The sequence below is a fragment of the Cricetulus griseus genome, assembly GCF_003668045.3.
Source record: "Cricetulus griseus strain 17A/GY chromosome 1 unlocalized genomic scaffold, alternate assembly CriGri-PICRH-1.0 chr1_0, whole genome shotgun sequence".
In the NCBI taxonomy this organism is placed as follows: domain Eukaryota; kingdom Metazoa; phylum Chordata; class Mammalia; order Rodentia; family Cricetidae; genus Cricetulus; species Cricetulus griseus.
In genome coordinates this window covers 67140326-67212414 of record NW_023276806.1, presented here as the reverse complement: position 1 = coordinate 67212414, position 72089 = coordinate 67140326, and the positions used below count along the sequence as shown (strand labels likewise).

General features: G+C 41.7%; 1 protein-coding gene across 1 annotated transcript; it reads right to left on the bottom strand.

Moving 5' to 3' along the window:
- Window positions 1-37448: 37448 nt before the first annotated feature.
- Window positions 37449-50146, bottom strand: LOC100759428 (Fc receptor-like protein 2). The gene is made up of 7 exons (XM_035451333.1): window positions 50116-50146; window positions 48817-48837; window positions 46644-46910; window positions 46140-46421; window positions 44684-44971; window positions 44042-44320; window positions 37449-37777 (listed from the first exon to the last, which is right to left on the bottom strand). Exons 1-7 carry the CDS (start codon window positions 50144-50146, stop codon window positions 37449-37451), a joined length of 1497 nt encoding a protein of 498 aa, XP_035307224.1.
- Window positions 50147-72089: the final 21943 nt, after the last annotated feature.

Here is a 72089-nt window from a genome sequence, read left to right as displayed (position 1 = left end):
CCAATATTTGTCTCTGGGTTTATTTTATTCATACTACAATGCAGAAAAAAACAAATCAAAACATGCATAGATCACACAACAATATCTGGTACATAATATATGCTCAATAAATGCCAGCTCTTCTAATTAGTAGATGCATACAATAAACTAGGACTTGATGAGACAAGAGTTGGAAGACAGAACCTTCCAGGTACAGAGAACTCATGCTATATTAAGGATCCTGAAACTATTTCAAAGTTTTAGGCTTGGGATCAATATAATCATATTAGTGTTTTAAGAATATCACCATGGCTGCTTCATTAAAGACAGCTACGGGGGAAAAATGGGAGATTTCAGACAGCCTGGTTGCATGCAATTTAATGTCTTCTCTGATCCTCTTTGTTCATCTATTGTATTAGCTAACTTTATTCTACATTACTTAACTTTTCTGTTGCTGTGATGAAACAACTTGTAGAAGAAAGAAGTTATTTTGGTCTGTGGTTCCAGAGCGGTAAGTTTTTACAGGTAGTAGGACAGCATGGCAGCAGGCAGCAGGCAGCAGGCAAGGCAGCAGGAGAAGGCCAAGAGCTCACATCTTGAACTGCAAGCATGAAGTAGAAAGAATAAACTGGAGATAATGAGCAAAGCTGAACCATCCAAACCTTCTCAAACAGCACCGCCAACTTCCAACTGGGGACCAAGTGTTCAAATACCTGAGCATATAGGGAATGCTTCTCATTCAAACCGCTAGATTCCACACCATAGTCCCTACAAGCTCATAGCCGTATCATAATGCAAAATGCATTTCGCTCAGATTTAAAAGTCCCCATAGTCTTTCACAGCCTCAACACTACTTAAAAGTTTCAAATCTAAAGTCTCTTCTGAAACTAAAGGCAATTTCATAATTTTAAACCCCATAAACTTAAAAATATTACATACTTCCAACATATAATGACGCAATGTACATTACCATTCCAAAACAAGGAATTGGGAGCATAGGAGGAAATATTGGACCCAAACAAAATCAGAACCCAGCAGAGCAAATATCAAATCCTATGGTTCCATGTCTGATGCTGAGGGCTTTAATTTCAAAGGTCTTAGATTGTTCTGCTTATGGGGGATGGCCTTCTATATGCTGTGAATATATGTTTCTCTTATTGGTTGATGAATAAAGCTGCTTCAGCCAATGGACAGGCAGGATTTAGCCAGACAGGAAATCCAAACAGGGATAGAGAAAGGTAGTAGGTGGGGTCAAGGAGACGCCATGTAGCTGCAGAGGAAGCAAGAGACCCAGGCATCACCGGTAAGCCAAGACCACATAGAGATACATAGATTAATAGAAATGGTTAATACTTAAGAGAGAGCTAGCCAATAAGAAGCCTGAACCATTGGCCAAACAGTTTATTATTCATATAAGCCTATGTGTGTTTATTTGGGACTGAATGGCTACAGGACGGGATGGGACAGAAACCTCCATAAGTACTGCTATCATATACATTCTTCTCTTGGGCTGGTTTCACTTCTTGTCTGCAGCTCTCCTTGGTAAATATCTCATGTCTCTGGCATCTCCAACATCTGGGGTCTCCACTGTAAGCCAGATTTCACTGTCACAGCTTCACACATTGGCTTCTTACAACCTCTTGCCCTCTTGTGTTCTTCATTCAAGGATTATCCTACCACAAACTGCCTGGCCTCAGTGGCTCTCTTGAAACTGTATAGGAAGAGTATGACTCCCTTTATGCTTGCATCCTTTGGGAGTCAAAAGCCAGCACTGTGTGGACAACACTGCTCTGGGTGGATATTCAGCCCCCAAGAATCTCATTGGCAGCAGCTCTTTTACTCAGTTTCCTTTTAGGAGAAGAAAATGCTTTAGGTTCTCTCTCCCAAGCTGAGCTAGGGGAAGTCTTCTCTTTATTCAGTTCTGACATGAAGGCTTTTCCTTAATGATATTAGTCTTATCTCTTTTAGCACAAGCCTTGGCTGAACAATTAAGTTTCCCAGTGCTCTTTTTCTCTTCAAACTGTATATTTATATTTCTTTCTGACCCATTTGCTCTTTCTCATTGTAGACCTGTATAACAACCATTATAATAACTATACCAGAGTTGAAGAGTAGACTCAACAGTTAAGAACACTCACTGACTGCTCTTCCTGAGGACCTGAATTTGATTCCTGGCACCCACACAGCAGCTGACCACTGTCTATAACTCTAGTACTATGAGATCAAATGCCTTTCTGGTCTCCAAGGCCATTGTATGCAAATAAAAACAAAGGTTAAAAAAACAAAAATCCCATAGATTTAATATTATGCAGTCTTAAACTCACTTCCACCAAACAAAATAGTTCATTACTTTTAATTTTAGCCTTAGGCAAGTTCTTAGGATGAGGACAGTGGCTCTCTTTGCTAAAGTATCACAAGAATGGCCTCTATTCCAGTTCCCAACATGGTTTCCTTTTAAAACCTTTTGAGTAAGACCTCTCTAGTCTGTAGAGCTCATGGTGCTATTGTCTTCCAAGCTCCTATTAGCTCTTTAATCTCTGCTTACAAAATGCAAAAAAATGTTTTTTTCAAGACAGGGTTTCTCTGTATAACAGCCTTAGTTATCCTGGCACTCACTTTGTAGACCAGGCTGGCCTCGAACTCACAGAGACCTACCTGTCTCTGCCTCCTGAGTCCTGGGTTAAAGGTGTAGGACACCATACCCATCTAAAAGTTAAATTCTTAAATCATTTCAATAAAAAAATGCAAAACCTCTCAGTTAAAAACACCCTAATATCCATTGCAGTTTCTAACAATTTGTAACCCACAATTCAGTTAGTTAACTGAAAGCATTCTTAAGCATTGTCAAAATAGTATCTTTAGAAGTTAAAAAAAAAAGAATGAAAGTGCTGATCTGAGGAAAGAATAAAATAATAGTACAAAAGTCCTACTGCAGTGCATGACATACAGTAAAAGCAAATGCCTGTTTTGATTTTGATATCAGAAGCTTTGCATGGAAGAAGGAAAATGTTTCTAGTTTATTCATCTTTGTGACCTATGCTATGACCAGTGTCCCACCATTCTATTTTTCTTGGTTCCTGGAAACATAGTAGGGGCAGATGAACTGGTTCATGACCTGTAGTGTCACTATTACACCTTCCTACCCTGCTTTTCTAACCTCCATGTTACTCAGTTCGCCCTACTCTGCAGCCAAAATCCCAACCTCCCATAAAGTGCCATCTCCCAGCTAGAAGCAAGATGGTAAGGGGCTTACAGAGCACCTTATGCCGCCAATAGCCTTTCTTTGAAATGATTGCCATTGAAATGAGGCCATTTTCCCATCATTCCTTGCCCCAAAATGAGCATCTACTTTTGCTTTATATTATCACCTCGCAGCACTTCTGTCTTACCACCTACTCCTCTGCACATTTCCAGATGGCACGAACCTCACAGTATGTCTAGGCACCTGTTTTGCCTAGCACACCCTTGCTCCTGGCAGAGGCGGTTGCATGTACTGAATGAATAGCTGACTGATGCTCCCACAGTGCTGAAATCTTGCTAAGGTGTGAATAGTGTGAGTCGGTGCAATTATGAGACAAGAAATCATGTTTTCCTTTTCTTCCACCACCTAGGGCTTACTTGGGTGGATCAGGCCAGGCTGTGACTGTGGACCCAGAAGCTCCCCCTAGACATTCTAAACAACAGCCATCTCATTGAGTTTATATACCCCACGCACCTTGATGAAAGAGGCATGGGGCCTTGGTTCAAGTTGCTCAAGGCCCACTCCTCAACCATGGGATCATAACTCCAGGAGTCATCTGTAGACAAGCATCCTACATGACTTTCTTCCTCCTGCTTCCTTTTTGCTGACATGACAGCCCAGCCACAGGAACAGACATCTTTTTTGGCTTCTGGGAAGGTGGCCGAGGCCTGGCTTCATTACAAGCTCCTTTCCTTCTTCCTTGTGTATTGTTACTTTTCTGTTGCTGGGATAAAACATCACGGCCAACGTCAGCTTAAGGAAAAGAGGATTTATCTGGCTTCCAGTTCCAGAGGGATCACAATGCAGGGAAAGGCATGGCTGCAAGGCAGGCATGGCAACAAGAGCAGGAAGCTGAGGGATCATACCTTTAGCCATAAGCATGAATCAGACACTGGAAGCAGGGTGGGGCTATGAACTGTCACGGCCTGCTCCTGGCAGTTAACGTACTTCCTCCAGCCAACTGCGAACCAAGTGCTGAAGCTTAGGGAGGAAATTTCTCTTCAAACCATCACACTTGGCCACTGGAACCCAGGTCAGGAAGTGAGCAGCACCAGTTCAATAGCTGATACAGGAAAGTTGTGAGCTGGGTATGAGGTTGCCTGAGAAGAGAATCAGGGGTATTAGAGAAGCAAAGGTTTCTGACCCAGTTCTGAGCTTGTGGATTGTATTATTCATGCTCTAGTTCTGAGTTTGGGAACTGAAGCCTGGAGGGTGTGAGGGAGTGATCTGTACGTGTGTACAGAGTGGATAGAAGATGGTAGCAGTCAGGATTATTGTGCCACCCACTGCCAACACCTGCTTCTAGTTGAAGGTATTGTTGGTAATGATGCCAAGAGGAAGGAAGCTGTCTCAGAAAATGTTATCTGGTGGAGAGAGAGAGACAGAGAGAGAGAGAGAGAGACACAGACACACACACACACACACACACACACAGAGAGAGAGAGAGAGAGAGAGAGAGAGAGAGAGAGAGAGAGAGAGAGAGAGAATGCTCAAGTGTAGGCATGTGTTTGTGGACGTGACTCACTCCTTGCTATTAAGCTTCTAGTATCCACTGTATCCACTTCTACTGGAATGTCTCTACGACTGTTAATGATAGTGATGATGATGACAATAGCTAGTAAAGTTCAGGCACTCACTATGTCTGGGTGGTACTGTGTAGTAGTAGTAGTAGTAGGTTAGTAGCAGCAGCAGCAGCAGCAGCAGTATAGCAGTAGTGGTATAGTAGCAGTAGTAACAATAGTAATAGTAGCAGTAGTATTTCATTAGAAGTGGACACTGGAAGCTCAATATTAAAGAATGAGTCACATCCACTTTGAACCCGATCACGCTGACGATTAGAAGTCTAACACACTAATTTGCAGTCTACAGAGTTGATGAGTTGACAGAGCTAAATAGAACAATAGAAGTATACACAAATATTTCTCTCTCATAGCTTTTCTCTTACTTTCCAGGCTAGAATTTTTTGATCTCAGTTCAACTCAGAACTCACTGTGTTGGCAAAAATCAGAAATTCAAGAAGCCAGGTGGGCTTGCCCCACTTCAATGGCTGACTTAGACATTCACTCGATGAACTGAATAACTCTATAATTCCAGTGTCGATCACAGTAGACCTCCACCTTCTATGTTTGGCTTCCTGGTTCATATGACAGAGCCTGAGACCCAAGGTGTTCCCACATTTGCAGTGAATGAATGTAGGAAAGAAAAGGCTCCTGGGCCTTGCAGTACTACCCTATAGGACAAATCTAGGAGTTAGAGCAGATCCCCTCACATCCGACTCCACAATCTTGTGAGGTGATGTAGTTATTGTTCTATTGCTGTGAAGAAACACCATGGCTAAGGGAACTTATAGAAGAAAACATTGAATTGGGGGCTTGATTAGAGTATGATCATAGTTGGCCTCATGGCAGTAGGCAGGCAGGCAGGTAGGCATGGTGTCGGAGAAGTAGCTGAGAGCTCACATATGACCTGCAAATTGCAGGCCAAGAGAAAGACAATGTTACTGGCACATGTTTTTAAAACCTCGAAGTCCACTCTCAGTGATACACCACCTCCAACAATGCCATACCACCTAATTCTTGCCAAACAGTTCCACTCCCTAGTGACAAAGCATTCAAATATATGAGCCTATGCGGGCCATTCTCATTCAAACCACCACAGATGACATGAAACCTTTCTTGTAACCTTAATCTTGAAGGGCTCTGCCAGGCAGCCTGGTACCTGGACCGTATACCCATCTGATAAGAAAAATGTATTTTACTCTGTGCTGTTCTCACTAGTAAACAGCAGGTCTAGGGGATTTACCGCCAATAGTGTTTCACCACTGGAAACCAATGAATAATCTACAAAACCCATTAAGAACACACAGAATTATGTACTTGGGCAAATTTTCTGACAGACCTTCAGCTTAATATCATTTATCCCTGAGTATTAGTCAGGGTTCTTTAGAAAACAGAACTGATAGAATGAATATATACACAGATAAAGGGATTTATAGGATGTAGTCCAGCTAGCCCAGCAATGACTGTCTCCCAACAGAACATCCAAGAATCCAACAGTTGTTCAGCCCACGAGGCTGGATGCCTCAGCTGACCTTCAGTACATGTCAGATTCCCGAAAAAGTATGCTCTTGTATCAGTGAAGGAATGCCTCCGCAGCAGAATACATGCACTTGCCAGGAAGAATGAGGGAAAGCAGGCAAAAGCAAGCATCTTCTTCCATGTACTTTATTTATTTATTTATTTATTTATTTATTTATTTATGGTTTTCGGAGACAGGGTTTCTCTGTGTAGCTTTGGAGCCTATCCTGGCACTCGCTCTGGAGACCAGGCTGGCCTCGAACTCACAGAGATCCTCCAGCCTCTGCCTCCCCGAGTGCTGGGATTAAAGGCGTGCACCACAAACGTCGGGCTCCAAGTACTTTATAAAGGCTGCCACGAGAAGGCGTGGCACAGATTTATGGTGGGTCTTTCCACTTTGAATGATTCAATCAAGAAAAATCGTTTCACAGGTGTTATGCCTATGGGTTTTTAGTTAGTTTGAAGTAGTCGGTTGACAACCAAGAATAGCCATTACACCCTGGGGACATAACCAGGGTCATTAGTAAATAATCGATTTAGTAGGCACTCCAGAGTTTGTGTTGGCATTGTGACTTACTATTTCAGATAAGCATGCAGTGAAAGAATTGGATGTGAAGACTGGGGAAGGCAAAGCAGTGGAGGTCTTCTGGGTGCAGGAGTTGTCTGGGCTTCAGGACATACCTTTTGACTCTATGTCACACTACAGAACAAGGGTGCTTAATCCCTGGCCTAATCTTTGTCCACATATCAAGGAAAGAAAGCAAGTGCTTGCAGGCTGCCTAGAAAGCACTCGGGCCTAGATCCAACCAGGGTGAAGACAAAGTGTCAGGTATCTTCACAGCAATGGGGAGAGTAATTAACACAGTGATTAACAGTGAAGTATTCATACTTCAGAGAACCATTGGCTACAGCTTTCAACTCAGCAGCTCCCAATACATGCTTTTTCAAATTTGAGATCAGGAAAAGCAGATGGCTGATGTCCAGTGCCCTCACCCATGGCAACGACTAACCTGTCTTAACTAGTTTTCCCAGAGCTAGTGATTATCAAGCACTGTGGCCCATGACCAAAGGCCACATGTTTTCTAGCTGTTGTGGAAGGTCAGAGGTGGTTTCACTTCCTCCAGCTGTAGTCTGTATGCTGTATATGCCAAAACGAACCAGGCACTAATTAGAAGACACAGGGGTCATGGACTGCAACTTGAAACCAGTAACTTTGTTTCCTGGAGAAGACAACAGATTAATGTGAGTTTACAGTGTCACTGGAAAGTCTTTTTTTTTTTTTTTTTTTTTCTTTTTCCAGACAGGGTTTCTGTATGTAGCTTTGGAGCCTATCCTGGCACTCACTCTGGAGACTCCAGAGATCCACCTGCCTCTGCCTCCCGGGTGTTGGGATTGAAGGCATGAGCCACCGACGCCGTTGAAAAGTCTTGAATTTAGTTAGTAATCAGGAGTCTGGACTATGTCCCAGGTTTGGTTGGTCATTCCCTATTTTATCTTGGGCAAGCCTTTCCTCCTTAGGCATTAGAATTTTCATCAGTGGAGTGATACACAACCATTTGTCTTTAGACTGAAGGAGTTCTCTGGACATCGGTCTCTTGTTCTAAAACCAGGAAAATTCAGAGCAACTGGATCAAGTTGGCCAATCCTGCCTACAAGCCTATTTTCGAATAAACTAAGTTTCAATCACTAGCCCACCAAGGTTAACCTGTCTTGCAGTTGCAAGAAATAGAGTACTCTATTAATAGGGGGGTTGTACTCTTGAAATGGATATCAGAAGCCTCTCTTCATCCTGTTTCCCTTTGCTTCTTGGCCACCATGAGGTGAATAGGTGTTCTCTGCCATGACTGTCTCTCTGCCTCCTGGCCATCATGGGGTGAACAGACCTGAATAACCAGATTGTTCCAAGGATCCCCTGTCTTTGCCTACCAAGTGCTGGAATTATAGGTGGGCCTGACATCTACATGGGTTCTGGGGTCAGAGCTGCAGTCACCACGCTGGCACAGCTATCCCTTTAACCACTGAGCCATCGCGACCATCTAAAACTTAACTTTTAAATGAAAATCTGTGTCCTGGCACCTTTCAAAATAGTGCCTGGCACATAGGACATATTTGTGGAATGACAGTTTCATAAAAAAGATTCACATTCCCAAGGCTTTCTAGGTGTTTGCACAGAAAAAGAAAATGTGTGGGGTAAGTTGGTTTAATTCTCTACTTTTGTTAGTGAGATTCAAGACCAGGAAGGAGAAAATGACAGGCACAAAGCTCACACAGCTAATTTACAAGGTGCCATTACTCTGCTCAGCCTCAGGCAGCATGAACAGCCAGGATTCCTGAATGGAGCCAGAAGGATGACAACTGGGCCTGATATGGAGGTCAGACTGCAACACCAAGTGGTGAATCTGGGTTTACTGTGAGGGTTGTCATCTCATTATGAGGCAGGATTTAGTAGAACTGTTGAAAAAAAATGGAGACTAAAATATCAGGTGGATTCTTGATTTTAGCAGTAGCTAGATTGGATGTCTTGTCACCTCACCTACCTGCTCAGTTTCCACAAAGAAGTGGAAATAATGAAAGTGCTTACCTGGCAACACTGCTGTGAGGAGGAAATGAGAGGTTCCGTGTAAAAGTGTTTCAGGACAAACACGAACGGCAGTGTGAACGCTCAATCAACTGCAGCTGGTAGGCTGCCTGCACCATTATTAGATGCAGCGTGCTGCGCTGGAGTAGTCTACTTTGTGGCTGCCCCACTTTCTCTTATCCTCCAATGGGAGAGATGTCCAGCTGCAGAAGGTCACCAGTATCTGAGGTTTGGTTTTGCACTGATCCCCTGTCTCTTTTTGACACGCGTTCCCTCCAATCTCTGTACTGTCACTCTCTCTAGGCCTTTCCACTTGGCCCCAAATGAACTTGTTGGGGCCTTCCAGAATGCCCTGACATTCTGTTTTTCACACGGGTGCCCCTATGTTACTGCAAGGAAAGAGAGGCTGGCTTGTCAGCTGATGGTAAGCTGAAGTCAGGAGACAAACTGACAGGGAAAGGACACCAGTCACTGCCTCCTACAAGGCTCTATTCTTCTCCACTGGTACCAGTTTAAGCCAATAATTAAACATCCATAAATTTGCCCACCAGTCGTAAAGTGTTAAATACCAAGGAATTTTGTGAGCTAGTTATTTAGCTGCAGGCATCTTGAAACCAACTGTGGTGAGTTTATTTACACAAAAAGCAATTGGCAGACACCACATATCAGGACATCACAAAACCTGCAGATATCATGTTACTGAACAAATCCTTCTACAACTTGGATAACTGAAAAAAAAGACTGGAGGATTCTGGCTTACACTGTGATTTTATGTCTGCATTTTTTTAAATAAAAGTAGTTCTTTTAATTATAAATGTGATGCAGTTTTTTAGTGAACTATTCATATAATATGGGACAATAAAACAGAAAAGTGAAAGTCCCTTTTCATTTATCCCTTCTACCTGCAAATATAGTCTTATTTTCTTTTGTGTCTCTCTAGAAGACTTTATGGCTATAGAAAAAAAACAACATATACACACTGGTTTATCAAATGGGCTGAACTTAAAACACAAGGCTGCTTCATTCTTCTCTTTCTTCAGTCCCTGCTATTGACCTTGTAATATACAGTCCCTCTGACTTACCCCTGAAGACTGGCTTGAGCAGACATAATAGCTTTCTGGTCACTTCCAGGCATTGAAAAAAAATATTTTTCAGTCCAGTTCAATTGAAAACTTAAACCTCAAATCCAGTTGAAAGCTCCTCTCATCTCCCAATCTTAGGCCTGCCCTGGGGCTCAGAAACCTGCCGTGGGAAGCAGATCACTCACTCTCCAACCATCCCCTCCCCTGGCAGCAGAGGTAGACAGGTGAATTATTTTTATTTAATGGCTGCCTTTTGTAGATCCACCATTGTGGCTCAAATGGTTGGCTTTCTCCCTTCTATTATGGCGGCTAAGCTATTATGAGATCTGCCTCTGAGGGCTTCCTATGTAGGTGCCCTGCTGGCTGGCCTCTGGTAACCCTTACTATCTTCTTTAGCCATTTGATGAATATCCTTCTCTCAAAGAAGGCAGCCTTCTCGGGTGAAACAGTATCGAAACAGATCTAAAAACCTTCAGAATCACCCACTTCCCAGGACCACCTAGTTGTACCTAGGTGAGTTGTGGGTCTCCGTAGCTCAGTGAACTTGCAGTCAGAAGAGGAGCCATTATCCAGTCCTGTAAGTGCTCCTGTGTGTGTGTGTGTGTGTGTGTGTGTGTGTGTGTGTGTGTGTGTGTGTGTGTGTGTACTACTCTTTGGGGACTTTCTTCAGTTGATTTGCATTATGGAGAAGCCCCCACTACTCCTCTGAAATTTTCTCATTGCTGTGACCAATACCTGACAAGAAACAATTTGAAGAGGAAGGTGGCTGTTGTGGTTTACAGTTTCAGGAAATACATTCCAGGAAGGCATGGTGGCAAAAGTGGGAGGCCAAGTGGTCACATTGCATCAGCAGTCAGGAAGCAGAGGGAAAACAGGAAGCAGCCAGGCTATAAAACATCAAGCCTCACCTCCTGCCCTATGACCCACTTCCTGCAGCAAGACTCTACCTCCTGAAAGTTCCACAACCACTTCCACCTGGGGACCAAGCATTTTAGTACACCAGCCTTTGGGTACCATTTCACATTAAAACCACACCGTCTTAACATTGACATCATAGACTCATGGACATATGGTTACACAAAATACATTCATTCCAAAGTCCAAAGCCCCCATAGTCTTTAGCAGGGCCAAGACTGTTCTAAGTCCAAAGTCTCTTCTGAGACCCAAGGCAAATGTCTTAACTGTGAGAACCCCATAATCAAAACATAAGTTACATACTTTCAACATGTATTAGCACAGAGGAAACATCTCCATTCCAAGAGAAAAATGGAAGCACAGCAAGCAAATATTGGACAAAGCAAGCCAGAAATCTAACAGGACAAATACCAAATCCTACAGCTCTATGCTGGCACCTGGGGAATCCTGATAGAAAGTCTCAGCTCCTGGGAGCTTAGCCCCTCCTGTTTTTTCCTCTCCTAGCACATAGAGCCTCTCTCTAGAGTTTCATTTTCTTCCACAGATGGCATATAGTTCTGGCCTCTTCAACATCCTGGGATTTCTATCCCAGTTTGTACTTTACCTTCACAGTTCATGCTATGACCTGTTAAGAATTCTATGCAGTGATTACAGCCATTTCTTGGTTTTGGTAACTCTATGAAACTGTGGACCAAAACTCTATGCCACCCCTCAATCTTGCAGTTTTTCATGACTGAAAAACCAGCACCATATAGACAATGATGCCTAGTTCAATTGCCAGCTTTATGTGAAGACTAGCCTTCTTAGGTAGCAGGTGTACTGTGTACTGATCCTGGGGAAATGCTTTTCAAGGCCACCACCTTCCAGGAGCAGGGAGGGAATCCCTTCAGTATCCCAGTGGAGGTTTCCTTTCTAATAATTCGTGTTCTCACAAAGGGTAGCATTTGATGGGTGTCTGCTCTAAGTTGCTTTATGTCAGGACATTTTTCACCACAACAGAGTTGAAATCAGGACAGAAAGTGGTACAGAGGAAGGATGACTGACGCTGTGATAAGCCATGTGAATTTTAAACTTTTAGAGGTGTGTGTGTGTGTGTGTGTGTGTGTGTGTGTGTGTGTGTGTGTAAGAGCTGGAACTTTGTGCTAGAAAACCTGATGGATATTGTGGGGTACACCTTCATGAACCATTCTAGTGGGAGCTTGGAAGGCAAGAGCACTGGGAGAAACATGAACAGTTCATACAGTTTCAGGCAGGAACAAGGATTTTCACAGGAACTTGGGTAGAGGTTCTTTGACATTTGGACAAGACTTGGGCTGTATCTTACCTGGGAATTGAGTGAATTTGAATGAAAACAATGCACTGGTTTGCAAGGCAGAGAAAATTCCAGGATCAGAAAACACCCAGGCTGGTGCTGAGGAAGAGAGGTCAGCACTATTGTGGAGAACCTCCTGCACTCCACTGGAGCAATAAGGAAGTATTCCCTCCAGGTTTCACACATAAGCAGCCACAACTAAGATCCAATGGGCTGGGCTACATTTCAAGCAGGGAGAGGAATCTGGGAATGTCACAAACATTGAGCTAGCTAGTTTTGTATCAGCTTCACATAAGCTAGTCATTTGGAAAGAGGGACATTAAATTGAGAAAATGCCTCCGTCAGAGAAGTCTGTAGCACATTTTCTTAATCAGTGATTAATGTGGCAGAGCCCAGCTCATTTTGGGTGGTGCATCCCCTGGGCTGGTGGTCCTAGGTGCTATAAGGAAGCAGGCTGAGCAAGCCAGTAAGCAGCACGCCTCCATGCCTCTGCTTCAATTCCTGCATCCAGATTCCTGTCTTGAGGTCCTGCTCTAACTTTCTTTAGTAATGGACTGTAATGTGGAAATGTAAGTAAGATAAATCCTTTCTGACCCAAGTGGATTTTGGTCATGGTGTTTTATTACAGCAAGACAAAGCTAACTAAGACAAGCACTGTCCACGTGGTACTGGTTTTGAAGGAATGAAATATGTAATATTGAGGAAATCGTGCAGAACATTGGAGGCCAGGCACTGTGTGTCACAGTCAAGGTCCCTGTAGAGAGACACAAGAGGTATAATGATGATGGCAGCTGTGGTGAGTCAGTTACAGTCATGACCCCAGCATATTGGAGATACTAGGGCCATGGACTTACTTGCTATGGGGAGATGGAGATGTGGAATGGATCTGGCCTACGCCTGAGAGAGATGCTCTGGGTACTTCAGGTGACCGAGCTGAAAGAATGGGACCGCCTAAGTACTTTGGAGCCCAGATGATTATATTATGTAACCCAGATGCCAGACACAGAGCTTCAGGGTTTGGCATTTACCCAGCTGGCTTTTGGTTTTGTTTTGGTATTATTGTCTTATGCCCTTATTCTCTTCTTTTGGGAAAAGTATGTTTACTTTGTACCATTCTAAGTCAGAAGTCTATACCTTGTGGTTGGTATCCCAGAGTGTGTAAGTGGAGAAAGAGAGCTGAACCACAGATCGTATTCATTGCTCACTGCTTTCTACTTGTGGGCAGGACCTTCCCAGCTGCTCTAAACTCCCTCCATCTTAACTTCCCTGCTATGATGGAATATTCCTGGAACTGTGAGGCAGAATAAATGCTTTCTCCCTTAACTAGATTTTTTTCAGGATATTTTTTATTCTTCTTTTTAATTTGAATTAGAAACAAGATTGTTTTACATGTCAATACCAGTTCCCACTCCCTCCCCTCCTCCCCTACCATACCCCCAGCTAAAACCCTATCTATCACACATCCTTTCTGCTCCCCAGGAAGGTGAAGCCTTCCATAGGGGGTCATCAGAGTCTCTCACATCCTTTGGGATAAGGCCTAGGCCCATCCCCGTGTGTTTTGGTTCAGGGAATATCCCTTTATGTGGATTGGGCTCCCAAAGTCTACACCTATGCTAGGGATAAGTACTGAACTACTAAAGGAGGTCCCATAGATTTCCAAGGTCTCTTCACTGAATCCCACGTTCCTGGGTCTGGATCTGTCCCATGCTGGTATTCCAGCTATCAGTCTGTTTCTGTGGGTTTCACCAGCCTGGTCTGGACCCCTTTGCCCATCACTTGTTCTTCTCTGCAACTGGATTCCAGTTCAGTTCAGTGATTAGTTGTGGGTGTCTGCTTCTACTTCTATCAGCTGCTGGATGAGGGCTATAGGATGGCATATAAGACAGTCATCAACTCATTATCAGGGGAGGGCATTTAAGGTAGCCTTTCCTCTGTTGCTTAGACTGTTAGCTGATGTCATCTTTGTAGATCTCCAGACATTTCCCTAGTGCTTGATTTCTCTGTAAACCTAAAATGTCTCCCTCTATTATGGTATCTCTTTTCTTGTTTTCTTCTATTCTTCCCCCAACTCAAACTTTCTGCTCCCTCATGTCCTCCTCACCCCTCCTCTTCTCCCCTTCTCATTTTCCTAGCGCCACCATCCTCCCGTGCTCCCAATTTGCTCACGAGATCTTGACCCTTTCCCCTTCTCCAGGGGACCATGTATGTCTCTCTTAGGGTCCTCCTTGTTTACTAGCTTCTCGGGCAGTGTGGATTGTACACTGATATTCCTTTACTCTATGTCTTTACTCTATTTATATATGGATATATATAAATCCATATATGAGTGAGTACATACGTTTGTCTTTTTGTGATTGGGTTACCTCTCTCAGAATGGTTTCTTCTAGTTCCATCCATTTTCCTGCAAATTTCAAGATTCCATTTTTTTTTATTTTTTTTTCTGCTGAGTAGTACTCCATTGTGTAAATGTACCACATTTTCTCTATCCATCCTTCAATTGAGGAGCATCTAGGTTGCTTCCAGGTTCTGGCTATTACAAATAATGCTGCTATGAACATGGTTGAACATATGTCCTTGTTGTAAGAACGTGCATTATTTGGGTATATGCCTAAGAGTGGAATTGCTGGATCTTGTGGTAGACTGATTCCCATTTTCCTGAGGAGTTGCCATACTGATTTCCAAAATGGCTGTACAAGTTGGCTCTCCCACCAGCAGTGAAGGAGTGTTCCCCTTGGTGTTTTTGATTTTAGCCATTCTGACAGGAGTAAGATGGTATCTCAGAGTTCTTTTGATTTACATTTCCCTGATGGCTAAGGATGTTGAGCACTTTCTTATGTGTCTTTCAGCCATTTTAGATTCCTCTACTGAGAATTGTCTATTTAGTTCTGTACCCACTTTTTAATTGGATTGTTTGGTGTTTTGGAGACTCACTTCTTGAGTTCTTTGTATATTTTGGAGATCAGCCCTCGGTCTGTGGGCTGCTGTTTTGTCTTAACTGACTGTGTCCTTAGCCTTACAGAAGCTTCTCAGTTTCAGGAGGTCCCATTTATCATTTGTTAATCTCAGTGACTATGCTACTGGTGTAATGTTCAGGAAGCAGTGTCCTGTACCAATTAATTCAAGGGTATTTCCCACTTTGTTTTCTAATAGGTTCAGAGTGGCTGGATTTATGTTGAGGTCTTTGATCCATTTGGACTTAAGTTTTGTGCATGGCGATAGACATGGATCTATCTGCAGTCTTCTACATGTCTGAATCCAGTTATGCCAGCACCATTTGTTGAAGATGCTTTTCTTTATTCCATCATATAAATTTGGCTTCTTTGTCAAAAATTAAGTGTTTGTAGGTGTGTGGGTTAATATCGGAGTTTTCAACTCTGTTCCATTGGTCTACTTGTCAATTTTTGTGCCAATACCGAGCTGTTTTCAGGACTATAGCTCTGTAATAGAGCTTGAAGTCAGGGATGGTGATTCCTCCAGAAGTTCCTTTATTGTACAGGGTTGGTTGTTTTGGCTATCCTGGGTCTTTTGTTTTTCCATATAAAGTTGAGAATTGTTCTTTCAAGATCTGTGAAGAATTGTGTTGGGATTTTGATGGGGATTGCATTGAATCTGTAGATTGCTTTTGGCAAGATTGCCATTTTTACTATGTTGATCCTACCAATCTAAGAACATGGGAGATCCTTCCATTTTCTAGTATCTTCTTTAATTTCTTTCTTTAGAGACTCAAAATTCTTATGGTACAGGTCTTTCACTTTTTTGGTTAGTGTTACCCCAAGGTATTTTATGTTGTTTGTGGCAATTGTAAAGGGTGATGTTTCTGATTTCTTTCTCCACGATTATATTATCTGTATATAGTAGGTCTACAGATTTTTTTGAGTTAATCTTGTATCCTGCCACTTTGCTGAAGGTGTTTATTAGCTGTAGGAGTTCCCTGGTAGAGTTTTTTGGATCACTTATATAGACTATCATATTATCTGCAAATAGTGAGAGTTTGACTTCTTCCTTTCCGATTTGTATTCCCTTGATCTCCTTTTGTTTCTTATTGTTCTAGCTAGAACTTCAAGGACAATATTGAAGCGGTATGGAGAGAGTGGACAGCCTTGTCTTGTCCCCAATTTTAGAGGAATCTCGTTGAGTTCCTCTTCATTTAATTTGATGTTGGCTATTGGCTTCCTGTATACTTCTTTTATTATGTTGAGGTATGTTCCTGTTATCCCTGATTTCTCCAAGACTTTTATCGTGAAGGGGTGTTGGATTTTGTCAAAGGCTTTTTCAGCATCTAGTGAGATGATCATATGTTTTTTTCCTCAGTCTGTTTATATGGTGGATTACATTGATGGATTTTCATATGTTGAACCATCCTTGCATCCCTGGGATGAAGCCTACTTGATCATAGTGGATGATTTATCTGATATGCTCTTGGATTGGATTTGCCAGTAATTTATTGAGTATTTTTGCATCAATGTTCATGAGGGATATTGGTCTGTAGTTCTCTTTCTTAGTTATGTCTTTGTGTGGCTTGGGTATCAAGGTTATTGAAGCCTCATAAAAAGAGTTTGGCAATGACCCTTCTGCTTCTATTGTGTGGAATACTTTGAGGAGAATTGGTATTAGCTGTCCCTTGAATTTCTGGTATAATTCTGCACTGAAGCCATCTGGCCCTGGTTTTGTTTGGTTGGGAGAATTTTGATAACTGCTTCTATTTCATTAGGGGTTATAGGTCTATTTAAGTTGCTTATCTGTTCTTGATTGAATTTTGGTAAGTGAAATCTGTTCAGAAAATGGTCCGTTTCCTTTAGATTTTCGAACTTTGATGAATACAGGTTTTCAAAGTATTACCTGATGATTCTCTGGATTTCCTCTGTGTCTGTTGTTATGTCCCCATTTTCATCCTGATTTTATTAATTTGCATGTTCACTCTCTGCTGTTTGGTAAGTTTGGATAAAGGTTTGTCTATCTTGTTGATTTTCTCAAAGAACTGACTCTTTGTTTCATTGATTCTTTGTATTGTTCTTCTAGTTTCTACTTTATTGATTTCAGCCCTCAATTTGATTATTTCCTGGCATCAGCTCCTCTAGGGTGTATTGGCTTCCTTGTTTTCTAGAGCTTTCAGTTGTGCTGTTAATTCTCTAGTGTGATTATTCTCCTGTTTCTTCATGTGGGCACTCAGCACTATGAACTTTCCTCTTAGCCCTGCTTTCAAAGTGTCCCATAAGTTTGGGTATGTTGTGTTTGCATTCTCATTGAATTCCAGGAAATCTTTAATTTCTTTTTTTTATTTCTTCCTCGACCCAGGAATTGTGCAATTGGGTGTTACTTAATTTCCATGAGTTTGTAGGTTTTCTGTAGTTCGTCTTGTTGTTGAATTCTAATTTTAAAGTATGGTGGTCTGATAAGATATACAGGGGTTATTTCAGTACCTGTTGAGGTTTGCTGTGTTGCCAAGTATGTGGTCGATTTTAGAGAAGGTTCCATGTGGCCCTGAGAAGAAGGTAAATTGTTTTGTATTTGGATGGAATGCTGTATAGATATCTGTTAAGTCCAATTGGGTCATAACTTCTATTAGTTTCTCTGTTTCTTTGTTAAGTTTCTGGCTAGTGTTCCTGTCTGGTGGTGAGAGTGGGGTGTTGAAGTCTCCTACTATAAGTGTGTGAGGTTTTATGTGTGATTTGAGTTTTAGTAATGTTTCCTTTACAAACGTGGATGCCTTTGTATTTGGGGCATAAATGTTCAGAATTGAGACTTCATCCTGATGGATTTCTCCTGTGATGAGTAGAAAGTGACCTCCTTCATCTCTTTTGATTGATTTTAGTTTAAAGTCCAATTTGTTGGATATTAGGATTGCTACCCCTGCTTGTTTCTTGGATCCATTTGATTGGAAAATCTTTTCCCAACCTTTAATTCTAAGGTACCATCTGTCTTTGAAGTTGAGTTGTGTTTCTTTTATGCAGGAGAATGATGGATTTGGTCATTTTATCCATTCTGCTAACCTGTGTCTTTTTATGGGTGAGTTAAGACCATTAATATTGATGGATATTAATGACCATTGATTGTTCATTCTTGTTTGTTATTAATTTGTGTTGGTGGTGAAATTATGTGTGGTTTCCATCCCTTTTTTCTTTTGGCTGTTGGTAAAGTGGGATTATCTATTGCTTATATTTTTCTGTTTGTAGTTAACTTCCTTGGGTTACAGATTTCCTTCCAGAACTTTCTGTAGGGCTGGATTGGTGGATATGTATTGTTTGAATCTGGTTTTGTCATGGAATATCATGTTTTCTCCATCTATATTGATTGAAAGCTTTGCTGGGTATAGTAGTCTAGGCTGGCATCCATGGTCTCTTAGTGTAGGTAGAATATCTGTCCAGGACCTTCTGGCTTTCAGAGTTTCTATGGAAAAGTCAGGTGTAATTATGATTGATAGGTTTGCCTTTATATATTACTTGACCTTTTTCCTTTGCTGCTCTTAATATTTTCTCTTTATTCTGTATGTTTGGTGTTTTGTTTATTGTGTGGTGAGGAGACCTTTTTTTTGGTCCAGTCTATTTGGTGTTCTGTAGGCTTCTTGTACTTTCATTGGCATGTCTTTCCTTAGGTCGGGAAAGTTTTCTTCTATGATTTTGTTGAATACGCTTTCTGTGCCTTTGAGTTGGATTTCTTCACCTTCTACTATACCTATTATTCTTAGGTTTGGTCTTTTCAAGATATCCCATATTTCCTGGATATTTTGTGTTAGGGATTTGTTGGTCTTAAGATTTTCTTTGGTTGATGAGTCTATTTCTCCTAGTGTATCTTCAACTCCTCAGATTCTGTCTTCCATCTCTTCTTTTCTGTTGGTTATGCTTGCATTGTAGTTCCTGATTGTTTATCCAGCTTTTCTATTTTCAGCATTCCCTCATATTGTGCTTTCTTTATGGTCTCTATTTCAGTTTTTAGGTCTTGAATTGTTTCCTTGAAAGACTTGTTGATAGCTTGTAATTTTTGATTTGTTTTTTCTTCCATTTCTTTAAGGGATTTTCCCATATCCTCTTTGAGACCATCTATCATGTTCATGAAGATGTTTTAAGATCATCCTCTTCTGCTTTACCTGCATTATGATGTTCTAGTCTTGCTGGTGTATGGTCCCTAGTCTCCGGTGGTGTCATATTGGTTTTTCTGTTGTTGAATGTGTTTTTATATTGTCTTCTTCCCACCCTTTCTTCTGGTGGGGGTAGCAGGAGTCTCTTCCTCTCCTGGTGGGTATGGGACCAAGGTTGCCTTCTGGTAGATGCAAATTCTTCCAATACTCTGATGTCTGTCCTCTTCTCCTGGACCAGTGGATGGTGGCAGGGCTGTTACTGGGGCCTTGGCAGTCTCCGAGTGTGCTGGAGCCCGCCAGCAGAGTTTGGATCCCTTCAGCAGACCTGTGGTGTCCGGTGTCCCCAAAAGGGCAGGGGAACCTTTTCAGGATATTTTCTCACAGCAACAGTAAAGGAAACTAAGACAGTCTATTAATTTTATGAATTTTAATTTAATTCAGTTGTGATCAAGTCATAAACACAAAATTACACATAATTATAGACACAGAAAGGACTGTTGACTTAGGACAGAGTAAAGAAGGACCAAGTAACTTCTAGAATCCCAAGCTAAAATAATATTTTAGTTCATATTTTAGTGCACATCCATAAATTAATATATTGTATAGTCTACCTTGTGTCTTCTGAGTCCAGAGTTACACAGTGGAAACATTTCTATCATTTGTCCTAAATTTAATCATAATTAAATAAGTTAACAGTCATTATAATTTAGTTGATATGAATGTATTTTATTTTTTATACTTTCTTTTTATTAACTCTTTGTGTCTTTCACATCATGCATCTTGATCCCATTCATTTTCTGTCTCTGCTCTCTGCCCTTGCAGCATCTCCCAATAAAATTTAAGAGAAAAAAGGAAAAAATGGGGGGCAGAATCTCATTATGGAAGCTGTAGTGAGCCATACAGTAAACCTTTGTGTTTATATATCTTCACTTACAAGTGTTCATTGCAAAGAGTCATGGGTCTGGTTTGAGGCCTCTGGTACCTGCTACTCTTTTCTTTCTTTCTTTTTAAGATTTTATTTATTTATTATGTATACAACATCCAGCTTCCATGTATATCTGCACACCAGAAGAGGGCACCAGATCTCATAACGGATGGTTGTGAGCCACCATGTGGTTGCTGGGAATTGAACTCAGACCTCTGGAAGAGCAGTCAGTGCTCTTAACCTCTGAGCCATTTCTCCAGCCCCCCCTGCTACACTTTCGATGCTGGGTCCTCAATGGCTATCCTGCTGTTGCCCGGTGTTGTGGAAATCCTGCAGCTCTGGGTCTGCAGGACTGGTCCCTTTAGTGCTCCAGCAGCTCACAGATGGGGTGGATATTGGGGTGGGCCAACCCATAACACTAGTTCTGGAGCTGGGTAGTTGCAGGGTTGGTCAACTTGCCAGCTCTCCCTTGTCCTCACCACCAGGGTGGAGCTTTCCTGCATTGCCCTGGCTAGTTCAACCCTTGCAGAGATGAGCAAGGTGCAGGGCCAGTTCTCCTGCTTTCATTTCCTCAGGATTGCTTCTCCCACACCTACAGCTTCAGGGCCAGCTCTACTGTGTTGCTCAGGTGTAGTGCAGCAGGCAAAAGTATGTGAGCACACACGAGAGTGCGCTAATGGCCCCGGAAGCCAGAAGAGGACATTGCATTCCTCTGAAGATGGAGTTAATAGGTGGCCTCGAGCAGCCTGACTTGGGTTGTAGGTTTCAAGTAAAAGTTTTGATGTCATGAATTTCACACCTAGTAATTTATGTGTCTCATTTGATTAAAAATGATTCAAAGGCAGGGATGGTAGCTCATGTCTGTAATCCCTGCACTCTGGGAGGCTGAGAAAGGAAGATAATGAATTTGAGGCCAGCCTGGGTTCCATAATAAATTCCTGGCCAACAAGAAACAAACAACAACAAAAACAAGCAAACAAGAAAGAGTCAGACAATGCTGATTGGCATTAATAATCCTCTTGAGCAATGAAAGCAATCACTATGCTCTTTTGATTTGACAAAGGATGACAGGCAGGAGCAAGGATCTTTAGATGAATAGTTGTTACAGTGCATTGACCCAATGTACTTGGCTGTTCTCATCAGAAGTGGAGTAGGTGGTGTTTTATGTCATTTTTCATCAAATTGGAAAAAAGATTATTTGTAAACCACATTTCCTGGTTTTTGAGGGGTGGTTGAAAGGGGGCAGAAAACAAAAGAAAAATAAAATTTGGATGAAGTCAGACAATCTTGAGAAATAGCTGATGGGGTTTTAACTTCAGGCTGGCAAGGCTATTTAGTAGCACACTATTCAATTGCGTCTTCTGCTTTAGAGTATGGTTTAAAGGAAGGGGGATTTTTAATTTTGCCTTTTCTCTTTATTGACTGGAAAACAGCTCAGAGTAATTTGTTTCAAGATGAGGCTGTGCACAGAGAACATGTGCTCCAATCGCTTTGATTTCTGATACTTGATTCCACAGGAAGCTAGGTGAACCGTCTCAGGGAAAAGCACTGTGTTGTTACTTCTCTTGCTATTGTGGCAAACATCTGACAAACAGTTTGAGGGGATGAGTTCTATAGCAGTGGTCAAAGTGAGAGACCACATTCTATAGCAGTGGTCAAAGTGAGAGACCACGTTCTATAGCAGTGGTCAAAGTGAGAGGCTGGGTGATCATATTACAGCCAAGCATAAAGTGACGAATGCTGTGTTTACTTAGCTTTCCCCCTTTATGCATCCTGGCATCCACCCTCTGGAATGGTACCATCTACACTTAGGGTGGGTCTTCACATTGTAATTAACTAAGTCTAGAAAGTCCTTCACAGATATGCCTAGAGTCCTGTTTCTAGATTTTCTCAAATCATGACAACTCTCCCTCAATACCCTCTCGATGTTTTCATTGATAACTGAGGCCAGAGATATCAGAGGTCAGCCTTCTGGCTAATGCTTTGGATTGTAGGAGGATGTAACTCCAGTTTCCTCAAGATCTCTCCACCCTAAGGAGGTGAGATCCCAGGGCTGGGTATAAGAAAGTGACTTTTTCTGTTTACTTTCACATACGTTGCCTGCTCTGATTTTTTTCCTACAGCCAAGATGCCCTTTAGGTTTGTTTTGTTTTATTTTTTTTAAGGCCTTTCAATTTTAAAGGCCTTAAGGTTTATGAGACTTCATCTCAACCTCTGTATTAGTTACCCTTCCATCATGGTAACCAAAATACTTGCCAGAAACAGTGGAGGGAGGGTTTATCTTGGTGCATGGTTTCAGAAGACTACAGACCATTGTAATTAGAGGAGTTGGCAGAGCTGTGTGTGTGTTGGTGAGAGCACTACATAGTGACTGGCCACATTCTTATATCAATGTGAAGTAGAGAGTGGGAATAGGCACTGGGGTTGGGCTATGCTGTTCTCCGGCCCATGCTTAGTGAATGACTTCCACCAGACACTCCAGACCTAAAGGTTCTAGTCCCCCCCAAACAGAACCACTAGCCAGAAAGCTATGCAGAACAGCTCAGATTCAAATCACAATACCGTCTGACAATAGATTCCTGAGTCCTCACTTTTAGTGTTTAGTGTCATTATTAGATTTGTCTTTTCCTGGGATTTAATAGGTATTTGTTAATTAGTTGCAAGACCCCAGGTTAGAAGCAGCTTGTCAGATATTTATGGATTCTATAAGTCTGAACTATGGGATTCATAAGGCTTAATTTGTCATAAATTATCATTTGCTTTTATAAGGAAGGTGACTTAGACTTTTTGAACCATTCAGGACTGGGAAGAAACACAGAGTGGGTTCCTAGTTCAAGATCTCCCTCCCTCCCTCCCTCCTCCCTCTCTCCCCTCCTCCCACCCCCTCTCCCCATCTCCCTTTTCCCTGCATCCCCCTCAATCCAGGTTGTTCATACATTTCCTTCACAATGAATCCACTGTAGATGGTTGGGACCCACGTGTCAAAGATCACAGTATCCATGTCTTTCCAGAGGCTTGCAGCCAAGTCTGTCCTCACCTGCTCATGCCTGCAGATAAAGGACCAGGCAGGCTATATCTGCACCTTGGCTGTTGGAGAGATGCTTGCCCATCTTTGTTAATCTTTTCCCTTTCCTGCTTCCCACTTTCCCATTTGGCGACTTCTCCTTCTCCTCCTCCTCCTTCTCTTTCTCCTCCTCCTCCTCTTCTGTTTCATATATATATATATATATATATATATATATATATATATATAGAGAGAGAGAGAGAGAGAGACAGAGAGAGAGAGAGAGACAGAGACAGGGAGAGAAGCAGACGGACTCTGGTGAGTGACACCTAGCACTTTTTACCATTTTTCTGGCCCTCAAAACCTCAGCAGAGCCAGATGATGAGGTGAGGCCACATGCATGCCTATCTATTGTCTCCCTTGGATTTTGATCACATAGGAAGTCCTGGACATTGCCATTCAGTGGCAGCAGATCAAGATGGAGACACTGGGAGGCACTTCAGGTGGACTAGATCCCTGTGACAAAGAGAAGTCAAGCCATGGCATTTATGGAGACAGTAAACTAGAGTGATGAGAAACTAGGTAGACAAGCAGGTTCAGAGAAAAGGATCAGAAATGTCAACAGTCAGGAACAAAGGAAATGAGTTACATGGACCTGTAAAAATGGGTCCTGGGCCAAGGCATTCCAGGAAGGATAAGGCAGAGGGTACTTGAGTAGAGGAACAATCAAAGATAAAGGTGTTGTCACTCATAACCACAGTCTACATCTGATTTGGCATAAAGATTAGGTTGCAACAAAAGTAAAGAAGTATTTGGGGGCTGGTACTAGGACCTTTGCAGCCCACACTGCAGCTCCTGCAGTCTCTACAAAACTAAGAGGGCTTGCCACCGCAGAACCCTGTCTGTGTCAGAAGAGGGCACTCTTTCCTAACCGACTGTGCAGTTTAACCTAAAGCAAACCAGACTGATCCTTCCTCTCAGCTGCAGGAGACACGGGGTACTTTATTCAGAGCTGGGGCACTGCTGCCTGTGCAACACACCAACAGGACTCCTAACATTAGACCAAAGTGATAGACTTGGGGTCTTGTCTGGCTACCCATCATTTAATCAACAAATAGATAAGGAGCACTGCACAGTTGTCTGCATTCTTCCAGGTCAGAAGTGCAGGAGAGGTAGATGAAGAGGCAATGATGTGTAATGATTAACAAGACGTGATGTGCAGTAACCTAAAAATATACATCTTAGGATAACTCTAACCATGATAATAAAACTTTTAAGACATTGAGGAAATACCTGACACTGCTAAAGCAGCCAAGAACTTGAGATAGATAGGCCATAGGCTTGGAAAAAAAAAAAAAACCCTAATTCTATTATTCTGTTAAAGGAACATTGCAACAAAATGGCTTCCAATGACGTATTGCTATATCCACAGATCAGGGAAGCTTCCTCTTGCAGTAGATGGGGGCTAACGCAGAGACCCCAAGTGGACAATGTGTGAGTAAGAGACTTTGGGACACTCAATTCTAAATGGGATGCCTTTATCAAAACCCTTCCCCCAACACTCAGGGGGTAGAAAAAAAGGAGATAGAAAGATTGTACAGGCCAGAGATGATGGTGGACAGCAAGAAAATAGTGTCTTCCAGACACAACAAGACTGAGAAGGAGAGATGGACACGGGTTCTAACCCCTAACCAAGAAACTATCTGCAATTGATACCTGCTAGAAAAGGAAAAAATAGGTTTCTCCAAAGGAGTCCCACTGGGTAATTAGCCATACATTAGAATAGGTCCCATGTGGGAGTAGTTGGACAACACAAAATGAATTCAATGATACTTATTTAGATCTTTTTTGGTCTCATTTTGTTTGTTTGGAAATTTTTGTCATATCAGTATTTTGCTTGTTTAGTTTGATTTCCATTTTTGTATTTTTCAGGACTTTTTTTGTGTGTGTTGTTTTGTTGTTGTTTGTTTATCAAAGAGTGTGTGTGTGAGAGAGAGAGAGAGCATAAAATTAGGGTTAGGGACGTGAGCAGGATCTGGGATGAATGGCGGAGGAAAAAATATCAAAATACATTGTATGAAATTCTTTTTTCAATTTGAAAAAGAAAAGATGTGGCATAAAGTAGCTTGGATTGGAGTTTCAGGTCTGCCAATTCCTGTGTGTTCCTCCACAATTTATTTAATCTCTCCAGGCTGCATTGTTTTTATCTGAAAGAAGACAAAAAAAAAAAAAAAAAAAAAACCAACAACACTGACTTGGGATTATTCCAAAAGCTAAGTAATTCAACGCAATTAAGAAGTTCTGAGTATTATCTGGAACTCTGAAGTTCTCATTAAAAGATGACTGTCATTCTTGTTCTCATGAAGCTTGCACTCATGGAAGCTGATCAATAAATGCTGTCAAGCATCAGGATAATTCCAGGGCTTTTCCCAGGTGATGGAGAGTGTGTGATAAAGACAAATTGGACAGCACCTGTAAGGAGAACTGACAAGGTATACAGTAAGAAGTGGCTATATAGTAAGTCCACTGATCTAAATGATAGAGAAGCATGGGCTTTCCCAGAGCTATGCTGGTTTTGTCATCATTCAACAGTGTGAGTGTGTGCCTGGGATGGTCACTTTATCTCTCTGGCCCTTGGTTTCTGCATCTGGAGAGGAAAAAGATCATCTTCCCTCTGATGTTGCTTATGATGGTATAGCAGGCTAGTAGCCATGGTGATGATAATACCCTCAGATCTGCCTGGAGGTTCAAAAGTCCATCACAAGGAGTCCCACGGACCTCTGATTCCACCAACAACACTGTAGCTTCTCATTATGCTTTTGGAGACACCTCTTCTTTCGCCCATAAAGAAGGAACCTTGGATTGAGGTAGACTCTAAGAATCCTTGCAGGTTTAGTATTCAGATTTCCTGTTGGAAGTTTGAATCCCTTTGTTACATACAATTGCTATATGAACAGCTTATACTGTTATTTGTTTTTCTGAGTTCACTTTTAATTGTTAAGTCCTGTGGCCAAAAAGCCCTTGACAGTCACTGCTGATGGATGAGGACAGTGTCATATTAGACGACTCCTAGACCCTGGCTGTCAAAGGTGGAGTTGGCAGTTCATTTCTAAGTAACACGTGAGCCATCAATCATTTGCAAAAAGCTTTGAGCTGGTGATGGCAGCTCTGACTGCTATTTTCTGAATTTCTGCTTAACATGGCCCTTGTATGACTTGAAAACCACCCTGCTCAGATCAATGTCAGAAAACAGGAAGCTCAGGGAGACATTGTATTAGGGATCAACACTAAAGAAAAGGCAGCAAGTGTTTTCCCTCCACCATGTGCTAGAAACTGTTGGAAGGGTTGGTTCTTTCCAAGGTTCCTCACACCTGACAGTTGCTTTTGTTCAGACCAGACTGTAGAGAAGCAGCTATATAAAGCTCTTCCTGGTTCTGAAAAGTAAACTATGGTGCTAACTGTTTGCGGACATTCCCAGAAGCTGCACTGACAGATGATCCAGGTAATGACTACTCTCAATCAGCAACTCTTCGTGTCCTATACTGGGGAAACCTTGAGCAGTACTTGAAAGGGCTTGGTCAAGGTGTTTGGATTTGAAAGATGTGTCTTCCTGCCCTGACTTCTTCATAGGACATTGTTCTTCAGATATTTCATCCCCAGAAAAACAATGTATTTGAAGCAAAGTCAATTTAGCACTGTCCCATAGGCACTGGAACTATTTCTTTGCCTGTGCATGTCTAGTTGGCTGCAGTTTATTTGCAGAATTATAAAGAATAAGAATCTGGTTAGGAATGCCCCCCCCCCAGGTCTATTCAGGGCAGCCCCAGCAACTAAGTGCAGCAGCCACTGGTGATTATAGCCAACCCGAGACAAAAGGGCAGCCTAACCTAATATGACCTTTGTAACCTGAGAAAACAGGTGTCTTTGCGACCCAAAATCTATTCAGCGCTTTGTTGCTTATTTTTGGCACGTAGCGTTTTAAAAGGGAGCAGGGGAAGGAGAAGGGGAGGTTTCTATGAAGTTGATTTTTCCTACCTCTCTCCCTGAGCCCCACTCTGTAAGAGTGTCAGTTCTCAGTTTATGACTCCCAAGAAGGATTGAGAAGTGTGGATGTCACATAAGTGCACTTTTACATGCAGGGTGAAAATGCTTACTATGTCTGGGTTTGAGTCAGCATGACAGCTTCTGCTGCAGTAGCTGGGGCCTGTGTCCTGGAAGCCTAGGGGACTGTGCAACCCTAACCAGCAGCTTTCAAGGGCTCAGATCGGTGAACCTTAGGATAACAGAGGCTACAGGTGGTCTCTGATCATCTAGCACAGAACTTGAGAACCCTGCTAATGGAAACATTGTTCTGGAGTGGTAATGTTATAAGAAATAGGGAATTCCCCAGGAATCTCATGCTGGAAGAAGCAAAAATGGCAGCTAGAGGGGGAACATGCCTCCTGGGAAAAGATTTCACAAGGTCCTGACTTGTCAGACCACCTTACAGGGTGAGACTGAAGCCCAGGCAAGGATAGGTCAGTGGCAGGCAGGAACACGCTGTGACCAGGGCTGCTTAGCTCTGCTACACTGGGCCCCTATTTAAACTTTAATCTCACTTCAGGACCCTGAGGAGTGACTTGGGGGGTTCAGATCTCTTTACCTCACTTCAGAGTATAGCCAAATTGAATAAACTTCTCTAAAAAATGATTTATGTTTTTATTGGCTTATTGATGATAGGTGGTCAGACCTGATGTGGTACCCCAGCTGTGACTCCCAAATTTGATGGCAAAAGTAAGTAGGGATTGACTGCACAGAAAGTTTTAGTGGTGAAAAAGTCTTTTAAGGTTTATTGTGTGTGTGTGTGTGTGTGTGTGTGTGTGTGTGTGTGTGTGTGTGTGTGTGTGTGTGTGTGTGCCAGCCACATGGGTGCAGGTGCCTGCAGAGGCAGAAAGAGAATGTCAGATTCTCTGTAACTAGAGTAGCAGTTGTGAACAGCCTGAGGTGGGTGCTGGGAACTGCAACTGGGATGCTCTGGACAAAGCATAAGCACTTTTAACAGCAGAGTATCTCTCCAGTTTCTGAAAGGGACTTTTAAACTTGAAGCACAGTATAGAAATCTAGGATACAGCATGTTGATGGTAATTAACTGCAACATTGTATTACATGCTTAAAAGTTGCCAAGGGTAGATATTGGGAGTTCTAATAAAAGCAAAGAAGCAGAAAGGGAAGGAGGAAGAAACAAAGAATGAGAAAGAAACAAAGAAAAGCAATTATGTTAGTCAGTTTGGTGTAGCAATCATTGGACAGGGATGAGAGCCCATGTCCACTCGTCCTTCTCAGTGCTAGAACACTGTAAAGTTTGAGCATGGGCTGGATTTGTGATTACTGCCACAGTCTCTGTGAGTCCATATGTGCATCAGTCCAGTTGTATCCAAAAGACACTATTTTCATCCATCCCTTTTGGCTCTTAAAATTGTTCTGTCTTCAATTCCACATACCTCCTTGAGTTCTGAGGGGAGGACTTCAGTGAAGACATCCCATTTAGGACTGGGTGCTCCAAAAACTCTCATTTTATGCACACTGTCCAGTTATGAATATCTGTATTAGTTCCCATCGATTGCAGGAGGAAGCATCTCTAGTGACAGCTGAGCAAGACACTGATGGATGGGTGGAGCAGAATGTAATTAGTAGTCATTTTACTGCTACTTTTCTTTAGCAGAACAATTGTATTTGCCTTTCCTCTAAGTCACTGGCCTAACTAGTCTCACATTTTTGGCAGCCAGAGCAGTGTCAGGCATGGGTTCCATTTCATGGATTGGGCCTTAAATCTAATCAGATAATGGTTGGTTACTCCCACAACACTTGTGCCATGATTGCAACAGTGTATATCATACAGACAGGTCACCATTGTAGATCAAAGGGTTTGTATCTGGGTTAATGGTTACTTTTCTCCTCTGGTAGCATGCACAGTATATTCCAGTACCATGAACACTAGTCATTAGGGATGAAGCTCAAAGCAGGCACGAGCATGACTTCTCCATGTTTGATGAGATATGTGTGTGTTTTCTATAGCAAAGGGACCTTACTATAAGTTTGTGGAGAGTAGTAACCAATGGCCTTGATAATAACTTCAGTTGTTTTAGAGTTTCTATGGGTCCCCTTTAGCTGATGACTCAACTCTATTCGATATAATCTATTCCTGTCTATGAAGGTATCACTTGGTGATGAGAGATGTCTACTAAGGACTTTGTATCCTCCAATGATTTGGTGATTCCATTTAGATGTTTCCATATATGTATATATTTTAAGATGAGTCTACTGTATTAGATTTCCATATGACCCCCTAAATGGCCCTTAGTATTAGCTGTCCCTCCCCATCTTTCCATTTTTACTTCCCTTCCACTCTCCCTTTAGTCCTCCTGTTTCAGTCTACCCCTGCCTCCCCATAACTATATATTCTATTTCCCCTTCCCTGGGAGCTCCCCCGCCCCTATTCCCTTACTCTATTCCCAACATCTCTGCTTATGCAGGTTGTAGGATTAGGATGGTTGTTGAGGGCTTGGAAGCTAACATCCACATACATGAAAACACATACCAAATCTGTCTTTTTGGGTTTGGGTTACCTCACCTAGGATGATTTTTTTCTAGCTACATCCATTTACCTGCAAATCCATGATTTTATTTTTATAACAGCTAAGTAAATGTACTATATTTATATGTGTGTAAATGTACTATATTTTCATTATCCATTCATCTGGTTATGGTCATCTAGACTATTTCCAATTTCTGGCTATTATGAATGAATAAATAAAGATGTTTTACCTTCTCTTAGGAAATCCTGTATCTTAATGAGCATGGATGAGCATGGATGTCTTTGTAGTAGGATGTAAAGTCCTTTGAATATATACCCAAGAGTGGTAAACTGCATCTATTTTCAGTCTCCCAAGGAACCACCACATTGTGACTGTAAAAGTATACATTTCCCCAGCAATGGATAAGTTCCCCACATCCTTGTCACCATGAGTTTTCTTGATCTTGGCCATTTTGACTGTTACAATATGAGATCTCAGAGTAGTTTTGATTTATATTTGCCTGGGGACTAAGGATGTTGAAAATTTCTGTGTTTCTAGCCATTTATGTTTCTTTTTTTTTAGAACTCTCTGTTTAGTTCTGTGCCTTATTTTTTAATTGTGTTATTGGATTTCTTTATGTCCCTTTTAAAAGTTCTTTATATATTTTAGGTATCAACCCTCTATCACATGTATAATAGGTACACATCCTGTAGAATGCTGATTTGTCCAAATGATGGTGTCCTTTGACATATAGAAACATTTTAATGTCATAAGGTGTCATTTATTAATTTGAATTTTTAGTACCTGTGCTATTCGTGTCCTGTTCTGAAAGTCTTTTCTTGTGCCTATGAGTTTAAGACTATTTCCCCAATTCTCTTCTATCAGACTCATGTTCAGGTCCTTGATCCATCTGGAGTTGAGTTTCATGTAGTATGATAAATACGGCACTATTTGCACTGCTGAAGGTGTCACCATCCCAATCTCAAGTTGTACTACAAAACTACAGTAGTAAAAATAGCATAGTATTATCAATAAACAGACATGTTGATCAGTAGAATCTAATTGAAGATCAGGACAGAAAAGACTTCACACCTATGGGTACCTGATATTGACAAAGAAACCAGAAATACACAATGGGAAAAAGACAGCATCTTCAACAAATGGTGCTGGTCATACTTGATGAATGAATATAACAGAGTTCAAATAGACCTAGGGGCCTAGTGAATCTTCTCAGTTTCAGGGTCTTTCTAAAGCTATTGAGTTTTTAATTCCTGAGGTTAATGAGATTCTCTACAGCATGAAATGTTTCATCTTCCGGTAGAACATCCCGTGTCTTCACAAAATTCTCTACAGGATAGAATGCTTCATCTCAGAGAAAATGACTATACAACAAGTTATAGCATAAGGTTCCTTGGAGCGCCTTGAGGACTCCACAAAGAAGTCCTGTGGCACAGGCTGGACTAGTGCAGAAGATAAGACATATTCTTTTTAGTACTCAGGGTATGACCAATCTTGGGAAGTCATTAAGAGGAAGAGAGGACAGATGTTGATTGAATTATAAAGATATTATTCAATCTTTTCTGAGCCTTTAAAGGGTTAGCAATTCATGGAAAAGATACTGAACTAATGTTTATCAAGGGGAGTTTGTGTCTTTACATTCAAGTTCAACTCTTAATCAATAAAATAAGATTGACATTCTTAAACCAAGGAAATAGAAAGGGCATCATGAGATTGGATGAAGATATCATGAGGAAAAGTGTAAATAGAGAGGGTAATGGAATACATGTGGTAGAAAAGTTGAAGGAGAAACTATATGAGGAATGGGAAAGAGCCATCTAGAAGGAGACAGGTGGCATAGGGCTGGTCAGTGGAGAAGGGGAATGATTGATGGCAAACTATTATGACACACATGTATGAAAGTGCCATAAGGAAACATGTTACTTTGCTAACATAAAAAAGATTAATTTAAAATACTGTTATAAAATGTTTTTATAAAAGAGGAAAATCTACAAGAGTAGTTAATTTTTTCTGTAACAATATACCTGGTATTATATCTGACTGAGAAATCTATGATACTGCCATCGTAGAATGTTTCTTCCTCAGCTTAGCACTCAGGTAGGTGGGAGTTGACTGGGAAGTTGAGTGACCTTCTCGTTTTGACTATTGAAATTAGAACTTCATTCTTGAGAATTCTCTGACTGGTATCATTCTTGGTTAGTGTGATCCACAAGAGATACTTTGTGCAATATTTGTAAACTAGAAGCTATACTCTTGATTTGCTTGAAGGGTCATGAATACCCAAGGCCCTGGTGCAGTTTGCTCTTGGAGCCTAGCCACTTACTTTAGTTGATTTGCTGATGTGATGTGGTATTCTGTAGGAATTCCAGTTCTTGTGACTTTTCACCTTCTCAAACTCCAGGCCTCCTTCCTGTTTAACTTAGTGAAAGGTGACACCATCTTCTCCGAAACATTTTGTTATCCTTGACATCTAGAGGTACTGAGACACCGATGCAGGCTCAAACTCATTCTCATGGGTACCACTCATTCTTGCAGTTGCCATGTCTTTGTTTCCTCCAACTGCTTGACCAGTTTATTTCAGGGTGCTGCATGAGACAGGAGAAGTAACCTTTCAAACTAACTGGTTTTCTCAGTTACATGATGCTAACTGCTTACAAGTAACATATAATTTATATTGCCCAGTAGGTCTAGTTCTTTCACTGTCTTCACCTCTCACAACATAGATCATCAGGGAATGATCTGTTGGGAATGTTGAATGTTCCATGCTAAGAAAATGTGGTATCCCTGGAATCTTAGATATTAATCATTCATGATGGTATGGAGAACAGAATAAGATGTAACTCAGTTATCATGGTAGATTCTAGCACCAATGAATGAACAGTCACAGGTTGAGTTCCCAGGAAAGCAGACACCATTATACCTTGTACAAAATTTATTAGGAAGTGATTTTATCATCAAAAAACCAATAAAAGTGAAGGGAGCAAGCAGTATGGAAGTAAGAGCTGGGCTTTGATGCAGTCCCTATGAATTTCTGTCATATAATGTTTTCCACTGAGTTGAAATGTTCCCTATAGTAGGAAGGAGACAGCTCATTGACTCGGGAGGTAAACAAAATGTCACATGTCCAGGGAAATGTAAAACTTGGAGCCTCTTGAAGGCCCTTCCCCAGTTTTATAGATGGAACAAACTGATGGAGGAGACTCAGACCAGCTGAGCTGCAGGTAAGAGGGATTCTCAGACTTTCCAGCTGCAAGTTGTGCATCGGGTCCCAGGATCACAGCTTCTGTCAGCTGTCAGTCATGTTGGGGTGGGATTTTCAGTGATGCAGCTGCTTTTGAGTCATCCTTGCTCCTGTGATTAACCTCTCACCCAGACTTCTGCTAGTAACCCCCATAAAAACTCACTGGTCCATGCAGTGCTTCAAATTTGGATGATATGAATTAGTAAACCATATGAAAGAAGAGATAATTTATAAAGAAAATATCATGAAAAAAATCATACAGTTCAGGTTATCCAGAGGCTCCATATTAGATTTATTTGGAATCTTCAAGGAAATGATAGGTTCTGTAGTTAAAGTTGTGATCCCAAAGAAATAGGTTCTAATGCCAGTGAAGGCATGGAATTGTTAGTAGGGTGAAAGCAAGCAGGCAACAAGCAAAAACTTTCTTCTTCCATGTCCTTATATAGGTTTCCAGCAGAAGGACTGGCCCAGATTAGAGGTGTGTCTTCCCCTTCAAATTAAGCAAAAGTCCCTCACAGGTATGCCCTATTTGGGGGTTTTAGTTAATTACAGATGTAGTCAAATTTACAACCAAGAACAGCTGTCACAATAAGAAACAGGAAGAGTTCATAAGAATGGGATTTCAAGAAACTGTTGAGAGATACACAAAGGAAACAATACATCTTGTTTCTATATTGAAAAATTACATACTGCAAAAATACCGCTGCTCCTAAAATTAACCCATGATAGCAATACATTCCAATAAAACATCAGTTAAAATACATTACAACGTTTTTAAGCTTTTCTAAGGATGTGATCTAACATAAAATATGGAATATACTATGTAGTCAATCAATTATCGGCATTGATATCTGACCTGGAAGAAAAGCATATGTCACTTTTCTTCTCCACATATATAGGTCCAAAGCTTAATTACTAACTTCTAAAAGGAAGTTATTCCTGTGGCTATGTCTTGAGCATTAGATACTGCTAAGCCATAAACAATGATGTGTAGGACTAGGGTGGGTGACAGTGTGGCTTCTTTCATTCTCCAAGATAATAAAGGTCATAAGAATAAAGGTTGCTGGGCAGGGTGGCACTCGTCTTTAATCCCAGCACTTGGGAGGAAGAGGCAGGTGGATCTCTGTGTTCGAGGCCAGCCTGGCCTACGGAATGAGTTTCAGGGCAGACAGGGCTACACAGAGAAACCCTGTCTTGAAAAACCAAATAAATAAATAAACAAATGGTCTTTTCCAAATCAGATTTTCTTTCTTGAGAAGGTCGTATTGGGGACAGGTATGCAATTTAGCTGTGTGCTTGCCTAACACACAAAAGATCCTAACTTCTAACCCCATCACCATGCAAAACCAAGTACAATAGCACACACCCATCATCCAAGCACTCAGAAAGTGGAGGCAGGAGGATCAGAAACTCAAGCTTATCCTTGTCTATATCCCAAGTCTGAGGGCATTGTAGGCTACAGGGACAGCCCATCCGAAGACACAAACAAGAACAACAAGGGAAGACAATTTAGAATGAGAAAAAAACCAATGTAAAAATGTTTACAATAGGATGGAACTAGAAGAAACCATCCTGAGTGAGGTAACCCAATCACAAAAAGACAAACATGGTATGTACTCACTCATATATGATTTTTAGACATAGAGCAAAGGTTTACCAGCCTATAATCCTCTTCCCCAAAGAAACTAGAAATCATGAATGACTCTAAGGGATAAATGGACCCCAGGAATGGGAAGTGGCATGAACTCCCGAGCTAATTGAGAGCATGAGGGTAGGGGAGTGGGTGCTGCCACAATAAGAGCACAAGAAGAAGAGGAGAGGAGAAGAAATGGAGGAGCAGATATATTGAGTTGGGGGAAGAATAGAGGAGAGAGAGCAGGATGAGAGATACCATATCAGAGGGAGCCACTATAGGTCCGAGAAGAGATCTGGAACTAGAAAGATCTCCAGAGACCTACAAGGATGACACAATCTGACAGTCCGGGCAGTGGAGGAGAGGATGGCCTAGAAGCCCTTCCCCTAGAATGAGATTGATGACTACTCTCTATGCTATCCTAGAGTCCTCATCCAGTGGCTGATGGAAGCAGAGACAGACATCCACAGAAATACACTGAGCTGAAATCTGGAACCTAGTTGAAGAGAGGGAGGAATGAAGAACGAAGGGGTCTGTACCAGGTTGGAGAAACCCACAGAAACAGTTGGCCTGAAAAAGGGAAAGCATATCGACCCCAGACGCTCTTTGGGAGGCCACTACGGGACTAATCCAGCCCCCTGATCATGGATGCCAATGGGGAGGCCCCTGCACTCCTGGGAGCCTCTGGAGGTGGACTGGCATTTTGCCCTGGTGTGTGTGGGGGACTTCGAGAGCCCATCCCACTTGAAGGGATGCACTCTGTCTCTGAACACATGGGGAGGGACCTAGGCCCAGCACAGGAAGATTTGGTGGACTTGGTGGAGCCCCGGTTGGGGGCCCTACCCTGCCTGGGGAGTGGTGGGTGGATGGGGTGGGGGGTAGGTTGGAGGTGGGGGAGAAGGAATGGGGGTGAGGGGAGGGAGAGGGAGAGGGGAATTACATGTGAAACAAGCCTGTTCCCTAACTTGAATTAATAATAATAATAATAATAATAATAATAATAATAAGAGAAAAAAAAAGAAATTTCAGATCCTCTAAAGCCATTTGCATGAAAATATTTAAGAGCTTGCAGACTGGATAGTCCTCAAAATAAATCTGTCTGTATTGAAATATACATATGTACTATAATATACATATACTGAAACATTACATGTATAGAAATATTACATGGTATCCTATAAATATGTCCAATTATTATGTTAAAAAAATGTTTACAACAGTTTCAAGAAGGCATGTATACATGTATGTGTGAGTTGTGTTCATGTGTTTCACCACAGAAATTCTTTAAAATTAAGTTGTTGAATTTAATTAGACACTAATATAATGTGCAATTTGTAGAACAATCAATTTAATTATTAATTCATCCATCTGCACACATTTATTATTCATAATCTTTTTTTGGTAAGTATCAGTTACTTACCAAAAATTAGACTACACGACTTTTGTCTAATTTTTATTTTTTTCTATACATCATATATAAACTTTATTATACACATCTATCACTTAAGCAAATGGCTTATAAAGATCTTCCAAAGCTAGTTCCTTCCCAAATCAAGAAAAGAAATTAAGTACTCATGATTTCTTTTATTGTTTGTGCTTTATTTGATCATATTTGAGTAGATGGAAGGCCCAGGCACATGTGACCCTCACTTGTGCCCACCTCTTCATCTGCCCAAGAAGACAGCTAGAAGAAACTAGAAAGGAACAATGCTTTTCCAAGCTTGGCTTCCAGGGACTAGGGGACTTGGGCTTTCCTTAGTGCTGTTGGAACTTTAGCTCAGAGCAGCATCATTTTGAGTCCTGTTGGAGGATGAGCCACAGATGAAGCCTTGAAGTCCAGTGGGAACTATGGGCTATCCAGCTGGTGAGGCCCAAATGCAGAGAACAGGAGGTCTGATGGTGTCTGGGTCTCCAGTTCTTCAGGAGGTGCTAGGTAAGACTGCTGTATAGAAAGAATGAGAAGAAGTCAGGATGCAGAGGCCCAGCAAAGGATGTGCAGACATATTCGCCGAATTTCCTAAGAAGATGTGTGATGCAGAACGAGGAAAAAGCCAGCGTGAACCACAGTAGCCATCCTACATCCTGTCCCAGCATCCCAAATCAGCCCCTGGGGTTTCTTCCTAACCATGGACTTTCCCTAAATATCCTCATGAATGTGTGAAATCCTGATTTTTATCTTGACTCAGTGAAGACATTGGACTAGAGGTCACACTTTTCTGACAAAGCGAATGAGCCATAGAGCAGTTGGTTACTGCTAGTCTGGTACTTGGGGGAGGCTGGCCTCTAGTACTCAGTGGGCCGAAGCTGGGACAACAGTGTTCCTGGCTCCTTCTCTAGTCACAGGCTCTATGGACATTTGCAGCAGTCCTCAGACTTCATTTGCTCTGACGCTCTGGAATCTTTGCCTTTTATGGCCTGATTCCTGGACCTGACTTTCTGGGCCACCAATGTCCTTCCAACACAACCCACCAGCCTGTCTTCCACCATTAGAATCCAGGGCTTCATTCCAGTGAATAGAGCTGCCAAGGAAAGAGCTCAGAAGAGCTGAAGAGACTTCACAGTAATGTAATCAGTGTCACTCTGACTAAAACCACCCAAACTCATAACCATAAAAATACTAGTGTTTTGTCTTTTAAGATGGCCAGTAAGGGCAAATAACACGAGCATACAGGGCAGTCATTTTTATAGCTCAGGGCCAACGCAATGTTATCTGAGTGTGATACCCTTAGTGCATTCTACTGTAGAATAGGTACAGGAAAGAAAGCAGAAGATGGTAGCCTAAGGAAGGGGCTCAGCCCCATGTCAGCTCCATCATCACCCACCTTCACACACAGCTCCAGCATCTTCATCATGTCCACAATCAAAGGTCTCCACCTGGTCACATTCAGCCAGGCTCTTTTCTGTCCCGTTGCACAGGGCTACCTGAATGAGCACCGGCAAAGCTTCATCAACTGCTGGTGGATACAACATGGCTATAGGTGTGTGGACGGCCGCTCCGCAGCCCAGCTCTCGGCACACAACAGCCACATCCTTCATGTCCCAACCATCATCGCATACAGTGCCCCAGCGGCCTTCCTGTTCCACCTCTACACGTCCTTCACAGGCATGGGGACCATTCACCAGACGCACTTTGGGTGGGGGTTCTGCAAACAGAGTGGGTGACGTTGCATTAAAGAAATACATACTTGTAAGCAGCAAGTATCTACAGCAGTGGGGGAGTGAGACAGAGGTACAGTTGTAAGACCCCCGGAAAGCCCAGGCCTCCAGGATCTCAGCCCAGGACCTCGGCCACCCCAATCACCATTGGGAGTCGAAAGCTTGATGCAAACTGCACGAGGCTTTATTGTTGTTTAACGAGCTAACCCCATGTTACCTTGGGCCTTTCATCTACCCGCTGTGGAGGATGGTTAGGTAAGATAGCTCAAAGCCTCTGCATAGAGATCTTGTAGGGCAGCGTAAGGGGAGTGTCTAGGGGTGCGCACAGGCTCAGGATTGGTGTGCCTCCGGGCTTGGAGGGCTTGCCCTGTGTTGATTAGCCAACTAGTTGTTATGGCCCATAGGCCCTCCCAGGGTGGTTGCTATGTTCTGCGAGTCATTGCTGTGCACTCATCCGTAAAGCACACCCAGAGCTGTAAAGCATAGCACCACCAGCTAACTTCTGATTGGTTCCTTGCCACGAGGCAGGCATCTAACCTCTTAGTGACTAAGGCAAGGTCAGACAAGCATGTGTTCGGCTGTTATGGCTGTCGAAATGGGGAGCTGGTCCCTTCACAGTTATAGCTAATGTTAATTATTGGTTGACAGTATCTGGAATCACAAAGAGAAACTTCTTCAGGCACCATCAATCAGAAATTATCTAGATTACATTGGCTGGTGGCCATGCTTGTGGGACACTATTGATTAGGTTAATTTAACTACAAAGACTTGTCCACTGTAGGTTCTGGTATTCCCCAACCCTGACTGTATAAAAAGGAGAAAGTTGGCTGTGCCCAAGCGTCGGCTCTGGTGACTGTAGATGGTATAGGACCAGATGCTTGAAGCACCTCCTGCCTCAACTTCTTTTTTTCTCTCTATTTTTATTTAAATTAGAAAAAAACATTATTTTACATGCCAATCCCAGTTCTCTCTGCCTCCCCTCCTTCCTTGCTCCCCCCCAACGAACACCCTACCTATCCCATACCCTTTCTGCTCCCCAGGGAGGGTGAGGCCTTCCATAGGGGGTCTTCAGAGTCTGTCATATCCTTTGGGATAAGGCCTAGGCCCACCCCCTTGTGTCTACTCCCTCAACTTCTCTACCATGACCTTTGAATTGTCCAAGGGAAACACTTTTCCTTCAAGTCACTTTTGTCAGGTGTTTTTGTCATGGCAATAGGAAAGGAAACTAAAACGTGTAAGGAGTTGTTAAAGGTGGACTCTTGGAGCCTGGCTTTGCCTTGCTGCACTTTCGTCTTTACCACCACCTCACATCACCAATGTCCCCATTAAGTGGGTCTAGAAAAGAATTTTTGCTTACATTGTGAAACACAGAGATTCGGGGTTTGTTTTCCATAAGCTCAAAAAAAAACCTTAATGGCACAGAAGGATATAATTAAATCTTCCCTAATGATAGAGACTGAGATGCAGAATGGAGAAAGGCCTATTTTGTTTGTTTTGTTGCTTTTTAATAATGCTCCATACTTCCTTAATGACTTTGCCAATCAAAGGCCCATTTTTCTATGTGGAGGGTAGACTGGGCATATTCACACAGCCTGTTAATCTCTGAATTCTGCTTACTTTGTTATTTTACTTAGTTTGTGGAGATGGGTGTCCTGTGTTTACCAGACTGATCTTGAACTTCAAGCAATCCTCTTGCCTTTGCTATGTGTTACTGTCATGCCCAGGCTCCTTAAAAAATGGTGTCTTTAGGAATTAGAAAGGGACCCCCCCCCCCTGTCTGTCTCTCTGGTCTTCTTATGAAGCCTATTATTGCCTTGAACTCTCACAGTGATCTTCCTGCCTCAGCCTCACACAAATGTTGGGATTACAGCCATGCATCATTACAGTCTTTGGATACAGGATCTTTTACATGGTCCAGAAGGGCCTTAAACTCAGGATCATTCTCCTTTTCCGGAGATCTCTAAGATAAAATATAGGTATAAGCTTAACATTGTCAGTGACCAACTCTGCTTGTCTGTGAAAAAAAAAAGCTGGTGGAGGAATGAAGAGGAGAGAGCTCATGGATCCCAAGCCACAGAAAATTACATCAACTACTGATTTCCTGTTAGCATCACTTTGGGGAGGAGGCAGGTCAACTCAGAGGGATTCTCTATCATTTGCAGCCAGCATACCTTGTCTTACAACCACTCAGATCTCAGCAAGGTACATGAAAAAGGCAGATGCAATATAGGTAATAACAAGGCAGTCAGAGCATATAGGCAATATAGGCAATAACAAGACTGTTCTTCTAAGCGAGACATCACCTTCCATCCCAGCACTTGGGAGGCAGAGCAGGAAGATCTCTGTGAGTCTGAGTTCAGCCTAGTTTACATAGTGAGTCCCAGGCCAGTCAGGGCTGAATAGTGAGGGACTATCTAAAAGAAAAAAATAACATTCTCAAAACTGGATAGAGTAATGAGACCAAACTCATATAAAATTATAGAGACCAAAGTATAAGACTAAATGAAGAAAGTAGCTTAAATTAAAGAAAAAAAATGTAGACCTCAAATACTCCCCAAATACAAACAAAAATGACATTTTTGTTTGTTTGTTTCACAGAGAAAATATGCATAAGCTGACAGCATGTAAGACCATCAACCAAGTTTCAGTGATTTCTCTGAGGTAAAAATTCTATTGTAAGACCCCCGGAAGCTCAGGCCTCCAGGATCTCAGGCCAGGACCACAGTCACCCCAATCACCAGGAAGAGTCGAAAGTTTGATGCAAACAGCATGAGGCTTTATTATAGTTGTTTAACGAAGTAACCCCATGTTAGCTCGGGTCTTTCATCCACCCACCATGGTGCATGTCTAGGAAAGACAGCTCAAAGTGTCTGCATAGAGATCTTATAGGGCAGCATAAGGGGAGTGTCTAGGGGTATGCACAGGCTCAGGATTGGTGTGCCTCCAGGCTTGGAGGGCTTGCCCTGTGTTGATTGGTCAACTGGTTGTTATGACCCATAGGCCCTCCCAGGGTGGTTGCTATGCTCTGTGCGTCATTGCTTTGCACTTATCCGTAAAGCACACCCAGAGCTGTAAAGCATAGCACCACCTGCTAACTTCTGATTGGTTCCTTGCCACGAGGCAGGCACCTAACCTCCTAGTGACCAAGGCAAGGTCATGGCAAGCACGTGTTACTGTCATGGCTGCCGAAATGGGGAGCTGGTCCCTTCACTATAAGCCATATTTTAATAAATGCTAAATACAAGAACAAAGGAATATCTAAGAAATACATAATAAAGGATGGATTGATATAAAATTTATTTAAAATTATAAAGAAGGTCTTTTTATAAAATAACACATATTACACATGTTGTAGAGAATAAGTGTTGGGGACCAAAATATTTCCATTATGGAATGTCTTAAGGTCCAGCCTCCAGTTTCACTAAACAAGAGTACCAGGGAGCTCTGGCCCACTATTGTATTGCTAATTCAAGCAAGTCTGCTATTGTATAGCATAGCCTCAGTGTAGAATGCCTCCTAGTTTGCATCTCTACAGGACTAAGCATCTGAATAGGCCTGCACCTAGGCAGGAGGTTAGGTGTGTAAGTAACAAGGAGGACAGAGAGTTAGGAGCCAGGGAGCAGAGAGGGGTCAGGAGGAGAGAAATGGCCTCCTCATGGCCATGGAAGCATGGTTAAGAAACAGCCAAGAAGATGCTAAATAAACAAGAGACTCTAGTTTTACAACATGGAACTGAGAGCTCTCTAAAGATGACAAGATGCCTGTGTTTGCTCTTTATCACCGTTGGGTTGCTAGTGTAAGACCCCCAGAAGCTCAGGCCTCCAGAATCTTTTCCCAGGACTTCGGCCACCCCACTCACCATGAGGAGGCAGAAACTTGATGCAAACAGCAAGAGGCTTTAATGAAAGGTGGGCGTTTGTACAAACGGGCTCTCTCAGCATGCAGGCTAGAGAGCAGCCCGTCCCCCAGGCACAGGTGTTTTTAAAGGCAAAAACCACAAGCTTAGGGAGGGGCGTGACCAGAGTCATGGGTTCCTAGGAGGCCCTTTGTCTTGAGGAGGGGGCTGGGAATCATATGGCCTCCTGACCCACCAGTTGTAAAACCTGCAGACCTCAGGCTATGCTTATCTTGCTTGAGCAAATGGTAGCTATCTCTTTGTTTCATAGGGACCCTTAATTGTTAATTATTGACACATTGGCCAGTGGGGCAATCTGTTTCCTCCATGAGCCCCTCAGGGAGGGTGGCTATCTGGGAATTCTTGGTACCCAGTTATCTTATGGCCTTGTAAGCTGGTAGATTCCAGGCCCTAAGTCATAGTAGTGCCCTTAGCTTCTGGGTTAGGCTGCACTACATTCAGTTTGGAGAGTTTCCTTATCTGGGCTATATTTCTTTGCTAATTTTTAAGTCTTTCATTAGGAGTTTTCAAGTCTACGCTCCCCCACTCAGGCCGAACCTCATGGCTGCCGTGGCTTGGTGCTGAGACATGCTGGGCCTCGACAAATAAGCAAATGAAGACAACTTATATTAAAAAATTTTAAATGAGATAAAAGTGGTACTTGGAGGAAAACATAGTTTTAAATGCATTTGTTAAAAAACAAAAAAATGAAAAAGAAGTAAATGAATCAGAAAAATACTTTGGAATAATAAAATGATATTGACTTGAAAAGTAAAAAGTATAGAGGAAACCTGAATTTATTTAAAAAAAGAACAATACAGAAAGACCTCTGGTAAGAGGTCTTTTCTCTGGTGAGAAAAGGGGCCATCCAGGCACAAGGAGGAAAGAACACAGTCACACACTAGAAACTAAACACCAGACATAGTACTCACGAGTCTATGATGAATTTGAAAGTCTAGACTTTCCTATTTTGCTCACCTTTGGGGGACAAAGAACATCAAGTGTGTGGCATATGGTGTATGCAGTGTGTGTGCACAGGAGGAAGCCAGAGGAGCATGCCTAGTTGCTTCCACTAAAGCTCCCTGCTTCCTTCTCTGGAGACAGGGTCTTCTACAGGACCCCCACCTTGGCATTTTTTCAGCTTGTCGGGTACTCAGCAAACCCCTATGACCGTCCTGTCTCCATTCCCTGAAACAGCCACGCCAGGTGAGCAGCGAGGACCCAAACACAGGTGTGCTCAGACATGTTCAATGAGGAATCTTACTAACTTCCCAGCCCTGTAACAATAGCACTATAATAAGTGTTTTAAAATGATAAAAAAAAAAACTTGAAAAGGCTAATTAATGAAAAAGATTTGACAGTAGAGGTAACAGTCTAGTGGGCTCAGAATCTTTGACTAGTTGCAAAGACTTCAAATTGTAGATCATTTAAATGTCGATATAAATTCCTGGACACCGAATTTGTGAAGCTAAGAAAACCAAAAATCTCATGTATTAATAGGACGCAAGGGGGCAAAGTGTATGCTTAGCATTCTTGAAGTTCTGCATTTGATACCAAGCACTAAAGAAATAAAATAAATAACGGATGCAACATTTGAAATAAAATATTAGCTAGTTATATAAAGCTACTGCCTGTGATGACTAAGAAGGGCTTATTAGGGAAACTCAGTAATGTTCCATATTAGGAAACTCATTAATTCTCTCCAATAATGGATTAAAGAAAAAGAAGGAAAAAGGTCACACAACCATCCAGTCCTATTCACACAGTGACAACGCCTTACAAAGCTTCTCAGTTCTGGCTTCGGTTTCATCTTTGTACCTGCTCATGGCACTCCTTTTAAGCAACCTTGGGCAAACTGCATTACTTAAATTTTATCTCTTTGTTTGTGTAATAATTATGCTGCTATGAAAATTACATGATACAATCTTAGTTAAAAAATTTAAATCCAGGAATCTGTTTTGTTTGTGGGTTTTTACTTTTGTTCTTAACTACAAAGGCTGGAGGGAGCTCCATAGTCACTCTGAATGAGCCCCACTGAGCTCGAGGATGCAAGAGCACCACCCCCCCTTTTTCGTGTGGACATCTGCGTTCTCTCTCCATGTTTCACCTAGCCCGCCCCTTACACTGACCTGATTCCCGATTTTGCACACACGTGATTCAGTGAAAAGCAGACAGGAAGGAAAAGCATTGGGCAGAGCTGCTGTTGTTAGGACTGAAAAGTATGGTTGGAAGTAGAGAAGGGTCCCCAATGGAGCTCCAATGCCCCAAGGGATGGGAGAGTACAAGGAAAAGGAAGAAAGCCATGGCTTGGTATAATGCAAGTTGCACTCTAGAATGAGACATTAAATTATCCTACCTGTGACGTTGAGTGGTACCACTTGACTGCGCTTCATCCCCCAGCCATTGTCAGCCTCACAGGAGTAGTTCCCAGAATGCCCTGCAGTCAGAGTGAGCTTAAAGGATGCTTTTCCTCCAGATGGTGCTGAGGTGTTGCCCAGAGTGATATTTTCATGATAAAACCAGTACAGAATGGGAGGAGAAGCTCTCTTGTCTTCACACTGAAGCTCTGCCACATCCCCAATGAAGGGCAGCACCCCAGGAACACTGATGGAGAGGAGAGGGCTCAGCACTGGAACTGACAGAGCACAGTAGAGTGTCAGCGAAAAGGTGTGACTCACAGCCTGCCTGGCTTCACTCAAGCCCCTTGTGTTCTTTCCCAATGTCTCACTGCTTGGTCTAACCCTCCAGGGAAGGATCCAGCAGAACTGCTATGCACTGATGAAGAATTCTGGAGAGCAAGCTTCTGATTATACCACACAATCTGCCTCGTGTTCCATGTCTGTGCTCTCTTTCAGCTCCTCTGACACCGCTACCACTTTTAACTTCACCAGAAAAACAAATGCCCTTCCCAGCCACTTCATGCCTTCCTTGTACCTTGTCACACTTTCGAACATCCCCAGCTGGGAGTTGCTGGCTCCCGATTGGGAATGCGGCTTACCTTTCACTGTGACATTCACTACCTCACTCTGGACAAGGCCGTAGCTGTTGTCAGCAGTGCAGTAGTAACCCCCGGCGTGACTTTCGCTGACAGGAGCGATCTCCAGCTCGGCTCTCTGGGAACGCTGGCTTTTCTTCCCCACACTTTCCTCTGTGTCCTCTCTGTGCCAGGAGTACGTGATGAGCCCAGTGCCGTTAGCCACAGAACAGACAAGGAGCAGCGTCTGCCCCTCAACTCCCCAGCCCCCTGGAGACTGGATCTCCATGGAGACTTGAGACACAGGGATCCCTGTGAACAGAAGACAATTGTTAAAGACTGGGTGGGGAAATTCAGTACCGGAGGAATCCGGTATAACCTGCTGGTAATTATGGCTGGTCGATACAAGGAATTAAGAGTCCACCCTGGTTTCCTGGGAATGGAACATATTGAAGAGCTCTGTACAGGACCACTCTGCAATCTGATGCTCAATAACAATCCTGTTCTGCCCTTCCTGCTCTTTTCCCTCTCGTGTGACCACATCCCACAGCGTTCTGCCCAGTCTTGACTTCCTTGTGAACTTGAGGCAGCAGGAAAGAGGCTGCGGTCTCATAAACAAGGAAGTTTTCCAACCTGAGTAACAACCGAGTTCTGCCATTTAATAGCTGCAGTCTCTATTTCTGCTCCTCAGTTGTTCTCCATAGCATTTGAATAACCATAGTAACCTCACGGAGTTCTCAGGAGATTGGCTGAGATGCATCCATCAAGCAGTCTCTCTCACGCCAGCACCATTCACCAGCGCCAATTAGTGATGCTGCCAGCCTCTGGCTGGATAGAGAGTGCTGCACAGCACTTAAAAGTACATGCAATGGGGCCAGAGCAACCACATTTAAATCCCGGGTCTGTATGCTGGGTTCCCTTAGACAAGTCTCTGGACAACTCTTTGCTTTGGGTTTCTTCGTCTGTAAAGTAGGGAGAGTCACAGTACCCATTTTACAGGCACTACTCATAAAGGTATCTCACAGGCCACTATGAGGACAAAATGTTTAACTGCTCCGAACAGCATCCTGCATGTAGTAAATCTTCCTGTCTTCTGCAGCTATTTGTGAAAGCCAGAGAGTCTAGAACAACACAATAGCTTTAGCTGGGATCTGGAACATAGTAATTAGTTTTTCAAGTGATAGGCTGTTACTGTCATTTCAAATACTATTATTTGTGCCTTCTTTGCACCATCTCCTAACTGGGGGTCTCCTCTCATAGACAGAGGCTATTCCTTCATTGACCTCTTAGTTTGCTGAATAAAGTTACTATTGCTGCTTTTCTGAAGGGGAGGACAAAGTCATCGGAAAATTAGTGTTCAAGAGCCCCAGTGAGCCATGGTACCTTCCACCCTCTGGGATAAGGAGGAGCCTGCAGTCTGGCTGGTGCCCCTGCTCTCCCTGCCTGACTTAGCCCCTCAGCCCAGCCCAATGATGCTCACTCTCCACATCTATATAGGACCGGTAACTCCGCTTCAAGACACTGCGAGATGCTGTCATCGCCTCACACCAGTAATTTCCAGAGTCTTCTTTCCGTATTGCCGATATCGTAAACTTTGCTGAGCTCCAACCTGACTGCAAAGTGTTGCCATCTTTGAAGAAGGAATACTGTAACTGGGTCGTTGCCCTATCTAAAGGGAGCCAGGTGTTGCAGGACAGGGTCACTGAACTCCCCTCTATGGGCTGCAGTGAGCTGGCTGTCATCCCAGGGGCTGGAAAAAGCTCTGGAGGGAAGAGTGAATAGGAAGAGACGACACGACTTGTTAGTAGTGGACTACATGGTCCTCTAGAAGTGACTGATGAGCAAGACACACATATCCATATCCCAGGACAGACAGCCCACCACCATTTACCATCCCTGGTTAGTGTCATATGCCCTGTTCCCTGGCTTTCCTACACAGGCACTCTCCTTCTTAGACACATCCACTCAAGGAATGATCTCCTACCTTGGACACTAAGTCGTGCATCTCTTGATTTTTCTGTTGTGTCTATAAATAGGAAAAGTTTCCTATCTGCCTTACAGGAATAGTAGCCACTGTCACTGAATCTTGCATTCCCAATGGTATAGCTCAAAGCACTGCTATAAGTAGCTATGTGAGATCCATCCTTGAAGTACTTTAGCCTCTTTATGTCATAATTCTTTTCCCCCGTGCAGCTTATGGATACATGGTCTCCTTCATAGGCATGGCGTGGCACGCTGATGCTCAACCAGTCTGCAAAAGAAGCAAGGAGGCAGAGAGTAACAACACTGACCCTGCCTGGGAAAGGAGGGGTCTACATGTGTCTAGAAGATGGGGACCCACAGTGCCTGGGAACCTGCTGGCTCTGCTAACTTTCTGGCTCAGCACAGTGAGCTCTACTTCATTAAGTGATGTTTCTTCTAAACATGCATTTTGGATGTATGTTAATGGATTTTTATGCTGTTTTCATCAGCTCCCAACAGCTGGACTAAATATGGGTTTAAAATGAGTCTACTAGCTAAGTGAGATGGTGCAGGTCTGGAATTAATGCTATTCATGAAGTTGAGGCAGGTAGGTCACAGATTCAAAGCTACAGATTAAGTTTAGGGTGAGCTTGGGTGATTTAGTAAGACTCTGCTTGCAATAAACAATAAAAGGGGTTGGGTATAAATAGCTTCATGGTGGAGTCCCTTGTCTCCATGGACCAGACTCTGGACTCAAGCCTCAGCATTCCTTTTTACCCCGACTAGAAGATTCCAATTGTATCTCCTTACACCTATTGACATGGCCTCAGGTCCCCCATGGCAGCTATCATTAACTCCCTCTGCTTGTCTCATATTTGGAAACACTGTTTAGTAGCACGATAAACTCAAAGTCCTTCCTTTGCATGTCCTTGTCCCTAGATGAAACTCACAGGGCACTGAGACCCAAGCTCCAGAATCTCCAAGTCTCTGGAGTCTACTAAAAACTCGTTCATTGCCATGCTTGGCCCTGTAGGATCCCCATAAAGAAGAAGTGGAGCCGTTGCTTCCCCCATAGAACAGTGGTCATCAGGATTGATGGATAGCTTGGTGTTTTGGATCTGCCCGCAGCAGGAGAAGAAAACACAAATGATTAGGCCCTGCTCTGAACACTGGCTCCACATCACAAGACACAGTCCTACATGGTGAGACCTGAAGATATTTAACTGTAAATATTTTAGGAATAAAATCAGTTTTATTACAGAAATATTTGAGATGTAAGATTTATGAGGCCAAATGGAGAATGATCCAAGGGGTAGGAGACAGAGAAAAATGGTAACAGTTTTCCCTGAGACTAAAATAAGGATTTAACTGCAAGACACTAGGTTCATGGTCTTGATTTCTGAGATTTTCCTAGAGCTGTAGTTCCTTGAATCAACTACAATTATGGGATATGTACACATTTTATACCAATTCTGAGAGTTTACTGGATCCCATGAGGTTGCTCTAGAAGCACCTCTCCCCACTAAGTAATTTAAAAACATTTTTGTTTAAAATTACAAACCTGGGTACACAAGCATCATCTCCTCTGTACATTGTAGAGTGAATGTGTTCTCAAAAGCTTAACCAAAGAAGAAAGTCTAATTTCCCAGGCTACCATGAAACTAAGAGTTTTCTTAATTTCATTATATTAAAACCCCAATGAAAAAGGAAAAGCACGATAGACATTGGATTGTTTTGATCCCAGTAGAGACCTAAGGGTTTTCATGTCATCTGCAGAGCACCTTCTCAGCCTCTTGCTGTTTCTCTGCTATAAATATATTGTCAGTCACTGCTTCTGGTGAGGATGAGGATGTCCCCCCCCACCCCAATGACTTCACAAATGGCTTTCCCTTCGCACTTAATCCCTTTCCTGTCTGAGGGGCCAGCAGCAAATGGGAAATAATTCACTGTCTTGATAGGGTCAGGATAGTGTCTTCTTCCCATCCATCACCAGCTGGCAAACAGAGGTAGTGGTGGCATGGTGCATCCTGCCACAGCTCATCAAGGGGCAGGAGAGTGAGGTGCTGGATCCTTCTCTTTACTCCAGCCCTGGCTAAGATCCCTGTAATCTTCTGCTAAAAGGCTTCACTAGGCAGGACCTCCCATGCCCAAGAGAGTGAGATCCCAGAGAGCTAAAGGAATGAAGAGTTGCTTACCGGACTGGACTCTGACAGGAGCTGTGAGGGAAAAGAGTCAGAGAGATTACACAGGACCAAGGTCTTCACACTTTGTCAAAGGCTATAGCGCTCTGAGGATCCCCAAGCACTTCCCCCTCGTTTTCTTCCTGTTTCTTTTTCTGCTTTCCCTTTCACCTTCCCTCCTTCATTCCCTCTGTTTTTCTCTCCACCTTTCTTTAATCCCCCTTTTCCCACTCACAAATGACAGTCCTATGGAACCCAAGATTCATTTTTATATTCCTAGCACATTATAAGCAGCCCTTGGCCATTCCTAGAAGTTTGTGTTTTGCAGACAAATTTTCAAGAGCTTCATTTATTATCTCCTCTTTCATCTTCTTTATTTAAATATTTTTATTTTTTGAGATTAAAATATAATTACATCTTTTCCTCCCTTTCCTTTCCTTCCCCCAACTCCTCCCATATTTTCCCTGCTCTTTTTCAAATTTATGCCTTCTAATTGGTGTGTGTGTGTGTGTGTGTGTGTGTGTGTGTGTGTGTGTGTGTACACCTATACATAATACAACCTGCTCAGTCCATATAGTGTTATGGGATTTCAGGGATGACCAGTTTGAATTGGATAGCCAACTTGAGGGCTCTATCTTTAAACTGTCCAGACTATTTTTCTTAAGAGAAACCACCTACAAGGAGCACCCTGGATGTCAGGATCACAAAAGAAACACAGGGTCTGCTCATATTTCTTTGGCATCAGTTCTCTTTCCTCTGCATCCTAGACATACTACTGTGTGTGGGACTGTGTTAGAGGGTCTTATTTATAGGCACAGTCCATGGTGTACACTATGGTTAGCCAGACTTGAAGTCTATGCAATGTCTAAGTTTATGAAGATAAGAGTTCAGCCAAAAATGTTGACTCTTGAAGGAAGTAGAGTCTGAGCCTTGGGGTGTAAAACTTACATAAGCTGTGCATGACATTCACTGTAAAAGAAAATTCATTTGAAGCCCTTTCAATGAAAATCTATTGTTTTCCTAGATTTCCTAGAGATCAAACAGAAACAATAGAGACAAATCACCAGCCTTTAGTAAGGACACACACACACACACACACACACACACACACACACACACACACACACATCTTTTCCTTTTTCTGGGAACCTTGCTTTGCTCAGTTCCCATTTGCATTATACTTGTCAGTACTGGATCAGAAGCAGAAACCCAGCTTTCCACACTCCAGAAGCTCAGGAAGGGTGTCTGGGAATGCCCAAGCAGAGGTGGCTCTACCCTGGCACAACCCAGGTCTTTTTGCAGCATCCTACTTACCCAGGGCCAGCAGCAGTGACCACAGCAGCATGAGGCTGGAGGCAAGCAGTTCCATTTGTGACAGGTGTAGCTCAAGTCCTTAGAGCAGACAAACTATGGATCTAGGGCAGAACCCTGGTTCAGCAGGGATCTTGCTAAAATAGAAAAAAGGAAGTAGCAAAACTGTCTGTTAATCAGTCCATACCCTAACCCAGTGGGTGCTGCAAAAGCAAATGTCCTTCCTCTTTATCAAGTTGCTTAGATATGTGCGCACTGGTGTGAAATGATTCTTAATGTGCCTTTCTTTTACAGATATGCTTTCCATTGCGTTTGACTTTACAGAGACTACTGAGTTCTGGGCCCACAGAGATTCAACTCAGGTTCTAGGTAGTTTTCAAAAATATATCTCCTTTATTACTCAAGAAGCAGTTCCTAATAAGTGGCACCATTGCCATCCCTGGATTGACTCCTCTCCAGAGGTTGATCCAGACTAGGCAGCAGAGAAAAGAAATGGTGAAAGGCTTTAGATGTTATTGTGGAGCAGTATGCATGCACTGGGGACCCAGAAAGACCCATTCCTGCTCATCACTTCTGTTCAGAAGATCTTTTAGCCAGATCCAGATAGGAATTAAGAAGCAGGATGAACACAGCATGGCCACTTGAGACTTTATCTCCAAACTGTAGTAGAGTGATCTGAAGGGCCTTGACTCACACAGGAAAGATTCTTCTTACACTCCAAATAGCACAGAAGGATATAGGTGCATGTGTGGGGTAGGTGTTGAAGCAGAGGGGGGTTGTATAACTAGCTGTGCTAGTTGGTTTCATGTCAATTGACACAAACTACAGTTGTCTGGGAAGAGGGACTCTTGACGGAGAAAATGCTTCCATAAGAGTTGCCTGTGGGCAAGTCAGCAGTACATTTTCTTGACTGATGATTAATGTGGATGGCAGAGATCACTGGGAGCATACTGCCCCTGGGCAGGTAGTACCGGATTATTTAAGAAAACAGACTGAGTAAGCCACGGGAACAAGCTAGTAAGCAGTATTCCTCCATGGTGTCTGCTTCTGTTCCGGCCTCCAGGTTCCTGTCCAGACTTCCCTTCATGATGGATTGTGACCTGGAACTGTAAGCTGAAATAAACTCTTTCCTTCCCAGGTTGCTTATGCTCGTGGAGTTGCATCACAGCAATAGAAACTCTAAGACACTAGATATATGCACAACGACATGGGTGGTTGCAGGAATTTTGAGATTAGCATAGACTGAATTTCCCCAGTGGAACATCCTACAGCTCTCTCTACAGTTTTAATGAAACTCACATGCATTGCTTCACTGTTTCAGTCTGGAGACGACTGCTAGGAGAATGGGAAGAATCATTAAAGTAATGGTAATTTTTCCTCTGTGTTGAATGATATTTAGAGCTTCAGGGAGCAGATCCAATTAATGTAAAATAACCCCCCTCTCAGGTCATCGGGACCTATGTTTGGAAAATAAGTAGTTTCTCCGGCAACACCTTAGGGGGCAGATTCTATGTGTTCAGCTTCCAGTGGTTCATCTCTTGTGCTGATATCCTGCATCCTACCAAATCTAAGTCACTGACACTGTCATAGAAAGATTTTTCAAAGAGTGGAATGGAGTGTTTTGTCTAAAGCAGTGGTTCTCAGCCTTCCTAATGCTGAGACCCTTTATAATACAGTTCCTCAAGTTGTGGTGATCCCCAGTTATTGCTACTTCATAACTGTAATTTTTCTACTGTAATGAATTGCAACATAAATAGCTATGTTTTCCAATGGTCTTAAGCGACCCTCATGAAAGGGTAATTGGACCTCTAAAGAGATTGTAACCCACAGGGTGGAAACTGATGCTCTAAGTCTAAGGCCGTGAAGTCAAGCTTAGAATATGTGACATACCTGGATAGTAGATGATAGCCACAGTGAACAACTTTTGGCCCTATGCTGGGCCTGGCCATTAGCTTGAGTGCACGGAGAGAGATTCAGGGCTACTCATAGACAGAAAAGGATCACTGTTCCAACACATCCTTGAACTGGTAGGAACTCCTGTCTTTCTCTAGGACTAAAGAGCCAGGAAAACACACATGTACAAGCACAAAGGCTCTGATTCAACTCTAAAAATAGATGGCATATAGAGTTATCAAGAAAATAGAAGTCGTTTTGAAATAGCAGTGTCCAAGCACCACTCCTAAGACTGGAGATACCCAAGGCTCTAAATTGTGAGTCTTTCTTCTAGTACCAGGTAGGGAAAATGGAAATATGCCATTGAGTTGTTCCTGCCAAGAAAAACCTAACCCCCATCCTCTCTCCTCTCTCATTCCTCTCCTCTTCTTTCCTCTCTTTCTGATAAAACTCAAGACCTTGAAGATCAATCAGTTCTACAACAGTCCCAATGTAATAGTCCTGTCAGCCAATCTAGTCTCAAAAAATAAAACTAAAACGAGGCCAGCTCAAGCAGGACAGAAGCTTCTCTCGACCGTGTTTGGCAGGACTATGGGTAGACATAGACACTAAGATTCCAGGAAATGGGCTCAGGAGATAGGTGGATAAAGCATTTATCGAAGAAGCATGAGGATCTGAGTTCGAACTCTAGCACCCACTTAAAATTCTGGGTGTGTCAATGTGAGCCTGTAATCCCAGCGCTGGTTTGGGGGAGTAGAGACAAGTGAGCCTCGAAAGCTTGTTGGCCTGCTTGTCTAATCAGTCAATAACCTCCAGCTTCAGTGAGAGATCCTATCATTTTTGTTTGTTTGTTTTGCTTTTTGAGACAGGTTTCTCTATAGTCTACAGGCTGTCCTGGAACTCGCTCTGTAGACCAGGCTGGCCTCAAACTCACAGAGATCCACCTGCCTCTGCCTTCTGAGTGCTGGGATTAAAGGTGTGCATCACCACCACCCAGCTGAGAGATCCTATCTTAATAACAACAACAACAATTAGTAATAATAATGATCATAATGTGGAGAGTAAGAAAGACATCTGATGGTCAAGTTCTGACGTACAAATACAAGTATTCATGCGTGTGCATACTGAGTTCTATAATAAGGCCCAAGTTAAGGGCTTTAAGAATTTACTAATAAGGCTCTCTCAGCCTCAAGCTCCATTTCTATTAGTTTGGAGTCCCATGAAAAGATTTTCAAAGTAAAGAAAGTGGCCAACTTTAAAGAGAAGATTCAGAACCCAAAGAGAGACTTCCGTGCCAGGATGTGGGTGTCTGTTAAGAGTAATAAAGGCTTCCCTCAAGGTAGACAAAAATTTTAAAAATTGTTTGATAATTTCACACATACAAACAAGGTGTTTTGATCAAATGCAAGCTCCCCTTTCCCTGCACTCCAATTCCTCCCCTATGCTGACCCCTACTAATTATTCCCTCCAAACTTAATGTGTTCCTTTTTATTTTTAAGCCCGTGGGTCCACTCAGTGCTGTGTATGTGTATGGGTGTAGGACCTCAGGGCTATAGATCCTTGATGAAAACAGATTCTCCCTCTCTCAAGGGCCATGAATTGCCAGTTGCTCCTGAGCTACAAGTGGGACTTCATGACTGCCTCCATGCTCCATGCGTGGATTTTATCTGGCATGATCTAGTAATGCTGTCACAACTTCTATACATTCATGTGTACAACTACCCTATTGTTAGAAATTGTTAGGAAGCACTACTCTTACACTCTTCTGAGATGATTCCTGAGCTGTAGGAGGAAGAAATATGTTGTAGATATCCCATTTAGGACTAAGCACTCCACAGTCTCTTACTCTCTATACATTGACCAGTTGTAGGTTGCAACACTAATTGTCATCTACTACTAAAAGAAACTTCCTTCTTAAGGGTTGAGAAATGTGCTAATCTATAGGCAGAATTATAAGTCAATGGGAGTTGGTTTAATACTATTTCATTAATGAGGTAATATTTATAGGTTCTCCCTTAGGGTCCATGACCTATATTACCACATATGTGGATAAAAGTTTTGCTTTGGGACTCACAAATGTTCAGACTGATGAACTGATATGGTACTAGAAACTTTATTACAACAATGAGTGTGTGTCAAGTACACATTTCATGGTTTTGAGGGACTTGTTTGGATATCAGAAACAGAAAGAAAAGGTGGAAAAACTAATGATCTCAGTTGTCTGGAACCAATATGGAACATTGTGGACTTTCTTTTGGACTCATGTATCCTAGAATTGGACATGAAACAAAGAAGCTCTAAGGCTGACATCTTCAAAGGCAGCCCCAAGAAAGGCTGATATTCTCTTAACCAGAGAACATGGGCACGCATGGCGCAGTAAGACACTGATTGAGAAGCAATAACCATGCTACTTTAGCTAACATCACAGGAGAAGTGGTGGCTTATGCCCACAGGGGAAGTAGAGGGGAAATCTAGGTCTCTCCCCGATGGGTCAATGGTTGTGCACTCTCTCTTAGAATGACATAGTCAGAGAAGGCTGGGGAGGAGCTTGTTGGCTGGTTAATTGGAGGCTGTGTGAGGAGCTGGGAGTTTCCATTTATGTAACGAAGTGTCTCCCCTCCCCGTTTTTGTTTCTTCAATTGCATGGCAACTTAATTTAGTGACTATTTATATTGTAGTAAAAATTCATAATACAACATTACAATTTTAACTAGTTTTAGTGATGGTTCTTTAGCATTGAGCACATAGATACATTCAACACCACCATCTATCTCCAGAATGTTTCATCTTCCCTAAATGAAACACTACCCATTAAACTTTAACTTTCCATGGCTCCTCCTCCCAGGCCCTATAAACCATCATTAGTAGAAATTTCCATACAAGTGTAATTGTACAGTGGTTGGTTTGTGTGCGTGCCTTCTTTATTTCTCTTACAATAATACCTTGAGAATTCATCTATATTGAAGGAAGTGTCACAATTCTCTTCCCTTTTAAGTCTGAACAATGTTCTGTTGTGTGTATATATGCACATATATGCCATGTTTTTGTCTGTTCACGTATTGCTAGATATATCAATTGCTTTTTCCCCTAATGAGTAGTTATAGTGACTACATTTCCATGTGATCATTGGTAATCTGTATCTTATTTGAAGAGATACCTATGCAAATATCTTTCTCACTAATAAACTTGATTCCTTATAGAACATAATTTAAATCAAATCAGAAAGTGGTTGGTTAACCACCATAACGTTTGTATCCTCTCTAGTCTAGTGACCATATCTTGCCCACTAGTCACTATTGTAGCTTGCAGAGTTCACAGCTGGATATCATTGTTAATTACTTTTCTCCACTGGTAGTATGCATAACTTCTTCCAACACTATGTAAACTAGGGATGAAACTTCAGGGTTAGTATTAGCCCAATTTTCTCTGCTCTATGACTTAAATATATGATGTCTTCAGCAATGGATTATTGCTGTCAAGTTCTGGAAGGTTATTTTTTCCTCCTATAATGCTTGGGGTGTCTATGGGACTCCAGTGACTAACAGCTCCAAAAAGAGACATTTTGTTGCTAGCCTATGATGTCCAGTAGAGGTGGTGTGTCCCTGTTTCAAGTTAACTCCATTTAAACTATTTTTATTTATATGTATATATTTTAGGAAGCATCCAAGAACATATCAAGACTCTAGGGGAGAACTTACTATTATTTGGCTAAGTGGACATAATGTTAAACTGACTTCTGATGACAACGTTATAACCATAGGTCAGCACATCTATCTCTTAGCGCTCACCAGAGAAGTGTCTTTAAGCAGGAGATGGTGATCAACACAGACTCACAACTGGTCAGTGTGCAGAGAATAAGAGACTGTGAAATGTTTAGCGCTAAGTGGGGCATCTATATCACGCTCTTCCTTCCAAGACTCAGGAATCATTGTGAGAAGGGAGATGGAAGAAGAAGAAGGAGAAGGATGAGGATGATGATGAGGATTGAAGAAGAAGAAGAAGAAGAAGAAGAAGAAGAAGAAGAAGAAGAAGAAGAAGAAGAAGAAGAAATAATGAAGTCGGTTGGGTAGGGAGGTGAGTGGGTGGTCTGGGAGAGGTTGGGAGAAGTGAATATGATCAAAGTACAGTGTATGAAATTCTCAAGGAATTAATAGAAATTAATTTTTTATAATTGGGTTCTTTTTTATATTTTACGGGCTCTTTAGACATTCTGAATATTAATGCTTCATATGTGTTTGGCAAATATTTTCCCTTGAATCAACCGTTCACTTGGTGGATTACACCTTTTGATACACACAAGTTTTAAATGCTTTAAATGGTTAAATTTATTTTCTTTTATTGTCTATGCTTTTGGTGTCAGAGTCAAGAAATTATTGTCAAATATAGTGTCATTGGTGTTTTTATGTTTTCTACAACTTTAATAGTTCTATATCTTCTATTTGTCTTTGCAATAACTATTTTGAACTACATGAACTATTAGTGTTTGTATGAGATAATGACTTTTTTCTATTTTACATGTTTGGATCCAGTTTTTTTTCCTAGCAACATTTTAAATTAAAATAGGATATTACTTTTTCCCCATTTTCCTGCCTTCAGCCCCTCCCAGCTGTGCTCCCTCAAAATCCTCCTATTTCCCCTTAAGTTGACAGCTTTTTTCTTTGATTATATTTGTTACCTACATAGATATATATGTATATGCACAAATATATGTATATATACAACTGCTGAAACTCTTTTGGTCTGTGTACATATGGTTTCAAGGCTTACCTTATTGGACAGCCAATAAGGTGGCTCATTGGACAAGGCTAATTCTCTTTCTCCCAGAAGTCAATGGTTGCCTGTAGCTTTTTGCCTAGGGATGAGACCGCATGAAACTTTCCCCTTCTATGTTAACATGTCCACTGATATTGTTATTGTTCTGGGCTGGCTTATGAAGCCATTTCTAGGAAAGACTGTTTCACATCAGACTTGCTGGTGTTCTGATTGCTTCCTTTCAGTGACATCCTCTGACTCATAGCTGCAGAATGATGATAGAGATGAATCCATTGGGGCTGGGCTCCCCACAATCTGCTAATCTCTGCATTTTGTCCAATTATGGCTCTCTGCAGCAGTCTCCATTTGCTATAAAGAGAGATTTCTTTGATGAAGGATGGTGTCTACACTTCTCTGTGGATGTAAGGATAAAAGGGAATGCACCAGCAAAGTGGCAATAGTACATTCCTTCCTAAGGTCCACAACCTCACTAGCCCTCCTGGAACCTAGGTAGGTTTCCAGGACCAGACATGATTTCCTTCCTGTTGAGTGGGCCTTTAGTTCAATTAGACAGCTGGTGATTGCCACAGACATGTGACTGATTTTTTTTTTTACCAGAGTATTGTTGGCATTTTAGTTGGATGTCATTGCAATTTCTGGACTTTATACTATTCCATCAAGCAGTGTGGCTGTCTTTAAGCCAGAATCACATTACTCTAATTAATACAGCATCGTGGTAAATTTTTGGAATCTGAATACATAATACTTCTAATTTTGTTGTATCTTAAGATTTTTGTCTATTTTGGGTCTCTTGAGATTTCACATGAATTTTGGTGTGGGCATTTCTATATTTGCAGAATCATCTTTGGGATTGTGTGAAAGTGTGTGCCAAACCTCTGGCTAATTTTAGACACTATGGACATCTTAATGATAATGAGTTTTCCCGTGTAAGCATGGGTGTCTTTCTACTCTTTTTGTGTTTAATTTATTTCACTGGTATTTTATAGATTTAAATGTCTTTCATTTGCTTTCCAAGTTAAGTTTGTTCCTAAGTATTTGTTCTTTTCAGTGCTATGGGAATTGTTGCTTAATTTCACCTCTGGATTGTCCCCCGTTAGTGCATAGGAATACAAACTGCAGGGAGACTAGGGTAGGAAGAGTGACAGTCAAGGCCACGGTGGGCCAACCTGTGCTTCACAGCAAAACCTTTATTAAAAAATGAAATTGCGTCACTAGTTGAAATGACTTCTTTTTATTTTATTTATTTTTTTGTTTGGGTCTTTCCCTCCGAATTTAGCTGAAGGTGTAATTTAGCTTTTCAAAATGTCAGCTCTTTATTTCCTTGATCACAAACATTTTAATCTGTCACTTTCTGCTACTCTGTTATTTATTGTTCACATTTCTCTACAAAATTTGCATTTTGTACTTTTTTCTCTTAATATTCTGCTTCCTCGATGTTCAGCCTTTGTTGTTTGTGATCTTTTTGCCTCTTCTCCTTTTCCCTCCTCTTCTTTCCCCTTCTCTCTCCCTTCCCCGCCTCCTCTTCTTTCCCTTCCCTTTTTTTTTTTTTTTTTTTTTTTTCTGAGACAAGATCTTACTATGCACTCTAGGCTGTCCCCTGCCTTGAAGTCTTCCTGCCTCAGCTGCATCTTTCTTCCTTTTTTGATGCAGGTGTTTTTGGCACAAATTCCCCCTCTAGAATTTCTTTACTGTTGTGTTGTGACAGTATCTCACTGCTGCGGTTCAGGCTGGATTCAAACTTGTCATCATTTTGCCTTAGTCTGCCAAGGACTGAGAGGATGTGTGCTCATCACCATGACCAGTTTAGAACTATTTTGTTGTTGCTTCCTACAGGATTTGATGTGTTTTTTTTTCTATTCCATTTATCTCTAAGTTTTAAATCATGGGCCACTCGAGCGCATATTGCTTGATTTCTGCACGTTTGAAAGTTCTTTTTACAATTCTCAAATTTTAGACCTTTGTGGTCTGAAGATATACTTGGAATGAATTAGATCTCCTTAAATGTGTCTACTGCTGTTTGGCCTTACATTTCTCCATACTGGAGAATATTTCACGTGCATAGTGTTAGAATACAGTCTACCTCTGTCATTTCTTTGTTTATTTTATGTTTGGGTACTGTTTTGATTGCTGATGGGAGGGTGCTGAAGTCCCCTACTATCCTATTTAAGTTTCTATTGCTGTGATGAAACACTTCTACCAAAAGCAACTTGGGAAGGAAAGGGTTTATTTCACATTATAGCTTAACAACCTTCATGAAGAAAAGTCAGGATAAAGACTCAGGACAGATACCTGGAGACAGGAACCTGAGCAGAGACCACAGAAGAATGCTGCTCACTAGCTTGCTCAGTTTGCTTTCTTATACACTCCAGGACCATCAGGAGTGCTACTTAGAGACAGCATCACCCCCTGTGGAGTAGGCCCTTCTACATCAATCATCAATCAAGAAAACACCCTCGAAGGCTTGCCTATGGGCCAATCTGATGGAACATTTTCTCATCTGAGGTTCCATCTCCCTCAGACGGCCCAAGATTGGGTCAAGCTGGAAAGAAAATGGACCAGTACATGTACTGTTACAACCTGTGTCTTCCTTTAGATATAACATTTCTTATGTATACTTGGACACTCTAACACCGAGTGACACATATTTATCATTATTACATGTATTTATCATTGTTACTTTCTCTACTCTTAATGAATTAACACCTTTATAGTTACATGATGACCTCCCCCCCCCCCCGCTCTTTTAATAAAGCATGTGTAAAATGTAAAGTCTGATTCATCAGATATATGTCTCCAAACTCAGTTTTGGTTCTCATTTGCATGGAATAGCTTTTTTTTTTTCATGCCTTCACCTTCAGTTTATTTGTCTTTTCAAGCAAAATTAGTCTCTCCAGACAATATAGAATTGGTCTTGTAGTAAATCCATTAGCCAATTTTGTTTCTTTTAGGTAGAGGTTAGTGTTAGTCTCGGAACTTATTACTGCCTTTTTTTGTGCAGAGTTTTTTGGATAGCTTTGTGTAGCCTTTCTTCCTGTCTTCCTCTTTTGCCACTTGTCTCTGTGGTTTTGTGGCCTGGAGAAGTGCTACGCTGTTTCCTCTCTCATTTGTTTATCTGTTATAATTACTTTTTGCAACTCACATTTGAAGATTTTTGTAGTTGTAGTATATGTTTAACCTGGCTACAACTTAGCTTGAGCTACATTCAAATATTATAGAAATTTCCACATACAAATCATTTTATGTGATAGTTTACATCTTTTTATGTGTGTATTACTTCACAACTTGTGTCTATAATTAATTATTGGGCATTTTGACTTTTATTCTTCATACTAGAAATTTGAAAGTTGTGTATACTGCCATTTTGGTAATGTGATTTGTGAGTATTCTGAATTTGATTATGAATTTATCCCACTGTCTCTATTAAACTGAGATGTTTTGACAGATATTAACTCTTCCCTGACATTAAGCCATTCTACAATTCCTATTTAATGTCGCTGGTGTGCTTACTCGTATTTTGTTGCCAGTCTTTTAGCTGTCATACATTTATTTTTATTTTTTAATTCATACTTACAGATTTTGAGGAATTTCAATGAAGTGCACAATGAAGTCCTACATACTTTCTGTCCAGCCCTCTGAGTATCAATTAGTATTTTATATGACTATAGTACACATCAAATCCAGGATACTGCTGTAGATATAAGTGTTCAATCCATGGCCTTCCATGATCTACTCTAGAGGGCCCCAGGGATCTGGGGACACCCCTTGCAGTCTCGTTTCCCTCCAGACACTGCTAGGGATTGCCCACAGGTCACTCACTGCTCTCAGAAAGAGCTGAATTTCCCTTGCCCCTCCCTTCCACCATACATACATACACCATCTGGGAGTCAGTGACAAGAACTGCAGGAACTTAGCATAGATCAACACTAACCAAGCCTGTTGTTTTGTGATGTAGGCCCTCCTCATCCCTGGGGAACTTTTAAGAATGGGTATATTTGTCTGTTGAGACTGATGCCTCTTCCTTCAGACCCCCACCATACCACTCATATGTAAAGAAGATTCATCTCAGCTCTTTTCTCTCCAACCTACTCCCCTATTTCCTATCCCTCCCTGAAAATCTAACACTAACCCACAGAACGTTCCTAAGATTTTTCCAGTTATGCTTGCATTTATCTGTATGAATGAATCAAGTACAGCTTTGCGATCTGCATAGTTACAAATAGGATACTCAATCATATTGCTAGACTAAAGATCCAAGATTCCTGCATTTACTTTGCCCTAATCATACCACACCCTCCACACCCATTCCTTAGCCCCTAGCAGCTACTAAGTTGATTTCTATTTGTGACATATGACTTTTCACAAACATTATATAGAGTCCTGTGGAAGGCATTGCCCCCTACCCAGTGTAATTTTCTTAAAGTTGTCCACATCTATAGTTGTCTGTTTTCACTGAGGATCACACCAGTCATTTAATCCACTGAGGCCATTCAGGTTTTAATTGCTATTCATAAAACTGCTATAAACATTTGTGTGAAAGATGTTGTTTAATTTTTCATTTCTTTGCTTAAGATGCAAGTGTTACATTGTGGGATACGTCCTTTTTGCCTTTGTTTTCCTTTTCTCTGGCTTTCTTGAGATAAATTTTCCTGTGTGGCTCGAGCTGGCCTTAAACTCTTCGCCCTCCTGCTTCTGTCTTCACTACACAACTTGCTCCAACCTGAAAGACTGATAGGTTGTTTTCCTGAGTGCACAGTTTACACCACCACCACCTGGACACAATGATTTGTTCCTTTTCCTTTTCAGTAATGTTTACTGTATAACTATGTTTAAAGTTTAATTATTCTAGTGGATATTGTCTCAGTCCTATCTATTGCTGTGAAGAGACACCATGACCCCAGCAACTCTTATAAAGAAAACATTTAATTGGGGTGTCTTGCTTCACCCCAATTCAGAAGTTCAGTCCATTACCACCATGGTGGGACATTGTGCTGTGCAGGCAATAGGAGGTAGTGTGTGTCTCACTGGTTGGTATCTTGAGCATATATGAGACCTCACAGTTCACCCCCACAGTGACACACTTCCTCCAACAAGGCCATATCTACTCCAACAAAGCCACACCCCTTAATAGTGCCACTCCCTATCAGGTTTTGGGGGCCAATTACATTCAAATACTAATGTTTTAAATTAGTTATACAGTCAAAGTTTTCAATTTTATCCTTTGTGGATTATGTTTTTTATGGCCAAATAAAAGAATTCTCTGCCTAGTTGTAGATTCTGAAGACTTCATTCTTTTGATTACCTCTAAGATTTTTGTAATTTTATCTTTTATGCTTAAGCCCATGGTTCATTGAAGTTAGCTTTATATAAGATACATAAAGGTTTTTCTTTCTTTCTTGTTCCTATGTGAATAAGCAATCCCCTACTACACAAATATGTAGTCAAGTTTCCCATGTTTGGTAACTCGCATACCCAGCATGCAACGAATGAGCCTCTCCCTGGGAAAACCCCCTTAATCATAGGATCTAGTCTCCCAGATAAGCTCTTTTTTTATTTTGTTTTTCCCTGTGGATGTTTGATTACTCTACCCCATTGGATCATTTTTTACTTATTTATGAAATATTAATTGAGGGCTGGATTAATGACTTGAGATCAATCCTTAGGAACCACATAGTAGAAGGAACGAAACAACCCCTGTAGGTTGCCCTCTGACTTTCACACAAGTGACATGGTGACATGGTGCACCCACACAGCACCACACAATAAATAAACATGTGAAAATTGTTAAACGGACATCTTTGTGCTGTTTCATTTCTGGGTTCTTTGTTCTCTTCCACTGATTTGTATTTCATTCATCTTTCTGCTAGTGCTGTCTTTTTTACTGGAACTACGACACAACACTTAACACCGAGAACAGTATTTCCTTCCATTTTATTCTCTTTAAAACTTGCCTCTAAGGGCTGGAGAGATGGCTCAGCTCTTAAGAGCACTGGATGTCCTTCCAGAGGACTCAGGTTTGATTCCCAGCAACCACATGGCAGCTCATAACTCTGTCTCTAGTCTCAGGAGATAAAACACCATCTTCAGTGGATAAAACACCATCCTCAGGCCTCTACAGGCACTGTATGCATGTGGTGTACAGACATATATTCACAAACACATATAATAAAAATAATAAAGTCCTCCTACACACACCAAAAACAAAACAAAATAAAAAAAAACAAAACAAAACAAAACAAAAAAAACAAATACCTGGCTCTATTCTGGAACCTTTCCTTTTGTATGCAAACTTTACAACAAACTTGACCCACAAAAGTAACTCGAAGGACTTGATTTTAGCAATAATATTGAGTGTTTTGTATCATAAGGCAACAAATTGTTATTAGATGACATAATGGACCATACATTTCACAGAAATGGGAGAAGGGATTTAGAAAGTTTTCATCAACAAAGAAATGATAAATATTTGAGACAAAAGACATATACATTGAATGCCAAAGCAATATGTACAGTTCTCGTGATTTTATGCTGCAGTTAAAATCAATTTAAAAATTCTTGCTGGATCTTGATAGCAATTTATCAAGAATTGAAACTTTTAGAGTTTCAATTGCATCTCTAGTCCTTAAGCATGCTATGTTTTTCCAAGAATTTACGTATTTGTAAAGGTTTGATTGTAAAATGTTTCTCACAGGCTTATGTGTTTGAACAATTGGTCCCCAGCTGGTAGGGCTTTTCTGGAAATCAATGGAACCTTTAGGTTGTAGAGCATTGATGGGTGGAGTGGGTCATTATGGGTAGACTTTAATTTTCGATTCTTAGCTTCAGACTGGATACAATGTGACCAATTGCTTCACACACTCCCCTGTGTAACTTCCCTCATTGGGCTATATCTTTTTGAATTGTATACCAAAATAATCCTTTATTCCCTTAAGTTGCTTTGTGTCAGATATTTGATCACAGCAATGAGAAAAGGAACTAATTCAGAAAACATGTATGGAGAGTGGGGTTATTGTTGTGCTAACCCAGACCATGTTCTTTGTATGCCTTTGGAATTGGTTTGCTGGAGGAATATGGAGCTTTACAAAATGTCTTGACTATGACTAACAAGCATTCTATGGCTTTTATAGGCTAAAGGTACAAACTCCTCCACAATCTTCCAACCATAGTCAAGGCATATTGTAAAGTTCCCCCATTAAACAATGACAGTTCTCAAACTAAAGTAATTTTGTTCCCAGAGTTAAATTAGCTTGTTTTTCTAGATCCACCTCCATACCCTCCCTTCGCTCAGGAATGGCTGACCACAGGAGATATTTACCCATCACCCATCACATTCTTTAACATTCTTTAACACACTGTTCTTCCCTAGCAAATACCAACCATGGGCTGAAAAGGAAAAACTTTGAATCCCCTCCCCTCTTTCATATTTCTGCCTTATAACAACCCCAACCTAGACCTGAACAGGAGGCTCTGGGTCTTACACAAAGGCTCAGAGTCTTTTTACCTTCAGACTTTTCTGGATAAAGCTTGTATTGTTGAATTGTCTTTTGTCTTTCTCCTCATTGGGTGAGAACAGAGCTTAACAGGCTATTCTGGAGGGAGTTTTGAAGGCCAGTATGATTAAAGAAATTCATAAAGTTGAGTTCCGGCTCCTGAGAAGGGAACTAGAAGGGCTGGAGAGAGAGTTCTACAGTTAAGAGCACTTGCTGCTCTTGCCAAAGACCCACAAGGCAGCTCATAACGGTCTGTAACTCCATTTCCATGAGATCCAATGCCCTTTTCTGGCCTATGTGGGCAACAGACACACATGTGACATTCTTGCTCTGTTGTAATGACACTCTGTTCTTATCCAAAGAGAGTGAGAGAAAGCAAGGAGTACAGCACAAGGAGGGGGAAAGCATGGAGTTTGATGTGGAAAATACAGTGAACGGATTTGAAGTTGATTAGCTTATAAGGATTAGCCTCATTAAGGGGAAACCTTGTGCTAGTTTGGGTCTGTAACAAAGGTACCCAAAGGGTAAGGTCCCACCCTGGAATATTCCAACTCATTAAAATGCACATTTGTTTGAAAGGGAAAAGCCTAAAATGAAAAGTGGTGCAGAAGGGGTTCCCTACACAAAATAAATGTTCTAGAAAGTTTATCTTCAGATCTAGCTGTTGTGTACATGGAGACCAGCACATCTTTGGCTTTAGGGAGCAGGGTAATTGTCATGTTGGCAGCAGAACTTTGCAGCCTTGTCTACAGGCACTTGTTTTGTAGGCATAAAATATCTAAGATGAGAAGTAGGTCATGAAAGCTCATACCAAGGCTCCAGAAAGCCACTGAGATCAAACAATATATGGTAGGGTCATATTTCCTCCAGGAAGATCCTGGTATGCCATGGTATGAAAGTGTGAAAATGAAGCCTAAATTTCAACAGAGACCCCCAAAATGCTGGAGACCATGGGATGTCAGTCAAGGAAAACTGTAGACATGGTGTGGAGCTGGCTCAAGAGAGAAAGTTAGCTAAATCCTTCAGAACCCAGATGCTGGACATGATGCTACAGGATACAATGTTTGGCCTGATCCTTCCTTATTATAATCTTTTGTAATGAGCCCTGTACCATTGAATATTGGATCTCATGTTTAGATTTTACAAGAGCTCATAATGAAGAGATTGCCTTAAATTCAGAGAAGACTTACCTTTCATGTCGTTGGCACTGTAAAGACTGGAGGGACTTTAAAAATTGGAATGAATACATTTTATATCACAGGATGGCCACATGGGGGCCAGAGGTAGAATGTTGTGATTTGGGTATGAAATGTCCTCCATAATGATCGCTTGGTCCCCAACTAGTCAGAATGTTTTGGAAAGCTGTGGAACATTTTAGAGATAAAGACAGGAAGAAGTGAGTCACTGGAGACAGACCTTGAGGTCTGGAAATCAGGCCCAACTTCCTCTCTGCTCTCTGCTTTCTGCTCTCTGCTCCCTGACAGCAGTTGCAGTGACCAAATGTCTCATTGCAGCACCGCCATGCTTAATTTGCCACGGAAGACTGCATCCCTTCTTAAATGATAGGTCAAAATAAACCTGAAGTCCTTTAAGTAACATCCTGTCAGGTATTTGATAACAACAAGAGAAGTGACCAAGCCAATATTCTTTGATTTTGTTTTGTTTTTCAAGGCAGGGTTTCTCTGTGTAGCTTTGGAGCCTTTCTTGGAACCAGTTCTTGTAGACCAGGCTAGTCTCAAACTCACAGAGATCCTCCTGCCTCTGTCTCCCAAGTGCTGGGATTAATGGCGTGCGCCACCAATGCCAGGCCATTATTCTTTGATTTATCTCACCAACATTTTGGAGTTTTTAGTGTATGGATTATGAATATTTTTAATATAGTAGCCCTTAAGCATTCCATTTCTTCCCCCTTTGAAAATTTAAATTAGAAACAAGCTTGTTTTAATGTCAATCCCAGTTCCCTCTCCCTCCCTTCCTCCTCTCCCCTCCACCAACCCCCTATCCCATCCCCCTTCTGCTCCCAGGGAGGGTGAGGCCTTCCATGGGGAGCTTCAGTCTGTCATATCATTTGGAGCAGGGCCTAGGCCCTCTCCCATGTGTCTAGGCTGAGAGACTATCCCTCTATGTGGAATGGGCTCCCAAAGTCCTTTTGTGTACTAGGGATAGATACTGATCCACTACCAGAGGCCCCATAGATTAACCAGACCTCCAAACTGACATCCTCATTCCTGGGGTCTGGAACAGTCCTATGCTGGTTTCCCAGCTATCAGTCTGGGAATATTGGATCCCATGTTTAGATTTTACAAGCGCTCAGAATGAAGAGATTGCCTTAAATTCAGAGAAGACTTACCTTCCATGAGAGACCCCTTGTTCAGGTCAGCTGTTTCTGTGGGTTTCTCTAGCCTGGTCTTGACCCCTTTGCTCATCACTCCTCCCTCTCTGCAACTGGATTCCACAGTTCAGCTCAGTATTTAGCTGTGGGTGTCTGCTTCTGCTTCCATCAGCTACTGGATGAAGGCTCTGGGATGGCATACAAGATAGTCATTAATCTCATTATCAAGGGAGGGAATTTAAGGTAGCCTCTCCACTGTTGCTTAGATTGTTAGTTGGTATCATCCTTGTAGATCTCTGGACATTTCCCTAGTGCTAGATTTCTCTTTAAACCTATGCTGGCTCCCTCTGTTATGGTATCTCTTTTCTTGCTCACCTTTATTCTTCCCCTGATTCAATTTTCCTGCTCCCTCATGTCCTTCTGTCCCCTCCTCTTCTCCCCTTCTCTTTCTCCTAACTCCCTCTCCCCTTCCACCACGCTCCCCATTTGCTCAGCAGATCTTGTCCCTTTCCCCTTCTCCAGGGGACCATGTATGTATCTCTTAGGGTCCACCTTGTTTACTAGCTTCTCTGGCAGTGTGGATTATAGGCTGGTAATCCTTTATTCTGTATCTAAAATCCACATATGAGTGAGTACATACCATGTTTGTCTTTTTGTGACTGGGTTACCTCGCTCAGAATGGTCTCTTCTAGTTCCATCCATTTGCCTGCAAATTTCAAGATTTCATTGCTTTTTTCCATTGAGTAGTACTCCATTGTGTAAATGTACCACATTTTCTTTATCCATTCTTCAGTTGAGGGGCATCTAGGTTGCCTCCAGTTTCTGGAAGCATTCCATTTCTTTGAAGTTACTATGAACATCTCTTCTTTTGTTCCATCCATTTGTGGGATATATATATATATATATATATATATATATATATGATTTTTGTGCTAATCTCACATTGCTTGATCTTACTTATTAGTTCTTGGAGCTGGCTAGTCCTAAGAAGATTTTCTGATAGATTCTTGGGGGCTCTGTGTAGACAACCATGCCATCTGCAGATAGAGGCAGGTGTAGAGTTTTTCCTTCTTATCTGTGTTTCTTCTTTTTCTTTGTCTTATTAAAGCATTTGGAATAACATGTTCCTGAAGAAGAGTGGTGTGGCCAGACATCTTGGGTTTTAATATACTTTCATGCATCTCAGGACTTGTGTGTTTCAGTGCTTATATTTTACCTGAATCTCCTTACTGTTTCACTGTGGCAACACATTATGATAAAAAAAACTCCTACATTCTAAGAGACTGGAACCTTTGCTGGTTCTTCAGCCAGAGTTAATGACATACCCTGAGGTCACTTAAGACTGATGTCCTACTGTGGGCTTGTTCTATTCATATAATCTGACTTAAAGAAAGTAACACAACAATTAACCCTACTTGACTTGGATTACACGTGTAATCAACTTTACAACCTAAACTAATACACAGTTGTAATCTTAAAATATGTAATCTATCATGCCCCTGACCCAAAGTATTGCATGTGTATCATTTGCTGAAAACATAAAAAGTAGAGTTTAAAAGCAACCTTATAAAATAGCCACCATAAATGTTGCACACAACATATGGATATTGCTTGATAAGTAGTGATGTTCGTGATACTCACTGTTATTTGTGTCAGTTGGAGTCAATGACTTAATCTTTTATAAAACTCTGATAAAGGCTTCTGTAAATTATCCCTCATTCCTTCCCCAAGTGATGCTTTGTATGATGTTCAGTGAAGACAGAGCAAAGCCCTTTGCCAGGGACAGACAATAAGACAGATCCACAAGACAGCCACAGTTTCAGACTCACACAACAGACAGACAAGAGGATAGAAGACAAAGGGAGAGTGAAATAAAGAATTCAGATCTGGGATCACTCTTGGTAAATGATGCCAAGGAGAATTACTTGGATTTCTTTCCTTAATGAGGCACTGACATATCATTATTGGTGATGCAAGCTTGTTATTAATGTATCCAAACTGACGGCAGTTTGTTTTCTCATAGAAACTTAAAAGAATTTGTTTAGTACAAAAGATCATTTAAAATATTTATGGGATTACGTTATATATACGTATAATGACTAAAAACTATATGAGCACATGAAAAATGTACATAAATATCTTGCAATACTGGTGCTCTGAGAACAGAATTTTTACTGTTATTTATCTCATGATATGTTTTTATTGAAGTTGAATTTTTAAAATAAGTTGCACACATTTTGCCTTGGTGTTTTAAACTACATATTTTTTTATATTTGCAAATAAGATTTTTATTCCATTATATATTCTGTAAAGATTTTATTTATTCATTATGTATGTATGCCTGCAGGCCAGAAGAGGGCACCATATCTCATTATAGGTGGTTGTGAGCCAGGAATTAAACTCAGGACTTCTTGAAGAACAGTCAGTGCTCTTAACCTCTGAGCCATCTCTCCAGCCCTCCATTATATTTTTTATTACCATTTGGCCTTGGTCATTTAAAGACTTGATCCATATTTTTAAATTATTTAACAAGATGGTTGTATAATTACATGTTGTCATTCAAGAGGTTGAACATGAGTGGAGAAAAATTACATCAGTCCTTCTAACTCCTCCATGAACGTTCCATTTCACATTAACGATCCAAACATTAGCACAGTAGGTCTACAAGATCCTGCTTACATTCTGGTCTTCTTCAAGTAATTCAATATAAAGGCTTGCAATCCTATTTGCCATCATCTTTATTTTCCTTACATAATATTGAACAATATATGAAATATGTGTTTGTTTTGTTTGCCTTTTCTCTCCTCACTAGAATGAAAGCTACACAGAAGCAAAGACTCTCCTTGGATGTTGTTCTCTCATCAACGACAGTGCCCTTGTTTTGCACCTGGCTTCATGGATTTGCAAAGGAATCACAATTAGGCTTGATCAGGCTCATTATGTTGTTCCAGATTCACCTGGAAAGCTGTGGCGGTTTGAATGAGAATGGTCCCCATAGGCTCGTCTATTTGTACACTTGGTCCCCATTTGATGGAACTATTTGGGAAATACTAGAAGGTGTAGCCTTGTTGGAGGAGATGCATCACCAGGATGAGGTTTTGAAGCTTCAAAAAGGTCATAGCATTCCCAGTTACCTCTCTCTGCCCCATGTTTGTTGATCCAGATGAGAGCTCTCAGCTACTGCTCCAGTGCCATGCCTGCCTGCCTGCTACCATGCTATCTGCCATATTGGTCATGGACTCTAACCCCCTGGAGCCATGAGGCCTCAGTTAAATGCTTTCTCTTGTAAGTTGCCTTAGTCATGGTGTTACAGCAATAGGAAAGTGACTGAAATAAAAGTGCTTCTATATCCAGAAAGAGGAGAAAATCAAGCTGGGCGATGGTGGCACATGCCTTTAATCCCAGCACTTGAGAGGCAGAGGCAGACAGATCTCTATGAGTTCGAGGCCAGCCAGTCTACAAAGCTACACAGAGAAACCCTGTCTTGAAGACAGAGACAGAGACAGAGACAGAGACAGAGACAGAATCATAGAAAAGAATTACCCAGCAAAGAGCAGGGTCACATGTTCAGGGTGCCCAGTCTATATTCACAGATGTCAGAGCAGTGGACTGAAATAATTTCCTTTTCTGTCTCCCACAGGAAGCAAACGTCTGGAAACAGGGCCCGTTTAAAACTGTTCCTGAACACAGCTGGCGAGGAGTCTCAGAAGGGAGAAGCCCAGTTCTAGCTGTGAGAGCTCTGCATCTACTTCTACTCACTTCCTCTTCACGGGAGCAGAAAACGGTCACAGTGAACTTAGAGCAACATTGATGCATTTCCTTTCCCACTGTCTCCCAGGGACAAAAACATATCATGTAGGACAGGCCTGAGTACCTGGATGGGTATGATTTCCAGCAGTGAGTTTCCTAGAAAAATGCTCAGGTATTTATCATTGCTTTCTCTTCACAAGAAAATACTGATTGAATGCTGAATACCACATGCATCCTCTGTTTATAAATTCATAATTTAAAAGTCTAAGTTACCTATATGTTTGAAATTCAACCTCAAATTGTATTGTTCAAAATTTATTATGTGGGACTGGAGAGATGGCTCAGAGATTAAGAGCAATAACTGCTCTTCCAGAGGTCCTGAGTTCAATTCCCAGGAACCACATGGTGGCTCACAACCATCCGTTATGAGATCTGGTGCCCTCTTCTGGTTTGCAGGTGAACCTGCAGACAGAATGCAGTATACATGATAAAATAAATAAATCTTAAATTTAAAAAAAAATAATTATGCAAAGTTATCTGCAAAAGAATGTTCATTGTTGAAATATTAATTACATTGAAAATAATGAAATTATCAATGCTAAGGAAACAGATTATAATACATTCACAAAATGGAATGCTACATGGTTACATATGAGGCAAATTTTTTAAAGTAATATTTGTATTAATTAATTTTGTGATGGTACCTGGGAATCTAGAATTAGCTTATTAGTAGTTTTCTTGTTGTGGATATTTGCTCTAACCTTTGCAAGTGGTTGTTTGGATCCTTGTTTGATATGACCCAACTTGTTAGGTTGAGAACCAGCAGAATTATACTTGATATTTAGTCTTAGGGCCACTCTCTGTTGGTTTGTGTATGGGACATCAGGAGTGGTCTCATCCAAGCTGGACATAGATGTAACTCCTGAGCCTTGGAGCTAGCCCTCTGTAAGCCTAGAAGATTCTCTCTGTGGATCTTCAGAATTTTGTAGATGGCTCACTTGTTCCGCTAGTGGTCCTTAGACAGCAGAGACAGCTCTGGGCTGGCCTTCATGCAGTGGTGGTGCTGTGTGGGTTAGTGGAGGCAGTAACTGATAGGCAAAGACCTGGGAAAATAGATCTGAGTGACCACCTAGAGCTTTAATTGGTCTTCTCATGGTGCCTGTGCCAGGAGAGGAGATGGGGGGGGTCTGACCAGCAGGCAGGTGATGAAATGGGTATGGGCAACCTACCTGGGATTTTGATTGGTCTCCATGAGTTGCTTTTGCCAGGCAGTATGTTGGATGATAGGCAGGTAGGTTGGGAAATGGGTCTACCTATTTGGGTTTTTAGGATGGACACTTTGCCTGAAGGATATGTGGAAATAAAATAAAAAAGTGGCATTCTCATAAAATCTATTACAAAAATGTCTCTAAAAATTTCTATTTAAATGTCAACATCATTTTGCTCAAGTTAATCTAGATATCATAAATAAAATTTATTACAGGAAGAAAACCAATTTGTTCTTAAAGGAAAGAGCATGAATAAGCTACATGTTCAGATTAAGAAATGCATTGTCTCCATCTTCATCATCTTCATGCCTCGACAGTAATGGTAAGATGAAGAATGACAATGTTCTTCTGATTAATAAAGAATCTAAAGAACATGGAAAACATTTCCAAAACTGTTACACAGTCACTTTTCTCATTGCTCAAGAATGGAGTCACGGATTACACTCAGCTAGGGCTGCCTTGTCTGGGGCTGTC

Excerpts from the sequence above, each read along its gene's own strand:
- LOC100759428 (XM_035451333.1), bottom strand. The coding sequence starts at position 50,146 with ATGCTGCTGTGGTCACTGCTGCTGGCCCTGG. Across the intron at positions 48,838-50,115 it reads GTCACTGCTGCTGGCCCTGG|CTCCTGTCAGAGTCCAGTCC; the intron begins GTAAGTAGGATG and ends TTTCCCTCACAG. Across the intron at positions 44,972-46,139 it reads GTCCTATATAGATGTGGAGA|GGATCCCTGTGTCTCAAGTC; the intron begins GTGAGCATCATT and ends TTCTGTTCACAG.